The sequence below is a fragment of the Cupressus sempervirens genome, chromosome 11 (assembly GCF_028749045.1).
Source record: "Cupressus sempervirens isolate cs-2001-9-10 chromosome 11, ASM2874904v1, whole genome shotgun sequence".
Taxonomy (NCBI): domain Eukaryota; kingdom Viridiplantae; phylum Streptophyta; class Pinopsida; order Cupressales; family Cupressaceae; genus Cupressus; species Cupressus sempervirens.
This window is the reverse complement of record NC_143128.1, coordinates 251179954-251252042: the sequence shown is the minus strand read 5'-3', so window position 1 is coordinate 251252042 and position 72089 is coordinate 251179954. Positions and strand designations below refer to the sequence as shown.

Sequence of the window (72089 nt, the reverse complement as noted above, 5' to 3'; positions counted from 1 at the left end):
ATGTATGGCAAGAAATCATCACCTGGAAGACCATGAGTACCCTGTAGTGTTGAAGTACATGAATCTATCATTGCGACAAGGAATGAAGTATCCACCTCAAAAAGAAGACAAATCTCATCAAGAATATCTCCCACATCTTCAATGTGAGACTCTACGAAAAATTGTACAATGTCTGAGAGGAAGTCTTTGCATGAAGGTAGAGTAGAAAGATATAAAGTATCCTACTGCACTAATTCCAAAGCATATGTGGCTGAAATAGGATCAGTAGGAGCAACAGGAGTTGGAGGTGTGATCTCATCTGAAGTTGAAGAAACCATAGCTGGAGAGACTAGATGTAGAAAGTCCACTAGAGATGGAGGATCACATGGATCTCCATATGCTTCCCAAATAGACCACCAAATATCATAAGGAAAATGTGCCAATCTAAGAGGACCAAAAGATTCCCTACTCATACTTTTATGTAGAAATTGATTAAGCTTGATAATATATGTCTAAACAAAATGTGGTGGCATTGAATAGAGATAAGGAAGCAATCCTAGATGTTCTCTTAGATGATCAATTATCAAAGTCCTCTATTTGTAATAGTTCCTTATTGTCAATTGTGGTCTAATACCAAACTAACAAATCTAACAAGACTCCATGAGATCAATCAATGAACCTCCAAAAAAAAATCAAAGAACCCCACTTGAAAAAGATGCTGTTGGCACTTGAAAGCCACTTGCCAATTTAGGGCCTATTTCTAAAAGTAGTATTTCTATCTATAAAACCTATAATTTGATTGAATATTTGAAAAGTAGACAAAAAAATATGCACTTCCAAAAAAAATGGAACCTAATTTGGAGTCCAGATGAGCCCATACCAAGCATTTTAAGTGGCAAAATTTGAGATTTTGGAGTTGTAGAAAAATTCAGAAATAGAGATCTCAAACCACCTACACCAATGTGTAGATCATGAAATCCTACCCCAAAACAAAAAAAATTCCTCGCAAAAAGGAGTCCGTATGAGGAAGATATCACTGTTTGAAAATCGTTGCTGCTGTTATTTTTTTGAATTGCCATTGCGCCTCCAAAAAACAAATGGCTCTAGATTTTGCCTCAAATGTCCGATTTGGATGAAACAAAATACAATCTAGGGGTTTTTGGACCTTCTGAATGTGATGCAAATATTAGATTTGCACCAACAAGCTTTAATCTTCACCTGCAAAAAATCTCTCCTATGGCTCTATGGTCAAATTTTTTTTGAAAAATAATGTAGATCCAGAAAAAAAAGTAGAGATGCAAATGAAAAAAATGTAGATTTGAAAATTAAATGTACAGATCTAAAATGATCATACCAATTCTGTAAATCGGTCCTTTGAGTGATAGTTTGCAAAAAAAATTTGCTTCACAATCGACTTTGGCCTAGGTTAGGCAGCTTTGTAGCCGATTTTCACCAAATCATCTTTTCAGATGCAATCACGAGGTCAAATTTGGCTCTAGACGCTCTCAATTTCTGTAGTACTCCAGATTCAGGCTGAGGTGTTGAAGCAAGCGTTGTCTTGAAACGGCTATGTGATGAGAAAATCTCCAAGTTGCTCTGATACCATGTAAGAATTTGCCTAAGGGCAAAATTCACCCAGGAACTAAGAACTCAAACACAAGCACACAGTAGACCAAAAATGGATATGATCAATTAATCAGAGTATGTTCGAATACATTGCTTTGTTTAGAATGTGATGTTGAAACACACTAGGAGTGCCTAAATATAAAAGCCTCTCAAGAAGCACCTAGAATGTCTCTAGAAACAACTAGGAGATAAGACAACTAAGCACCTTATCCAACATTCTAGATGAATAGATAAGAATGACAAGGTGTCATATGTGTGTAGAAGATTTCTGTGTTGTAGACAACATGTGCTTAAAAGAGGTGCGAACCCCTATGATGTCATCAAGACAACTCACAAGAGTGCACAAACTCCTAAGTGTCTCACAAATAAAATAATGCAAAATAATTAAATAATACATAAACCTAAGTAAACTTAAGTAAGTGTAATAAGTAAATACTTATTTACACCAACAATAATGTCTTATTGAAGTGTGTTGGTTTTGTAGATACATGATCCACATTTCTCACACATAGTATGTATGAAAAATCATTATATATACTCCATGAAATTAGATTTCAACACATAATAACTTAATTATAAACAAGTTATACAAATTTCTATGAATAAATAAATACCTCATATGTGACATTGATCATACCCCAACATACATTTCATTGATTATTCTCTTCATCCATTTCATCATCATGACTATCATCATTATCACCATCATCATCATCACCATTATCGTACTTGTCTCCTTCATCATCATCATTGTCATCATCACAACCAACACCACCACCATCTTCATCACCATCATCATCTTCATCACCATTATCATGACTATCATCATCATGACAATAATCACCTTGATCATGACCATCTTCATTAGCATGATAATGATTGTCATCATCATCACCATCATTATTAGCATCACCAAAAATTATCATTATCTTCTTATTCTTCATCATCATTGTGTAGCAGTCATTCATGATCATCATTATCTTCATCTTCCAATGCTTTAATATCTTCTTCTTCCATCACATTATAATTTATTGGCCTTCCTCTTGGATCATGTCTAATGACAAATGACCAACTTAGTTTATGTGAGAAACCAAAGTAAAGCACTTGCTCGCATTGGCTTGGAAGAACACAGGGCTCATCTCTAATTAGCTCAAATGGCCTTATATTAATCATTTTAAATCTAGTATCATGTTCAATAAAAATCCTATAAGTATCATTTTGATTTAGTCATAGCCTATACCATTTGATGAAAAATAGAACTAATTTTAATGAGTTAAAGTCACACTCAAGTATATCATCCAAAATTTTATAGTATCAATTTTCAGATTGTTGAGGATGTATGTCATTTCTAGATGAAATATTATTGACCTCAAAGACTATACTTATTCTAGAATCACAAGTTTTTTTTCTTTCATTTTATCTAATTTTTTATGCAAAATTTATAGCCATGGTAGTACATAGCTTTCTAATGTTTGATCTACAATGATTCAAATATGTCAGATTATTTACATCAATCTATGAGTTAATATTAAACTTATGAGTCATGATTAGTAATCTTATACATACTTTTTTACCTCTTAAACCATATGCTTGATCAAGTACTATTAGTGTAACATTAGGATCTCTATTACAATGAGCTTCTTTAACCAATGATGCAACACTAACCCATATTAATGAGCGACCTTTTTCTTGAAATTCTTGAATCCATACCATCATCCAATTAAGATTGTTTGCAATATAAAAATATAGTGCGTCCCACTCATGACTGACTGTAAAGAAAACAAATAGACCACTTAGAAATGAATTATATTGAAGATTTATAAGAATTAATAAATTACAATAACATCATGTAATTACCTCTCACTTTTCTCAATTTACCTTTCCCCACCAAGTACTCCCCTTCAAATTTATTAATAGAGTTTGGATCCCAAATGTGATCTACTTGGATATTTTCTACAAACTTGGGAAGATATTCTCTAATGTACACCATGGTCTGGTATTCCATATATCCCTCCACCATAGAACTCTCAGGATGTGCTCTTTGTTGAACCAAACCCTTCATAAATTTCTAGTATCTCTCAACCATCCACATTGACCTAATTTGTATAGGCCCACACAATTCAATCTCCTCAACTTGATGTATGGGGTAGTGTTTTTAAACATTGAAAAAAGTTGAAGGTAAACACTTTTGTATTTCACACATAAGTTGGGGATTTTTTCTCTTCCAATTTTTTATATTTTTTTTAATCAATTTTTTTAATTGATAACCACCTAAAAGAGGTGCAATAGGCAATAACATATATAAATGAAATTTAAAAAAAATATATATATATATACAATAAATTACATAAAAAGTAAAAAAAAGTCATAAATATAATGTATGTACAACAAATCTAAGAAATAACACTTCTAACCTCATTTATTTTCCAAGATTGTATATAACTTGTTTAACACTTCTGGGTAAAAGCACGGATCTGTGTCACCATTTGTGATATCAAAATTTTTTTTGGTCAAATTTCATTTCTCTATCAAAAAAATTTATTCAAAAACTAAAATACCCATTTATGGATCTTAGATTCAATATCATCATTATATAAATTTTTGAGTGTTTTGATTAGTTATAATATGTTAGAATTTCAAAATATTATAAGTCGATATTTTAACATTTCAGAAGATGCTCACTTAAAAAAGAGAAAAAAATAGTAAATCATACCAAAATAAAAATAAAAATAAAATTTATCTCTAGAGGAGAGAGTCATCTTCATGAATATGTAATTTTTTCTCAAGAAGGTGTAGATTTGATTAGGAAGTTTTGACGGGAGGAAAAAACTATTGGCTTCTGAGAAGGTCGAGCTTGAGTACTTATAACAAAGAAAATATAGATAAAAAATAATTATTTCTTTTTTTGTGCACTAGATATACATGTCATCTATAAGATATTTTCAAATCAAAACAAAAAAAGATGATTTACATTTTTTTTTGACAGGAACTACACCCTATATTCTTTATAGTTAAAAAAGGGACTTCAAAATAAAAGAAATGAATAAATTCTTACTCAATTTTTTTTAAAAAAAATGATAGGCATAAATTTCATCCAATTCTACACATTTCATCAGTTTACATCATTTTCAAATTCTAAATACAAATACCATTTTTTTTGTCATTAATGTTGAACTGTCACATTCTGATATCACGTTTCTTTATAAAAGGTGACACAGGTTTGTGCTTTTACCCTTTATCAAGCTAATGTGGGAGGGATAAAGGTAAGATGTACTGCAATAATTAAAAATTTATCTTTTCAATATATTATAAAATAATATAATAAAAAGTACATTCAATTTTAATAATATATTGTAAATAGATAACATGACTTACAATAATGAAAGTATGTCAATCATGTGTTTTCAACCTTGCCCAAAATCACCTTTTTTTGATACAAGAATGCTTATATTTGCAACAAATTTTAAGAGAAGATATATATACATACATACATACATACATACATACATATCATTTTGCTACTCTATTAATAACTAAGGGCACTTGTATTTATGTGATCTCCACTACTTTTTGATTCAATAAAAAATGTTAGTACATGATTGGATTTATGAATGTCATTAAAAATTTTGGTAATTTTTTCTTTGTCATTTCTTCTATCCAATAGTTTCCATAGTGTCTCTATTACATTCATTTCAATATCCATATCATCAAACAAATGCACGATTGGGAGATCCTTCTAGTATAGAAACCTACTAAATTGAGTAAGATAAATTTTTATTCCTCTAGGAAGTTGGTCATTGATGCCTTGATGACCTTCATGAGAATAAATTACATCATTACTAAATAAAAGTTGATATCAAAATATAAATTTCAAATAAAAGTCATTAGATGAAATGACATTACCTCAGTGATTTAGTTTATTGTATTCCAACTTTCATAGACAAGGTGTCATCCTTTGTGACCTTGATGTTGTCTCTTCTTTCCTATTAAAAAGATATTTTTCAATAATTTTATACTTATGATTATTATGGAGAAAGTGCCTAAACTCACCAAATACTGACTTTCATAAACTTTTTGAATGACAAGATTTCATCTTTGGACCACAAACTAGACATGCAAATTTTACCTTTGTCTAAATACCTAAAAGATAATATATAATTATCATGGGAAAGTTAAAGATACTATAGCATACCAAAAATATCTGACCTTAACAATAAAATATATGGCAAAAATGAATTAGCCCAAGAGCATAATGTATTATCCATATAAGTATTGTATGGAATTGAAATTGTCTTTTTCCTATTGGTCTAGAGATGTCATACATAGTGACCCCATTCTATAACTTCAACAACTCATCAATAAGGGGCTCAATATACACATTCATATCTTTAACTTGGTATTACCTAGTTGAATGAACATAAGCATTGCATAATTATTATGACTATTTTGATACAATTTTTATAAATTAATTTAGATAACTATTAAATAAAAAAATACCTAGTACAATCATTGACAACATTATATGCTCCCTCTTTATGGACATCCAAGGAGGAATATTATTGTTAATAAAAAAAATATGCCACACTGAGTAAACTGATCTCATATCTCCAAATGGATTGACGTCGTCTACTACCAATGAAAGCTTCAAATTATGAGATTCTTCTTTAAATATTTCCCACCTATCTCCTATGTCCTTAAATGCAAAACTGTCTGCAGGAATTCACATAATATCATCTTGACTTCTATTGTGTGCATGGTAATCCATAATTTGTGCCAAGCTAGTGCACCTAAATAATCATTCAAGACATGGAATAATGAACCTTGTGAGGCGCCTTTTTTAATTATTTGATTTGATTGATATTTACTAATTTGATGATTGGGCATTCCATTGAAAATTCATATTGTTTATGATATAGAATGTGATCATTGGGACATGCATGTATTGCTTAATACTTCATTCCAATTTGATTTATAATAGTAGATAATTCTTAGTACGAATGAGACATAATATTTAATGGTGGTAAGAAAAACTCACCTATCAACTTACAATAAAAAATATGATTTGTTAATATAATGAATAGTAATGGTGTGCTAATAGTGGAGATGAAAAAAATGATATACCTTAGCATACGTGACATTGCTACATTGGATAAAGCATTCATAGTCTTGGTATAGGGGCTCATATGCCTTATCAAGTATAGGTATATCAAGACCATCTTCATCATCATTATCAGATGTGCTAGTACCATTATCTTGATCAGTTGTGCTAATATCATCTTCTTCAATCATTTCCTCTAGCATATTATCAATTATACCAATACCATCATCTTCAATTGTGTTATCCACCACAAGATCATCTACTTCCATGGGAGTGTTATCCTCGGCTTGGATATTCACACCTCCATGTTCCCCCAATTGAAAATCCACATTGACAAATCAACAAAAATCATGCCCCCTTCAACATGACCATATTGACTATAATGACTCTAGGCTATTGTGATTAGAATTATTTGATTCTTTAATCCCTTACACTTTGCAAGGATAATTAAATTTATCAACTTTTCTTCAAAATTGAGACCACAATCTAGCAATTGTCTTGTTATTTTGTTCTGGGTTCATATTGGTAGGCATGGTCTTTCTTCATAGGAAAATATTTGGGCTATAAATTTACAAAATGTAAACATATAAGCATTAGTAGTATCTTTTATATAATAAAAAACAATAAAATATTATAAGATTTACAAATACACACATGAATAATGCTCACAAGATTAGGCCAACCAACTTGCACATTCCTTTCCAAATCATCTTCATTTCCCCTTTATTTCTGAAAATGCCTTTTCCACAATTTCCAAAGCTTACACATTTGTACATCTAGTTTTAGAAGACTCCTTAAAATGAATTGTTCTAGTGTTTATGTAGTCTTGTGAGCTCTAATCCTGTTTCAAACCCCATTGATCAACTATGTGACTGCATGCATTCCTCAGAATGACTACTCTAGATATTTCTACACACAAAATCATTATTATTAAAATTATGATGCCAATGATGCCATCCAGTGGATAATTTTTATCTTCTAAGCACACAAAATTCCCTAGACTCATTTAATTCCACACATTAACCTAGGGCTTTCTCTAGCAATGACTACTTGGAATAGTTTGCTAATATTTTGCTTTACTCTTAACACCTACCATCTCAACCCACACCTAGCTGCTCTATTTTCTCTCTATTGGCCTTTCACTCTAAAGATGTAAAATACCATGCAAGGCCATAGCTAGATTAAAATGTAATTTTAAAATTCTCATCGTAAGCCTTTGGACCTATTTGAGTTTCCAAGTAGGCATGTGATAGCTGTTGGAAATATTCAAGATATGATAGGTTACTAAGAGGGGAGGGGTGAATCAGTAACCTCAAAACTTTTTATTAGTTTACCATGCATCCAACTATGCTACTGTATGCATTAGTTTTGAAACATAAAACAATCATTACACAAGAGAACACAATATTTTGGTGACCCAAAAACCTTCCAAATGGAAAGTAAAACTAGGGTGGGGATGATACCCACAAAACTTCAATACAACAGTATAAAGTTGGCCTATTAAGGCTTATATTGACCACTTCTGGTGATCTAACCTGTTAGGAGCACAAAGGACTACTAGGTCCACCTTGTTAGAGGATTTGCAAACATACAATGAAGTATGCACTCTATTAGGAGATCTATACAAAGACTATTAAGTCTACCTTGTTAGAGGATTTAGAAAATCTGATTCACCTATTAGGATGAAGTAGTGGATCTACTTGCAACTGATTGTTGATAAGATCCTTCATGTATTGATCACCTCATGTGATGGATATAACTTTTCTATCTTTGAATTGACCTTGATGTGTTCCTTGAATTGTTGCTGATGATCTTTCACATATACTTCACATTACTTCATAATTCCTTCTCATTCCATGCATCATACATACATACATACATGATATCTTACAATACATTTTACATATATACCTTTCAAACTTACAAAATTACAAGGTCAGCCAAAATACACGTAAACAAATACATTATAGAGTCGGCCCAATAGTAAATAACTCGGGTTCACTAAACTGACTCGGTGACCTTCTGATACTCGACGTCCACTACATTACTTGGCATCGTCATACACTGGGTAGAAGTGAAGGCTCCGTCCATACTAATCACTCGATGTAGTTCTGAACTCTGTAACCACTAGTGACTCGATAGATATTGTACACTAAGTTTACCTTGCTTCACTTGGTAAACATTGAATCTTTCATCGCTTAGTTTGCACTGAATCTTCATGACACAAACTATCTGCTCAGTAGACACTTTGAAGTATAGTAGATATTGAGAAGCTCGATAGACACTACTAAACTTCACATTGTCTGTATTTTCTCAGTAGCCACTATCTGCTCAGTGTAAACTGCTAAACTACTAAGTTTGCAAGGTAACCACTTGATGCTCGGTAAGCATACATAATTGAGTAAGTTTTGTCACTAGTGACAAAAATAATCATAATGCCAACAATCTCCCCTTTTGGCATTAGTGACAAAAACACTTATGAATCAAAACTAACATTATAATTTACCAAAATTGATCTTTCTAAATGTACTATATACATATCTTACATGTCTCACATATCTCCCCCATACATATGGTATGCATAGCATTTATCTCTACAATGTCTCTCTTATTCCTTATTCATCTCATATTCCCAATGTCACCAATCTTATCTCCTCCTTTCAACAATCTCATCTCCCTCTTTTTGACAATAATGCCAAAGAATGTAGATACAATAAATTTAAATTGAGACACCAAAATGTGAGAGAAAATCTAAGTGTACCTTGAGAATAAGAGACAATGTCTTATCCCAATTATCTTGCAAAATTTTGCAAGTGGAGAGAGCCACTTGAACTTCTGTAGAAAGTTCAATCATATGATCTGCTATTGAAAAATTGTTGTCATGAATCAATGTTTTTGAGTAGGCAATGTGTTTCTACATTTGATCCATGACTAGAAGAATCATATTTTGAATGTCAATTAGTGTAGACCAGATTCTAGCTTCTTCTCTAAGTAACTCTTCCTGCGTTTTGGACAAAAACTTCACCTTTGTGTGGTGTGATAAGCTTGAACTATGGTCAAGCTACAACTTTTGAGCACTATCCTTCATTTCCACATCTAATTTATTCAATTTTTATTTGACTTCCTTAGTGAACTTGGTAACATCATAGAGCTTGCCAAAAAGTGATGTTACATTTGTGAACACTTGCTCAAGCCATATGTATGGGGGAGATATGTGAGACATGTAAGATGTGTATATAGCAGATTTACAAAAATCAATTTTGGTAAATCAGAATGTTAGTTTTGATCCATAAGTGTTTTTGTCACTAATGCCAAAGGGGGAGATTGTTGGAATTATGATTATTTTTGTCACTAGTGGAATTAGTGACAAAAATAATCATAATGCCAATAGTAGCATCAAATGTCAAAAATAGAAAAGTTGTAAAATATTGCAAAGTTGTCAAAATGTTGCTAACAATATTTTCTTGCCAAATGATAATTTTGGAATGTGAAAGATCATCAAGCTTGTAAGCTTGGATAAGAGTATTTAGGAAGTTGAAAAGTCATTTTCTATGGCATATATTATGAAATCCATTATAATGAAGAGGGGTAGAAGGATACTGTGTGGTTTTTGAATGAGTCAATTTTTGGTTATGGTGAAATCAAACTAGGTACTTGTACTTGACTGCAATTTTGGTACTTTCTCCCTTACCTCATGGACATGATGGATCTTAATCTCTCTATAGAGTTGAATGAAGTCTATAACTAATGTTAATCTTAAAGGTGTACCTAACATCATTGGTTTATTGTCAAGATCTCATTGCTCATTGATTAGGCAACAAATTGTGTATATTTTTAGAGTGAAGTAGTCTAGTGATTGTATGATCTCAATTTGTTGAGTTAGGGAAGGTTTAAAGGAATTCCTTGTTGTTTGAAATTTCCCTCTCACAGATTCACACCATAACCCTAATCTTGATAAAGGATTTGGCCAAGAATCTATAAGATATGTGTTGTTGCATGAAATGGGAAAATTTGTAAATTTGGTTAATTGTAAAGTTACTTTCACCATTTTTTGTTGTAATATCTTATTGGAAAGAATGCTTCTAAGGGGGGGGTGTGAATTAGAAGTACTAGCTTCTAATTTGTTTTAAATCCTTAATATCATAACTTTAAAATGAACATGCATGTATATAAACATTAAGTAATCATGAGAAACAAGTATGCATCACCACATAACACTTGAGATTTGGTAATCCAAAAACCCTCTAGGAATAAGAAGGTAAAACTGGGGTGGGGATGATACCCACAAAAATTTCTGTAGCAATAATGTTTAACCACTTTTGATGGTGTGCCTTGTTAAAGGCATGCCTTGTAAAAGGCTTTACACTATATCAATAGTGACCTGGTTAGAGGATTTACAAACACTTTACATGAAGTGCTACCTTGTTAAAGGATTTAATCACCTGTTTAAAAGATCTACAAAATAGCTATTAAGCTAACCTATCATCATAGGATTTCCTTTCTAATACAATGGCTAAAGAGTATTAGGTATAATAAACCTGATAGCTTACAATCCTTGATTGCTGAATACAAGCACTTGATTTGCTTTATTCTGATCTTGATCCTTTGAGATCTGATATTCATTTGTATCCCTTGCTTTTGTTCTGATTAACTGAATATTCTTCTACTGATCTCTTCCTCTAAGTCTTTATATACTTCACTTTGAAAATAGTTTTCCTTCCACACATTCGTCCCTATCTATACAATGAGAATTAGTCTTCCTTATAAAGACATTTAAATACTTAGGGTTAAAAGTGGATCTATGATCCATATTGAATCTATAATTCCAACTCATTCCTTATACTTTTATCATTGGTTGCATGCCTTCTCCATTTTCCTTATTGGTTGCATGAAGATTGCATAGGAACTATAAATGATTTGATCTTATTAGTTAAATCCTTTGAGATTCATCATATGTCAGCCATGAAAATGATTTACATTTGAGTTTGTGAAGTTACAAACTCATATGCTGATTCGAAGTTACTCGACACTTACTGATTCCTGATGCTTGGCACCTTCTATAACTCGGCTCCTGTATATGCTCAGCACCTTTTGTAACTCGACTCCTATATCGTTCCTATCTTTCTCGGAATCCTTTATGACTCACCACTTGAATATTGCTTGGCACTTGAATCATGCTTGGCACCTATAGTCACTCGACATCTAAAGGTTGCTTGGCACCTAATGACTTTCCTGTCTTGGCACAACCTGTGACTCAACATACATAGTGTACTCGGCTTTAATGTAGAAAGTGGTTAAGTGTGTTGGCACTCAAGTGTCAAAACCATTTTTGGACTAACAATCTCCCCCTTTGACATGAGTGTCAAAAACACTTAACTAAGCATTATGTCTGATCTTATGAGTACACTCACTGATCTTCTTGGTATATATACAGAGGTTTGAATGCCTTTATCAAAATATTGTAACTTACAATATATACCTCAAAAGAAAAAATTATTATAACTCCCCCTGAGTTGATCATGCCTTGTCATGTCATGAATTATGATGTCTTGTGCCATTATGCTCACAATATTTACAATATTATCTTCCCCTTAGAACATTATCTCCCCCTTTTTGATACAGATGTCAAAGGGTCCTAAATAGTAATGCCATGCTTGGCCAAAAATGTCTTATTTCCCTCAAGGAGGATTTGGAGAGCTGCATCCCAGTTATTTAAGGCAATATCCAATGACTTTTGTTGGATTGCAAGCTCTACTACTAGATCAACTAGTCCTTCATGTGTAGAAATATTTGGATCCTTTTTTAGGACCGTTTCTGCATTTATTTGCTCCTTGTGTAATACTTCTAAGTGAGGAGTGATGGAGGCTTGAATTTGCATCAACTTTTCTTTTATAGTGGCCTCTTCTACTGATAATGCAGCTAATTCCCTCTAAGTGTGAAGTGTTTGAGCAAATTGCTTTTCACTCTGTGCAGGATCTGAGGGTAGTTGCATGCTAGAGAGCTTTAATTTATTCTCAAGGTTCAAAATTTTCAGATTTATTTCTTGTGTGAACCTGGCAAAATCACACAATTTTCTATGAAGGGAAAATATGTTCCCTAATGCACTCTTTATATTTTCCAATTTCTTGGCTAGGTCAGCCTGTCCCAAAATTATGTTATTAGCTATTTTTTGGTTGATTTTTCCTACAAACTTCTTTTCTGACCATTCCATTAGTTTTACATTAGTATCATGGTCTTCATTATTTACTTGGTCGACTATATCAAATAATTGCTCAAGTATTGGCCTGTTTGCATCTGGAGGTTGAAGACTAAAATCATCCATGAATATATCTTTTATCTCATTCATTACCTACTTGTATTTGTAGTCTTTCCTCATTGCCTCTTTCCTCCTTCTCTTATCCAATGCACTCTGTATTTCATTCATCTTTTCCTCATTTAGAGTGCATGAATCATAATAGGGTATTTTAATTTCTTCATTAAGCTCAAGAATACCATAATGGATGGTCTTGGCTACCCTAGTAGAACTTGAACTTGGTGTACTAACATGTAAGGTCATTGTTTCAGTACTCAACTTATGAATGGGTTTGGTGGGAGTTCCTATTTTTGGTAACTCAACCAAAGTTTGTATTGCAGACTCCTCTTTATCTTGTGTTTCTTCTTTGTCCTCTTCTTCTTGCTTGTCTTCTTCTTGTGTTACTTCTATTGGTGGTGTACTCGCTGTCTGAAGTATTATCCCTGTGACTTTCTCTATTGTTGCACTTGGCTCCTAATGAGCTTGAATGGCTATCCTTGGTGGTGACGAAGGTGGTAGAAATGTAAGCCCAGTAGTTTGAATGGTTTGAGGTGGTTCTTGTGGTAACACCTTGGCTTCTTTGAGTTTATCTACTAACTTTTGAAGATTATCCACACTGACCAATATAGGACTTGTACACAATTGTGCTTGTAGAGTTGTTTGGTAAAGGATATTAGTAAGATTTATTGCAGTTAATGGATTGATATTTTGACATGTGCTGTCAACAACATCCTTAATTTTTATGATTTCTGCAGGTGTGGATGTAGAGTGAGACGGGCTCGGAGGTGAAAGTTGTGTGTCTTGCACACTTTTTTGTTCATCAGTTCCTTTGTCTTCATCTTTTCCTTCCTCCTCTCTTTCTTTCTTGTTTTCTTGTTCTTCAACCTTTTTCTCTTCTTCTATTTTCTCTTCTCTCCTCTTCCTTCTTTCTTTAGGTTTAGCAACAACTTCCTCTTTGTATACCTGTTCAAGGACATCTTCAATTGTCCTGTACAAGTTTTTCCAAACTCTTGTAGTCCTCTGCACAACTTCTTCAATTTTGTTTTGTAGGATGGAGAATGCCCTATATTTAGGTCTAAACATTTTGCTATGCCTTTTGACTGCTTGAGTTACCTGTTCTTTTGTTAAATCAGGCAGTAGATTTGCTAGGGTTGATTCCCTCATCTCTTTCTCCATCATTAGATATAAATGCCATCTGTCTTCTATAGTTTTAGACAATTCCTTTGGCAATTGTCCATCTAGTTCAAGAGGTGTATACTTGAACTGTGTCATTAATGCATAGACTGATTCTTCTATGCTATTTTTTTCCTCTTTACTAAACTTATTGAAATCAATCTTTTTCATTTCACTTAAGTCTCCACTCCTAATCTTCTCACATAATATATCAACTGAAGATTTAGGATGACTTACCTTTTCAATCTGATCTTCTTCATCAATATCAGGTTGGGCCACATATCTTTTCCTTTTCCTTGGCTCTTCTTGTGCCTTTGTGTTCTTCTTCTTTGTGGCTTCCTCTTTGGCCTTTTGGGTAGAGGCCCTTGTTGTAACTCTGGTTGTTGGCTTCTTAGGCATTTGTATGACAGCTTTCTTTTGTGAAGGCTGAGAAGCAGGAGGTGTCTTTGTCTTTCTTTTGATGACTTTGCCCTTGATGGGTGCTTCCTTGGTTTCTGCTTCCTCGGCACTCTCATCTTCACCTTGACTTTGAGGCAATTCAAGTGGCTCTTGTTCTGGCTCACCTTCTTCTTCTCCTTCACTAATCTCTTTTGCTTCGCTTGCTGCACTTGATTCTCCAACACCAAATTTCTTCTTTATCTGCTTTACCAGCTTGTCCTTCTTCTTGACTGCTATGGCTGTCATGAGTTCTGTAAAAACTCTTGATTTGACAGTGTCATATGTCCCAAATGCCTTTGCAGATTTGTCCATTTCTTCGGCAAGTAATAATGTGATGGCTGCAGAAGCTTGGTCAACATCAAGCTCATATCCCAATGGTCTAAGCCATCTTGTTCTTGGAATGACTGCTTGAATGTAAGTGTAATCAATATCAATGAGGAAACATATGTCATTTATATGCTTTTCTACCACTGAAACTGGTATTCTCATTCCTTTCTTCATTGCATATTTGAAATCCTCAAAATAGATAGACATTTGATCATCAAAGCTATCTCCCATTTGTGCAATGAAATCATTAATTTGATCAACAATGGTTTTATTCTGACTCTAGTTGACTTTGCCAAATGAAGGGAATTCCTTCATTACATAGAAGAACATACAAACCAACACTAAACCAAATTTACACTATGCTCCTTGGACTTTCTAATAGCTCCAAGATTTTCATTGATCTGTTGAAACAAGAGCTCTGCAAGGTCATAGGTGTGGTCTTTCTTTACAAGCTTATGTGACACATCTACTGTTATGCAGGGTACACTATTTAACCTGTTGGATTGGTAAAACTTATGTGATATGATCCTTACAACAAAGTCTAGAAGGGGATCAGTAATGGTATCTATGGCCATTCCTATATTGTTTCATTTTGCACTTGTGTTTTTCTCAATTGTTTCCTTCTTTTCACTTCTCAATGTCTTTGGCCGATCTAGGGTTGGAAAACCTGTAATCCTATGAACCATTTTCTTAGTAATTTTGACTTGTCCTTGTTCTAGTCAGAATGATCCATCATGGATTCTGCTGAGTATTATGCGTATCCACTCATTTTTTAATATGATTGGGAAAACTAGGGCTTTGGTTAAACCCTTCTTTTCTATAACAGAAAACTCATCTTTCAGAATACCATTTTCACAGAGTTAGTCATAGGCATTAAATATTTCCAAATCTCTTGTGGCTCCTATTTTACAATTATAGCACTTTCGCACATCCTGAACCATAACAACTTTTTTAGGGATGGCGGATAGGGTACCAGCGGGATCATTTTTGTATGCAACCTCTGGTATAGGTCTAAACTCAGGTTGCTTAACTTCGTTGTTGACAAGTTGAATCTCATGGCTCATTTTCCCTTGGGTCATTTTTGAACTAGATGCCATTTATATCTGAACTAGGGTTTTAACGATTAAAGCAAACTTCTCAAACTGTAAAACTTGGCACCTGAAGGAAATACTTGGATAAGTGTTTAGATTGCTTGGGTAGATGTTGAATCACTGCAAAACATTGGTTGAAAGCTTGAAAATCGCTCAAACTTGCTCAAAGTAATCGCTCTTCATTTGAATGGCTCATGAATGAATCAATTTTTACTTTTAAGAAAAAAAAGAAACTTTGTATTTAATTTATTTTAGTACCTGCACCTGTCACTTGGCTTCCAAATGTTTTTTAGCTCGGCATCCACTCGGCAGCTATACTTACTCGACATCTACTCATTTTGTTAATAACTTGACATCCAAAGCAGTTTCATTTGGCATCATCTTTCAAGTTTAGTCTTAGCATCTTTTCTCATGCAAATTTAAACTTTGCAGTGCTTTTTCATGGTTTAGGGCTGATGTTTGATACTTTCTTATGTATCAGCCATATAGGCTTATCTTGTGATTAGTTGGATGAGAAATGATCACTTGACCTCATGGGTGAAGTGACCCTTTCATAGGATGTACTTGATCCATCCTTTTTTTTCCATGTCTTCTTCATGTTTGTTCTTATGTGTTCCTCATCAATTTTTTCTTTGCCCTTATTTACTTTAGTCTTGGGTGCCTTAGCCTTTGTTGGACAATTTCTATTGACATGTCCAATTTTCAAGCAACTAAAGCAAGTAGTCTGGTTTGGCCATCTATTATAGTTCTCCTTGAAATGTGTTCTTATGCAATTCTAGGGTATATGTCCATACTCTTGACAGTAGTGACAACTGTACCTGGTGTTATAATCCCAATGATAGTGACCTTCATTCTCTTTTGCTAATTGATTTGCTATCCACATAGGCTTTGATCTGCATTCAAATAACCTATGTCCATATTTCTTGCAATTATGAAAATGTCCATTAAATATTTGTGTCCTTGGACTTTGGATCTGCAATCTTGTGTCATATGTCCTTGCATGTTGTACTTATGACTGGAATTCTTGCTCTTGGGTGTGTTTTGCTGATTGATCTGTCTACTCCTGCAAACATTAGCAATATGTCCCCTTTTATTATAGTAATGAAAAATGGGTTTAGAATCCTTACCTTTGTAACTTCTTTGCTCAACACTCTTTGATGATTCACCAACTTCAGTGCTGTTGTATCCAAGTCCTAATGTATCATGGGTGTATCTTGGGGATTTCAGCAATTGTTCAAAGTACTTTATGGCTTTGCTTGACTTGTTGAGATTTTCTGCTATCTCTTTTTCTCTTTTCAATTCATTCTACAATTGTTCATTCTACATCTTCAAAGTAGAGATCTCAATATCTTTCATATTAAGTTCATGATGAAGATTCATCATTTGAGATCCTTGTTAATTCAGTACATTTTTCTTCCAGTCTATTTGCAAGATTCCTTTTGTCATCTTCCATCATGACTTTGTCCTCAACTGCTCTTTTCTTTTGTTTAGTGATTTCACATAACATTATGGCCTATGATTCATGTTCCATCTTGAGAGATCTTATCTCTTTTGCTTGAACTTTGTTTTTCTCCATCAGTTCTGCTATTGCTGCATCAAATTCTTTAGTGTCTCCATTGGCAAACACTTGTGTGGTATCAATCTCCTTGTAGTGTATATCATCTTTAGCTATGGCTATCTCCTTTCTTCTTTTCAAATATTTTCTTAATTCCACTCTAGCTTCTTCTACTTTTTGTAGAGCAAGATGCACATCTATCAACCGTTCTCAATGATCTTTCCAAGTTTGAAAACTTCCATGTTTAGATCTTTTCCTCCAAGCTGTTAGGCTTCTTTTTTGAGAGAAAGTAGCTCTGATACCAATTTTTGTAATATCTTATTGGAAAGAATGCTTCTGAGGGGGGGGTGAATCAGAAGTACTAGCTTCTAATCTATTTTAAATCATTAATATCATAACTTTGAAATGAACATGCATACATATAAACATTAAGAAATCATGAGAAACAAATATGCATCACCACATAACACTTAAGATTTGGTAACCAAGAAACCCTCCAGGAATAAGAAGATAAAACTTGGGTGGGGATGATACCCACAAAAATTACTGCAGCAATAATGTTTAACCACTTTAGATGGTCTACCCTGTTAAAGGCTTTACACTGTATCAATAATGACCTGGTTAGAGGATTTACAAACACTTTACATGAAGTGCTACCTTGTTAAATGATTTAATCACCTGTTTAAAGGATCTATAAAATAGCTGTTAAGCTAACCTATCATCATAGGATTTCCTTTCTAATACAATGGCTAAAGAGTATTAGGTATAATAAACCTGATAGCTTACAATCCTTGATTGTTGAATACAGGCACTTGATCTGATTTCTTCTGATCTTGATCCTCTGAGATTTGATATTCATTTGTATCCCTTGCTTTTGTTCTGATTAATTGAATATTCTTCTTCTGATCTCTTCCTCTAAGTCTTTATATACTTCACTTTGAAAATAGTTTTCCTTCCACACCTTCGACCCTATCTATACAATGAGAATTAGTCTTCCTTATAAAGAAATTCGAAGACTTAGGGTTAGAAGTGGATCTACGATCCATATTGAATCTATGATTCCAACTTATTCCTTATAATTTTATCATTGGTTGCATGCCTTCTCCATTTTCCTTATTGGTTGCATGTAAATTGCATAGGAAATATAAATGATTTGATCTTATCACTTAAATCCTTCGAGATTCATCATATGTCGGCCATGAAAATAGTTTACATCTAAGTTTGTGAAGTTACAAACTCATATGTTGATTCGAAGTTACTCGGCACTTACTGATTCCTGATGCTCGGCACCTTCTGTAACTCGGTTCCTGTATATGCTCAACACCTTCTGTAACTCGGCTCCTGTATCATTCCTATCTTTCTTGGCATCCTTTATGACTTGGCACCTGAATATTGCTTGGCACCTATAGTCACTCGGCATTTGCAGGTTGCTCGACACCTGATGACTTTCCTGTCTCAGCACAACTTGTGACTCAACATACATAGTGTACTCGGCTTTAATGTAGAAAGTGGTTAAGTGTGTTGGCACTCAAGTGTCAAAACCATTTTTGGACTAACAATCTCCCCCTTTGACATGAGTGTCAAAAACACTTAACTAAGCATTATGTTTGATCTTATGAGTACACTCACTGATCTGCTTGGTATATATATAGAGGTTTGAACGCCTTTATCAAAATATTGTAACTTACAATATATACCTCAAAAAAAAATTTATTATAACTCCCTCTGAGTTAATCATGCCTTGTCATGTCATGAATTATGATGTCTTGTGCCATTATGCTCACAATATTTACAATATTATCTCCAATATTATCTTCCCCTTAGAATATTATCTCCCCCTTTTTGATACAGATGTCAAAGGGTCCTAAATAGTAATGCCATGCTTGGCCAAAAATGTCTTATTTACCTCAAGGAGGATTTGGAGAGCTGCATCCCAGTTATTTAAGGCAATATCCAATGACTTTTGTTGGATTGCAAGCTCTGCTACTAGATCAACTAGTCGTTCATGTGTAGAAATATTTGGATCCTTTTTTAGGATTGTTTTTGCATTTATTTTCTCCTTGTGTAATACTTCTAAGTAAGGAGTGATGGAGGCTTGAATTTGCATCAGCTTTTCTTTTATAGTGGCCTCTTCTACTGATAATGCAGCTAATTCCCTCTGAGTGTGAAGTGTTTGAGCAAATTGCTTTTCACTCTGTGCAGGATCTGAGGGTAGTTGCATGACATCAAAGAGTGTGTGAGGTTAATGATCACACTATAAAAAGTTGTAAATATTGTGAACCGACAGAGATTTGTAATTGTGAAATGATGTAATATTTTTTAATATATTAATGATGTCCTATTATAATTAATTGGGAAAGCTTCAAGGATGTCTCAATGAATTATTTCGAGGATATAAAATAAAGGAAGTTTATTTTCCTTGTAGTGAAGCATGACAAGTAAGAAAGTATGTTCAAGTGTGACATGTAAAGTATTTGGTAAATGTGAGTAAGGAATCCAAGGGATTATTAGATGTGAAGTTGGTGATTGGTATTAAGAACACATGAGATTGGTCTAGTCAAAAGGAAAATGAAGTTATTTCATTTTATTATTCTAAAAGAAATAATATAGAGATAAGTTGGACAGTGAGTTTAGTGATCTTGCCTCATAAGCTATTTGGGAAGGGGGTCATTCTACCTTCAACAACTCCCAATTGAGTTGGCACAACTCCTAATAGGGTTGGTATCTCCTAATAGGGATTCAAAGGCTCTTAACAAGGACTAATATGTACTGAATGTATTTCATTAGCTCCTAATAGAGTTCATCCTCTTACAAGGAAACTTTATATTAGTACATCATTTTGTGAGTACCATCCCCACTAGAGTTTTCCCTCTAATCAAGGGTTTGCCTAGTTAACATATCTGGTGTCATTGTGTATGTGTATCTTCTTATTCTTGATGATTATATTTCTCACATGGTTAAGGATTAATAAGGTTGATAATTTTTTTAATAGTTTTATCTTGGTGGACTTTATTTTCTAATAATTGGTATCTAAGCATTAGGTCCTTGAAGGAAAAGCTTAGAAACTTAAGAAGATCAATGGAAGATCACTTTAGAAAAAGAAAGTCCTAAATTTGATGGAGTTAAATATGACATTTTGAAGGAGAAGATCAAGACTCATTTTCTATGTATTGGTCTAGGTTACTGGTTGATGAAAAATAATGGAAAGAAGATTGTGGAAGAAAGAAAACTTGAGGAATGTAGTGAAATTGAAAGAGATCTATTTATGTGCAATATGCTAGCTAAAGAAACATTATTGTCATCTCTTCCAGAGAGTGAATACAATTAGGTAAAATCCTTAGATACATCTCATACAATTTGGAAAGCTTTAGAAACTACTTTTGAAGGTGATGCATGTTCTAAAAGAATTAGAATGTAGAATTGGATATGTTTGTTTCAAGATGCTAGAATGATTGAAGATGAATCTCTAAGAAGCTATATTGATACAATAACATAAATTTTTGTAGGTATTAAGTCTCGCAATGGATCTAAGGTAGAAGATGAGGCTATCTGGAAGATCTTGAAAACTTTGACACCACCATTCAAACAAACATTATAGATGATTGAGCAAGTAATACCCTGGATTGAGAAGTTTACCAGAGAGACACTACTTGGAAGATTGGAGGTAGTAGAAGTGAGAAATCTAGATATTTTCCTAGAGTGGAAACAACTTTAATTGCATTAAGTGTTAATACTTCTTTATCAAGAAGTGCAAGTACTAGTGGAAACTATGCTAGCAGTAGTAGATCCAAATCTAAGGGGATAAAAGAATTGAAGAAGGGATTGCCCTACTTGTAAGGAGAGAACTAGATGGTAAGAAACAAAATTAATATTGGAATTACAATGAATTAGGTCATTATTCTTTTAAATATCCCAAAAGAAAGAAAAAGTATAAGAATAATTTGAAGTCTAGAAAGCCTAGAGATTATTTGTGTGCAAATGAAGATGATGAGTCTAAAGAAAGAGTTCAAAGTGAAAATGATGACGAGTGAGGATTTGTAGCTATAAAAGAAGAAAATTTTGTAAAAGAAGTTAGAGAAGAGAAAGCCCTAGTTTTACAAGTTGAAAAGAGAATTAATTGGATTATAGATAGTGGTTGTTCACATCATATGACTAGAGACATGAATAAGTTTGTTAATTTTAGTAATCATGATATAGGAATTGTTAGAGTTCGTAACAATGCATCTTTTCATACCAAGGGAATAAGATCTATTACTATTGATAGAAATACTAACACTGATGATGTCTATTTTGTTGATGGATTAAAGCATAACCTATTGAGTGTTGGAGAGTTGGTTGAAAAAAGGTTATCAGTTGCAATTCACAAAGAAGACATGCATTATCACAGATAAATATGGTAAGTTTATTGGAATTAGTACAAGATCCAAAGGTAACCACATTGTTCTAAATCTCCCATCTTAGGTTTCTTCTTCTCTTTCAGCCAATTTTTAGTTCTTTCAATGACCATATCTATCTTGGCCTGTAAATTATTTTTGAGTGAATCCAAATCTATCTCTGGCAAGGGGAAGGCTTTGATTTGAGCTATATAGAAAGGGTCAACCACTTCTTTAACTTTGTCTTCTATTACACCCTTTGTATTCATATCAAGTTTATACTCCTTTATATATCTCAAATTGAGCCTAGACCACCATCTTTTCCTCACTTCATAGTATTCTTTAGAGTCATCCTAGAAGTCTTCTAAATGAGGATGTAGAAGATGAGAACCTACTTTTTCTAGCTTGAGAAACTAATTCTTGGCTATGGCATTGTTGAATATGCTTGGGTCCACTGCAAATTTGGCATCTAAAAGGTCAATAGTCCTAGCTTCATACTATTCATGTGCCAAAATCCTTAGGGCACCTATGATTGTGACCCTATTTACATACACCAAAACTTCACCTTAATACATCATAATACATCTTTGGGTGGAATCGTACATATTTTTGCATTCTAAAAAAAGTTCCATGCAACGAAATGCTTCTAGAAATCCTGTAGCTTGAAAAAATCCATTCTCAATTATCTTTTTCATGATGGACCTAGGTTTAGGCTTTGAAAATCTAGTCAGTAGTTTGTTAATATCCTCATCATCTAGGAAACTATCTTTTAGCTTAGGTGGGAAATTGGTAAGGGAAGTGGTTGGCTTTTCTTTAGGTAACTTTGGGCAAGATGTGGTCATGCAAGACAAACAACTAAAACAAAACCCTTTTTAAACCAGTAGGAAAAGATAGAAATGAAAAGGATTAATAGAGCTATTCCACTTCAAAGCAATAATTCTATTAGTAACCAACAAAGAAATGGGAAAAGAACTCACCATGAAGAAGAAATGACAAGGAAACTTTGATAGAAAATGTATGTTGTAGACCACTTACGACTCTAATGAAGGTATGATCACTTACCTCATTCATCAATTAATCACAATGAAACAAAAAGGAAGATTTAAAACAATCTTAAATAGATAATTGCATCATGATTCAATATGGAAAGTTTTGATTTGATAGGATCCTTTAATCATTAATGAGTATATTTGTTCTCACACATAGAAAATCTCATGCCACCTTTCATACCAATAATTTATCACAATGTGTCACTTCAACCTTTTAGGAAATATTTTCAAAATTTGCGTATGACTACTTGTCACCATTCCATGAATACTTTACGCTATAAAAAAAAAACTCTTGAATCACTTTGACATTCAAAGTTCAAGTTTAGAAGGAAATAATTATAGGAATTTTGGCACATAAAATCATCTTGACATATGGAAATAGAACCATGGTTAATGAATTATGAACTCAAACAAATGGTTGTTCAAGGTTCAATTTCAAAAGAGGCATCAAAATTTAACCAACAATATCGATCTTATTGGGATTAGACAAAGGAAAAACATGAAGAATGAACCTTGAACCTTGAACTTAATCCATTTGAGGTTCAAGTTCAAAGAAAGAAAACAAAATGACCCAAACAAAACATCCCAGTAAGACCAAGATCAATTGAACCTTGAACTTGAATTGAATTGACTTTAAGGGTCAAGTTCAAAATTTAGACAAAGGAAAAGTCATTGAAAATTTGAAGCAACATGTATGAGACTTTAAGACAAGTAACAATTGGATTTCACTAGGGATTCAGAGCAACAATGACTGAAAATGAATTCAACAACTTTGCCTTTGCAAAAGAAAAGGAAAGAAAACAAAGAAAAAAGAAAAGAAGAAGCAAGGAACTAAAGAAAAACAAGAAACAAACTGACACAAAAAAAAAAATTATAAATAGAGAGAAAGGCATGGAAGAGATCATAAATGATAGAGCTTGAGGTCCTGCCCATTATAGGACAAGGGTAATTCTATTCCATCTAAGTACCATAGTATGAAAGAATTGGGTCCAAGAACTCTACTGATCTCAAAGGGACCTTTCCAAAGTGATTCAAACTTTCCATGAGCCCTCTTTTGTTCTTTCCTCTTGTCCTATAGAAAGACTTTGTTGTCCTACATGAATTTCCTTGGCTTAGGCCTACGATCAAAAATATTTTTAACTTGCATTTGGTGCTCAATAATGTGGTCTACTACCTATTCTCATTCTTCTTTTTCTTTCATTAGACAATAGATCCTTTTCTCTATAGTATCTTTGAAAGTCACATCTTCTAAATACATCTAAAGATTAGCTGCTACTAGTTCAAGTGGGAGTGATAACTGAGCATCTACACCATATACCAATTCAAGAGGCATCATGACAATAGCTCTTTTGGGTGTTGTATGATCTTCCCATAAAGATTCATATAGTCTTTTATGTCAATCTTTAGCATTTCCATTGACCAAATTCCTCATGATAGAAATAAGGTTCTTAATTGAAGATTTAACTAGGTTATTCCCTTGTGGGAAGTAATCTGAGGCATCTGAAAGTCAAGTATAGTATTATTATAAAAAAAGAGCTACAATTCTCATGAGGAAAAAATATAAGCATTATCAGTTACCAAATTTTCAAGGACATTGAACCTAGCCAGGATGTTTTCTTTCAAAAACCTGCAAGCAACTTCAGACATAGTCTTCTTAACTGGTATTGCTTCCACCTACTTAGAGAAATAATTGGTTACAATTAGAATATGAGTATGTCCTACACTAGAGGTGTGATTAAGTGGTCAATAAAATCTAAGCCCCATTATTTGAAAGGTTCTTCTATAACTACAGGTCTTAGGGGGAAGTGGAAGTGCTACCAACTTGGGTTTGCCTGAACACAATTTGTATTTTTCACATTGTCCAACCCATTTATATGTATTACCAAACATACCTGGCCAGTTGTATCCATTCCAAGGAATTTTAAATGTGGCAAGAGTAGATGAATAATGTCCTCGACATGCTTGATTATGAAATAAGTGGATAATTTTTTTCTATTGGTCTTTATCAACACATCATAACAACATACCATCTAGGCCTTTGTTGTAAAACACATCATCCACTATCACAAATTGAACTAACTTTCATTTTAAAGCCCTTTTAGCCTTTCCACTTAGATGCTCAAGACATGCACCATATGTTAAATATATAAGATATAGAATTGGAAGCATAGATATTAGAGAGTACCCATGATAATTTATCCCTAATATGAGAAATTTCGATATAGATAATATTGTCTTTAGAGACAAAGACATTCCCTTGCACAAAGTTTTGAATCCAAAAGAATTTCCACTCCTCAAGAAGCACTTTCAAAATTGCAACCTACAAATTTACAATTTTGGAAGAGGGAAATTTTCTCTACTTTTCCTCTTTCCATCTCAGTCCATTTAAGAAAAAGAACATTTGGTTTATAATCCCTAACACCATTTCTAGGAATGTCCTCTTTATGAGGGGTATTTAGTCTGTTGATATTTAACAAAATATTCTTCATTTATTACTTAGAGAACAAACTTCTTGGACGCTAATTTAGTTTCCATCCACAATATCTTGTCTACTAATGCCATCTCTATATCCTTTTAGGATCTTCTACTTGGTCCTCTATTTTTACCAACCACGTCACCCTTAAGGTGCTATGGGTAACCTTATTTTTTAATGTTGGTAGAGCGAATTTTATTTTATTTCTCTTACTCATCATGGATCACTAAAATGAACAAACTCGATTAGAAAGGAAATCATCCATCTCCCTTTCAACCTCATTCACCTATAAAGACCCAAAAAATATTATATTTGGAACAAAAGAGAGGTTATCATTGAGAGGTTGATAAATAGGAACAAACCTAAGGGAACCTTCTAAAAGGTTACACTATTGAGCACCCTAAACAAAGTCTATAACCCTGTGTCTAGGTAGAAGAACTTAAATCATGTTTTTAACAATTTAAGTCATTACCATGATGGTGATCAAAGAATTAGAGGCTACCATAAAAAAAACACACTTGATTTTAGGTCCTAGTTTGGTGTCAATATCCCCTTCTCAAAATAGGGGATCTAGCCCCCATAGAGTTTTCCTTTATACTTGAAGAGACCACAAAAGAATCTATAATAATAATGTTCAACTCCTCCTAAGGGTTAAAACCCTCTTCCTTATTCTAGACAATACCCAGATTTTGTTGGATAGGACAAGGAGAAATTGCAAGCTAAGAACCCATCAACTTCAAAAATGAACCCTCCAAGGATATCCCAAAATCTCTGCCATCCTTGCCTTTGACATTGTTATCTTTGCCACCCATATTATTCTATATTTCTTAGTGGTCTATGGGCATGTGACCTATCTTTTCTTCCTTATTATTTCCTTCCACCTCTAAAACTAGAGTGACCATAGATAAAACATTCTTATTTCACAAGACAATGGTCCCTCTTCCATCATTAAATTCTCTTATTTTACATCCTTTTTTATTTTTAGTGCCCATCTATATATTTTTGACAACATGGGCATCATTTTCCACATGCTATCCCTTAAACTGTTCATCCTTTTTACCATTTTTCTTAATCTTCCACATTTTGTTTTTGGCTTTATAGCTTCTCTATTTCCCAGTAAGGACAAGACATTCCATACTAGTATGACTAGATTTCTTACAATTTCTATCATATCCATGTCTTGGGTGATCCCCACACATATGCTTACATAAGTCAATCGTCTTCTTGAAGTTGTAATAGGATCAATGGATAGTATCTCTCCAATGAACTTTATAGGTTATTAAATGCATCATCATAAAAGAACCCTAGTGTTACACTTGACAATCTCACCCACATAGGAGGCAAGACAAAGAAGAAATCCTCAAGGCCCAAATTTGGAGATCACTTTTGCAATTAAAGTGCATATTTTCCAACCACTTAGGGGACAAAAAAAAATCTCTAATAGTCTTCTTGGCACAAAAGAGTAAAGGACAATAAGCTCTTGGGAATAATAGTAGAATCTATCTCACCCTTCAAATTCTACTTCTTCTTAGAAAAACCTTTAATTACATTAATACTCCCATGTGAACCCATGAACTTCCCTTTCCAAGGTTTTGAAATATTGAAAATCATTTTTTTTACTTGGCTTAAGCCTATAGAGGGATGATCTAGATAAAGAAATACTTGCTTGATCTCCAAAATTCTATGGTGGAGACCCCTCACATATCAACCCCTCACCTCCTTGCATAAAACCAATCCACAACAAAATCTCTCTCCTCTAGGTTCTTTGGAGTGTCATGTGGGTCCCTAGCTTTTGGATCCCATAAGACTTAGGGTCAACCCTTCCAACAACTTGTAATCTAAACTTCTCGCTTACAAACATAACACCTACATTAGTTTTCCTATCCACTCCATAATTTAAAATTCCTGCCTCCTTTTGTGCTAAAATGATTTATGTTATTTAAGAATATAATAATAAAAAGATTATTCTTATTAACTTCCATGTTCACATGTGATATAGAAAAAATATATTCTTCAAAGATAACTTTAGTGACTAATATTTGTCAATTGGCTAATCTCATTTATTAGGGACCCCAAATTTTGTTTTTTTTTTTTAACACTTTTGGGGTGGCCGTGTCACTTGCACTTTACGAAAATTGGGTCCCATGGTTAGACCAATCACCAATAATAATACATAAGTATTTGTATTTTAGTGACGACTTTGCCAACACAATCTTGTCCACAGCGTAAACTATATATATATATTTCGCTACAATTTCCAATTCTTATCTTAATTGATGTCATAAATTACCCAATATTTGCTTGAAATTTAAGTTAGGTTGTAGGCTAAGTATGTAGATTCGACATGTGTCTCTATTCTAAAAAATTTCCATGAAACTTCTTAGTATTTCTCACATCGACCCATAATAGATTTGATTTGGAACAAGTGTCTTTACTTTTAGGAATTTCTTTAAAGCTAGGTATTCTTTTAAAAGTTTGGCCCAAGATAGGATTTAGATCATTGATTTAGGATCCTCCAATGATAATAAATAATATGGATGTTTTCTCCATACCACCATTCAATAATTTGGAGAAAAACTATTATAATATAAGTGGAATCAATTTAACTTTCAAGTTTGATAATCAATTAGGATCCATATAATAATAATAATAATAATTCAATCACAGTTTTTAGGTATATGTACTTATTTCCATGTTTTTTTCTCAATAATGAAAGATTCACCATGATTTTATAGAATTTTCATATAGTTGAAAAAAAAATCGTCAATAAATTTTATTTATTTTTCTATTTAAAAATATTAAATCACTAATCAAAATTATTAATTTTACCCTAAACTAATGTTTGATTCGCCAAAATTTTATACATCTTTCCAAGAGAAGTTTCTTAAAGTTATCCCTAATATTCTTTCAATCTAATTGAATACCACTAAAAACTCAAAGCAGGTAAAGTGATTTACTATTCCTTCCATGACTTCTTAATATTCAAGTAAAAGGACAAGAAATCCAACCCAAATACAAGTCATGATTTAATAGAATCAAAACCTATATTTTACTTATGGATGGATAATCCATACGGGAAAGCAATCTTCACAAAATAACATTTGTTTGAGAACCACAAATCCATCCCATTTACATTTATCTAGAGGAGGGCCTTCTCACAACCTATTTTGCATATGCATAATAATATTATCCATTCATCTAACTATACCATTAAGACAATAAATCTAATATTTTAGACATAGAGATGCTTCCAAAAGATGCCACTAGATTATTCACAATCTTCTACTATGAAAAACAAGGCCCCTATTTTTAACAAGTATGTGAAAAGAGGATTGGACTGGAAATAGTCTCACAAGTATGAAAGAGAAATTAAAATTTTAACTTTTTTTTAATAAATAACCTTAAAATATCCAAAAAAAAATAGCATATAGCTTCCCCTGTATTTTATAAGAAGTCCCCAACCAAAAGACGAGTGGTAAATAGTTGATCCACTTTGTCTTTCAATTAGTACCTTTTCCTTCTTATTTGGTTAGTTTCAATTAGTCCGTATGTTGTAATTTCAGCGTTCTTCACATAAAACTAGCAAAAACTAAATATTTTCATGTGTGTGTGCACGGTATAGTTTCTAAGGTCATTGAGTCCAAAAAAAAAAGGAGTTTAAGGAGTTTAGGCATTTAATTATCTTGGATATTTTAGTAGTTTTGGAGTCTAGGGGTCATTAATGTTTAATATTTTGGTGCTATTTTCCCCCAATTGCTTGGAACTCGAAAAGAAACGTAGCGAATCATGAAATAGATGAGATAGATGTTTACAAAAAGCCACTCTTATTTAGTATAATAAGGGTAATTCTGCAGCAACAGAAACAGCTTAGACACACACATATAGCTTACACACATATTATATAGACTGAGCAGCGGCCACATCTTCTCCATATTTACACATCTCCATATCCTTTTCACCGCATGAGGTCTCAAGCAACCGAACGAATGTTGGAATCCATGGAGTCCAGATTGGTGAAGATCTGGGTAATTGCCTTGCGAGCATGGGTTGGCCATAGATTCCTCACCACAGTTATGTCATTTCCATCAGCAGACCCTCCTGCCAAATTCGTGATGGATCTCATTGCCAAGTGCGGCTTGTTCTCGCTCTCACACGCCTGCACAAAATATTGCATATTTGCTCAAGACAGACGAGCAATACAAAAATCATAACAATTCTATCCTATCTTATCAGCATCGACGTTTAACCAACCGCTCTTAAACATCATATCTTAATAAATTGACCTATCATATACTAATAATGAAATTAAGGTTAAGTGGACTTTCTCTAAGCAATCTAATATAATACCATTGCAATTGCGGCACTTGTAGTGTCAATGGAGTGAACATTCAGCTGGTCGCGGAGGAAGTTTCTATAAGCTTCGTTGTTCACATAAAAGTTTGAACTGCTTCCCCTCTCGACCCTCTTCACCCTCGGCTGCTCTTGCAGACACGCAGACGCTTTTTCCCTTGACATGCACTTATCCAACTCTACTTCCTATTTTTCCAAAGTCAGGAGATTCAAATGAATGCCCACAATTATCCACAGTTCATATCAGTGAAATTGAAAGCAGTTTCTAGTAGTGACTAGAGAATAGTGAATACCTCCAACTGTTGTGCAGTGTTATAGAGAGAGTTATCCACATTCAACCAAAACTGGCGTCTTCCTTCTTCAGGGTTTCCTCTCATTGAAAAAACCTCTTCGCGCTGGGGATAAATACTCTGAAGCTCATTTGCAACTTGCCCTTTTGATTTTCCAACATTGTAATCAGAAAATGTGAGGTTGGCAAGATCACGATCATATCTCTCATCATCACCCCCAAATTTCTGATTTCATCCCACACCCAAAATTAGTCAAAACTAGCTATACAAGAATTTTACGAGGACAAATGAAGAAGAAAGATTAGGGTTAGGGTAAGCACCTCCCAGTACATGACGCCAGTGTGTGCGAATTGACGAGGAATTGCCACGTCACCGATGTTGAGTTTATTAGGGTTTGCGCTTGCTCCTCTCCCGTACTCTACTACTGCCCTCACCCGAAACAGAGTTACCAGCAACTGTGTTGTCTGTGCTGCGTTCACCTACAATATGCCAACACATTTTTCATTATTTATTTGAACACAAATAATTTACATAATTTCCACTACAACATTTGTGATGCAATTAAGAATATCACCATTCCCCTTCCGCACATCACCACCAGACTCCTACGCCCTCCAATTTCTCCCACATGGAACCTCCGCCCTGCAGCAACACATTCATTGCCCAACATTTACCATTAATCTACATATTATTTAATGTTAGGAAGCTAAGGAACAGATGAAAATTACATCCAAAATTCAACAAGGAAATAATGAGAAGTTAATTGGGTATGGAAAAACCAGAGATATCTATGGTGGGTAATTCTCTGTCTGGACGGAACGTTCCAGAGGTCTTGTCAAGAACAACTGTAAGTTCCTCTCTAGTCGACACGACAAGGCCATAATGATCTCCCCTTCTATTCACACGCTCGATCTTCTCAGCTACTTCTCTTGGTATCTCAGCATGAGAGTGGAATGAAAGAGCAAGGAAGAGTAAGAAGAAGAGGGAAAAGGCCGATAAGAACTTGCAGAAAGCCATGACATAAATAAAGAGATTGACACTTAGCCAAGCTGGTTTGCGATGGCCAGCTCTTCATCCGCTCCTATTTATAGGGAAAACACACTCGATTTTCCACACCTAGAAATCTCTAAGCGAGCTGATTAGTATGATTAAACAACCGCACCTTATCTAAATGAAGTGGCACATGTCAAGAAATGAAACGAAAGAGGCAATTATGATCTATGATATATACTGATGAGTATCATTGGATATCAATTGTTGATGTTGTTATTGCCATCAGGTCTAGAATTTGATGGAATGTTGTTATTGTCATCAGGTCTAGAATTTGATGGACAAAAATTTGTTGAATTTTTATGTGTCAATTACTATTCATGAAACATGGATATACACCTAAGTCTGATAGCGATATCACAATATTAGAATTTTATTTAACTGTCAATATGATATTTAATTTTATTAATAAGTCCAAGCATTAATAATTAAAATATAAGTATGCAATATATGAATTTAGAAACTTTTTAAAATTGAGATATATTATTAATTTATAACTGTTTTATAAAGTTTTATATTATTTTATAATACATATAAATTAAAAAACTATTTTTATAAACATTACTAATTTATACTTCTATATTGAATAAATATTAAAATTTGAAAACTTATTAAATTAGTAAAAACAAACTGACAATCAATATTTTTTTTTTATAAATGCATTATCGTGACCACACTGTGGGGTGACCGCAACCTGAGCATGTTCGCAATGGAATGTGTCAAATCTATTAAATGTATTGAATGAGTATAATTACTAATCAATTCAATTGAAGAAGATAATGGACCTACTATATCACGGGAGTTAAAGCACCTGCAAAGTAAAACGTGGCATCCTTTATCAAAAGGAAATTGTACATCTAAGATTGTTAGGAAAGCGTCAGGGCTAAAATAACATCGTGCTCTTCGGTAGGGGACAAGATTCCTTTGCTTTCAGTAAGAAATATATTTATTTTAGCATTTGATTTTACCCATGAAAAAATAATGATCAGAGTAGCGAAAAATGTGAAGGTGGATAAGGATAAAGCTGATGGATGGTGACGCTGAGGGCTCTCAAGCGCCCACGCAAAAGTATTTGTACTAGAAATTGCAGATTCTTTCAATTATAAAATCGCCTTTGTTACCCAACGATTATTTTGTTCATGAAAGTGAGACTAGCACTTGTACTAAGAAGGTTGTTAATTAGATCCATGTTGATATTATAATTAGGAGACTGCAAGTTAAGATATCATAAAACTCAAATCTTAAAATTCCATCATACTAATAATAATAATCATAATCCTAACTTAACTTAAGAAGATATACTAGTGCAATTTTTTTCATAATATAAGAAAGAAAGAAAAAGTTGGCGTGACTTGGTTAATATATACTCGGGGGCTGAAAGAAAGTCTCCCACTTTTGTTTCCTCTCTTCTTTTGTCTCCTTCTCTTCTTTCATTATCTTCATCGTTTCATTTTTATTGTTGACTATGAAAGTTAAGGGAGCCTATCAAAACTTCATATTTTTCCTTCAACTATAGGATGTATGTGATGATCATTTCAAGGTTAGGGGAGCCTATTAAAACTTGTGGCTTATTGGTATGGGTTCTAGAAAGACTTGTGCATTTCAGCTTGTTCTTTGTTTGAAATTATCCTTCTAGTCCACTATTCATTTGTTGATTGTTAGTCATTTTTTTGTGATATTGTATCTTAAGGAGTTGTTTGATGTTAGGGAGACCCTCATTCTTCTTAAAATCTATTAGTTTATTTAGTTATAGTAGTACCTCCTCTAACTTTATCTTTTAGACAGTTGAATCTTAAATATGTAATTAATTACTTTTAATTGTATTCAAAAGTAAAATAAATTGTAGAAATTAAACTTTCATTTTAAAAGAAAGAGCTTTCAATTTTTAAAAGGGAAACATATTAATGGTGAAAAATTGTAGACTAACAAAAACAACTTAGAAGATTGTGGGAAGAAAACAAGAAGGATTTGAGGTAGTAGGATCTTATTGTTTAGTTTAATTTGTTATTGGGGTGAAGTAAATCTTAAAAAGGAGGATGTGAAGCATACGTAAAAGAGACTCCAACAATGAGGAAAACCAATAACTATTATATTCTTTGAACCATCATGCATCATGTTTATTAATTTTTGCAATCAAGTCATCCTTTGCAATGCAAATAATCGTCCTTATAAGGAGTATGGGGTAGTACTGTATCCATGTCACCATATATAGAACCAATAATGTGACTAAATATTCTAGACTACAAAAGAAATTTTTTCTCCCTTCTCTTTATTATTATTATTAAATGAAGAATCCATAAGAAAATTTTCATCTTGGAAAAAAAAAGACTATGATTTAAAGGCCATCTTATCTTTATTAGGGGATCATCACCAAAAATGTTGGCAATGTAGTACAAATACTTTACCATGGCCCATCCTCATACTTTATCCTTATCCACATCTACATGTTGATTATACCATAAAAATCCTCTTATGGTACAATAGGTAATTTCTTTTTAAGTTTAATAGAAAACAAAGTTTGAGGGCACCATGTTTCTTTTTTGACAACTAAAAATACAAATACTTGGTATATACTAAAATTTAAATTTGATCTCACATTCTTCCTTTCAAACTCACCATTATTGATTATGTAAAGTAATAATTATTTTAAGTTGCACCATAAAATGTCATAGAAATAGATAAATCAATTTTTTTACCGTTTGGAGTATATTTAAGCAGAGGAATCTTGAATAAATCTAGAGAGCCTTAAAGAATTATTATATGACATTATAACTATTCAAGTGTAATATATCTCTTTCCTAAAATTACACTTCAATTTTAAAATAACCAGCTTGGGAAATTTTTTAATTGAAAGTAAAATATATCAACAATGACAAAAATTGGAGGCTGCAGAAAAAATAATTGTTTGAAAGAAAAATTGAGAAGTGTAAGTTGGTGGCAAAATAAACACGGTGTTTAATAAATTAGCTAAAAAGTGATGAAACTATTTGGAAAATGAATAATTGACGAGATTCTTTGAATGTTTCTATACTATTTTCTAAATAGTTTTAATCACTGAATTTTGTAATCAAGCAACCTTTGTAATCTTTCTCATGTATAAATAAATAAAAGATTCTAATAATTTTTGATAGGTCCAAAGGAAATTCTTACATGAAAAGCAATTCAGAATAATGTGCTTAAACTTTAGATCATTCCAAGTTTTTACTTCAACATTATTTTTTAATCTCTAAATTCTAAAAAATAATGTCTTATCCGACAGTATTGCTTCAAATAAAAAAACCTAAATTATCATCTTTTGAATAAAATAAAATAAAATAATTTAATATGACAATTTTCATTTTGGAATAAGAAAAGGACTGTGATTTAAGTCATCTGTACATATTATCTTCCTATGGTGGTCGTCATCAAGAAAACGTTGGCTGTGCAGTACAAATAATGAACCATGGCCCTTTTGTGGGTGCGGAAGTCCTCTATGTCACTATCCTCCTGCTTCATCCTTATCCACTTCTACATGTTGCGCAGCCCTATTCGTTCTACCTTAAAAATCTTCTTGTGTTAAAAGCAAAGAGTGCGATGTTTACTACAACAAAGATGAAAAACGGTTCTTTCAATGACACGTTTATTTGGCACTTTGCAATTAACTATCATCAATGGTATTCACTACATGCATTTAGTGCCTATCATATACACTTACTAACAGACGCCAACCAGGAAAAATAAGATTGATGTGTATTGTTGCCTATCGGTGTACATAAGTGGAATTTCTTAACGATAGAAGTGTCCCGCTCATTTCTTTTCATCACATGAATAGCTTTTACGATATGCTGCATACCCTTCTTTCCTTCAATGAAATGATGGAAGTTTCCCATGTCATCACATGAATAGCTTTTACGATATGCTGCATCCCTTTCTTTCCTTCGCATGTGCCCCGCTTCATTAAGATAAGGTGCGCTTGCTAAACCATATTAATTAGAGAAAAACGAGGGTATTCTTCCCTATAAATAGATGTGGATAAAAGAGCTTCTACAAACCAGCTTAGTTTAGTGTGCATAGCAGCAGTAGTTGTAGACTACAATCTTGCCATGGCTTTTTGCAAGTTTTCTGGTGCATTATTGCTGTTCTCCTTACTCTGCATTGCCCTTCCATTCCACTCGTATGCTGAGATACCAAGAGAAATAGCTGAGAAGATCGAGAGTGTGAATAGAAGGGGAGAACATTATGGCCTTGTCGTTTCAAATAGAGAGGAACTTAGAGTTGTTCTGGACAAACGCTCTGGAACATTCCGTCCAGACAGAGAATTACCCACCATAGATATCTCTGGTTTTTGCATACCCCATTAACTCCTCATTAATATTCCCTTGCTGAAATATAGATTTGATTTTCATCTAGGTTTTTGTTATTTAGCTTCCCAACTTGAAATAGAAAGATAATTATATGGGTATTGTTGGGCACTAATTGTGTTGCAGGGCGGAGGTTCCATGTGGGAGAAATTGGAGGGAGTAGGTGTCTTCTGGTGATGTGCGGAAGCGGAATGGTGATATACTTTGTTGCATCCCAAATGTTGTAATGGAAATTAAGTAAATTATTTGTGTTGTAATAACTGATGAGAAATGTATTGGCATATTGTAGGCGAATGCAGCACAGACAACACAGTTGCTGGTAACTCTGTTTCGGGTGAGGGCAGTAGTACAGTACGGGAGAGGAGCGAGCGCAAACCCTAATAAACTCAACATCGGTGACGTGGCAATTCCTCGTCAATTTGCACACACTGGTCTCATCTACTGGGAGGTGCTTACGCTAACCCTAATCTATTTTCTTCATTCAGCCCCATAAATTTCTTCTATAACCAGTTTTAGACTAATTTTGGATGTGGGATGAAATAAGAAATTTGGTGGTGATGATGAGAGATATGATCGTGATCTTGCCAACCTCACATTTTCTGATTACAATGTTGGGAAATCGAAAGGGCAAGTTGCAAATGAGCTTCAGAGTATTTATCCACAGCGTGAAGAGGTTTTTTCAATGAGAGGAGAGCCTGAAGAAGGAAGGCGCCAGTTTTGGTTGAATGTGGATAACTCCCTCTATAACACTGCACAACAATTGGAGGTATTCACTATTCACTCTTCACTACTAGATTCTGCTTTCAATTTCATTCATATGAACTGTGGATAATTATGGGTATTCATTTGAATCTCCTGACTTTGGAAAAAAATTAGGAAGTAGAGTTGGATAAGTGCATGTCAAAGGAAAAAGCGTCTGCGTGTCTGCAAGAGCAGCCGAGGGTGAAGAGGGTCGAGAGGGGAAGCAGTTCAAACTTCTATGTGAACAACGAAGCTTATAGAAACTTCCTCCGCGACCAGCTCAATGTTCTCTCCATTGACACTACAAGTGCTGCAATCGCAATGGTATTATATTGGACTGCTTATAGAAAGTCCACTTAAGCTTAATCGCTTTATTAGTATATGATTGGGTCAATTTATTAGTATATGATGTTTAAGAGTGGTTGATTAAACGTTGATGCTGATAAGATAGGATAGAATTGTTATGATTTTTCTATTGAAATGTTAGTCTTCGTGAGTAAATATGCAATATTTTGTGCAGGCGTGTGAGAGCGAGAACAAGCCGTACCTGGCAATGAGATCCATCACGAATTTGGCAGGAGGGTCTGCTGAGGGAAATGACATGACTGTGGTGAGGAATCTATGGCCAAACCATGCTCGTAAAGCAATCAACCAGATTTTCACCAATTTTGCATCCGTCGACAATTGCGACATCCGTTCGGTTGTTTGAAGACTTAAACCAGTGAAAAGGCTATGGAGATGTGTACAAATGGAGATTGTGGCTACTCGATCTATATGTGTATATGTACGTACAATATATATGAGTGTGTCTTAGCTGCTTCTGGTTACAAAAAGTTATCTTATTGCCCTAAATAAGAGTGGCCTATTGTAAATACGTCGTTTCTTCTATAATCTAGTATTTTCTTTTGGTGAAATCTTCAAGTAATGTTGTCTATAGTATGATATATCCAAAAGCCAAAAACACAAAGACGAGAAGAAACATTAAAAAATTCACAACAGGCAAGCAAGAGAAGATAAATATCTCAAAACTTGGATCTTCCAGATCTTCTGTTTTTGACTAAACAGCCTTTTAGGGTCTGTTTCACAATGGGACTACAAGTGGAATAGGCATATGTATATTCTTAAAATTTTGAATTCTTTCTTTGGGTGCACTAAATCAGAATTGGAATAGGAATAAAAGTGGAATATGTATTTCAATTTTAACCCAAAAATGAGGATTTTCTATTCCACCTAGAGAGGTGGAATAAGAATGCGTATTCCTATTTTAATTTTTTTTAAATATTAGAAAACATAAATTTTTGAGTGCATGAATTGCGCATCAAATTCTGAATGAACCAAACAAGAATAGGAATATGTAACCCCATTTTTTATTCAAGAATAAGTATTCCAGAATAAGTATTTCTATTCCCATTTTTATATTTCCACAGCCAAAATGACCCTTAACGACTCTACTTTGCACTTGCTTTCAAGTGTTTTTCACTGTGTTTATTTCACAATCATTGAAAATAATTCAACACAAAACTCTTAAGGTGCATCACTTTTAAGATAATAATACAACACATCAATCAATCTCTCAGGTCTTGATGACAACTTCCAGTACATCCTCCAACCCTTAGAAAAGTTTGAATACTTCTATAACAACAAAGAGAACACTTCTTGTCACAAGACTATTATTGTCACTAGTCGAAGCACAAGTGGCTGATGGAAATGTCTATGATGTTGCTAAAACTTTTATCACCCATTGAAATGATTGATTGCAAAAATGAAATCCTGGTTCACCATAATTGTGGCTATATAAAAGTTAAAATACAAATGATGGGAGGAGCATCATATATAAAAGCTCCAATTATATTATACATTACATTAAGATTCTTGTAAAATCAAGAGACACATAATTGGAGGGGAAAAATAATTATGGTCATTGGCCTTGACCTATTAATATACTCCCACATGAAGGACAACCAATGTTGCAACTAATTAAGCTCTTCCCAATCTCAAAAGAGGTCTGGACACATTCGAACTTCTCTTTGGCTACAACCTTTGTGAAAATATTTGCTATATTGTTCGTGGTGTCAATCTTTACAACTTTCAGCTTGCCTTCTTCAACTACATGATGAACAAAGTGAGTATGTGGGTCAATGTGCTCAGAGTGGTGTTGTGATGAATGATTATGTGATTATGGGCCATGAAAATGGCATTGCGACTATCACAAAAAAATTTATATTCACTTTGCTAAACTTTCAAGTCACCAAGCAATTGCTGAAGCCAAATCATTTCCTTTGCACCTTGGGAAAGCGCCAAATACTCAGCCTTGATTGAAGAAAGAGAAATGCAATATTGCAACATTGAAGCTCAACTAATAACAACTCCAACAAATATGAAGGTATAACCTATGGTATACCTTCATTTATCCAAATCTCCAATAAGATAATAATTAGTGTAACCTTGCAGTTGAACCTTATTACCTCCAAAACACAACACATAATTTGAAGTATCTTTTAGATATAATAGTATCCATTGAACTGCTTCCCAATGAGCCTTCCTCTGATTGTTCACGAATCTTCTCACAACTCCCACTGCATGAGCAATGTCGAGGAGTGTAGAAACCATGACATACATAATGCTATCGACAATAGAGTGTTAAGGAATTTTATTCAAGAATTCCTTTTCATCTTCTGTTTTGGGGAACAATTCAGAGCTTAAATGAAAAGAAAGTGACCAGCAAGAGGAAGAGGAGCAAATTTTGCATCAGTGATGCCAAACTACTCAACAACTTTATCAATATATTATTTTTTTAAAGTGTGATTTCCCTTTTTTTCTATCTCTTGTGATCGTCATGCCAAGGATCTTCTTAGCCTCCCCTAAGCTTTTCATGGAAAACTTTCTTGCCAATTTCTCCTTTAACCATGAACTATTTTCTTATTGTGCCAACTACTAACATTTCATCAATATAAAGAAGGAGAATTATGAACTCACCATTAGGAAGTTTCTTGAAGCAAACATGGATCTAATTCACATCTAGTAATTTTTTGCAAATTTCAAGTACTATTGTCTTGGGGCTTGCTTGAGCCTATACAAGATATGATTTAGTTTGCAATAGAGAGAATCTTTCCATTTCTTGAGAATCATTGAGGCTTCTCCATATACAACTCTTTTACATCACTATGTAGGAATGTGATCTTGACATCAAGCTACTCTAACTCTAGATCCCATGCTTCTGCTAATACCAAAACTATTCGGATGGTTGTCATTTTAACAATTGGTGAGAAGATCTCATTGAAGTCCATCCTCTTTTCTTGATCAAATCCCTTTACCACTAGTCTTTCCTTGAAGTGCTCTCTGCCTTCCTCTTCTTCTTTTAACCAATATACTCACTTATTTTTTAGTGGTCTTCGATTTGGTGGAAGAGTAACCAAATCTAAAGTTCAATTCTTGAGTAATGAATCCATTTCATCATGCATTACAACTTGCCATTGATGACTATTTGTATCTATATGGGGGTTTTTATATGTTGATGGTTCTAAGAATTTTGAAACCATATTAAAGGCTCCGCCTCTTCAGTGAAAATAACTCATACTCAGAGAACTTAGCAAGCATCTGTCTCTTCGTAGTTGATTGTCTCAACTCGATTGTAGAGTTCTCTATTTAATCTTGTTCAAATAAATTCAAATGGAGAACTAGTAACTACAGTTCTTTAATCCAAAGTTTGAATACCCTATCATTGTTGTGATTCAAAGTGATGGCCCTTTGTTCCTTTGTTTTATCATACAGCTCTATGTCTTGTCCCATTGATTTATTATTCCCCAAAGAGATCATGAGACTCCGATTGTTAGCATCTCTAATGGTGCTCTATTTTTTATTCTTTTCACTTATGGCATGTGACTCTTATTCAAGCTACAAGTTTGAAGACGATAATAATTCTCTCTTGTGTATGTTGGCTCTTGTTAAAAATAATGTTTATTATAGTAGCTGGGCATTTAATGCACAGTCCAGAACTTTCTACTTGCTTCTTGGAGCTTCTCTCTTTGTGCAAAATGTGAATTTAAAATTATGTAGAAATCTTTAGAGTGCTTCCTTTCTTGAAGCTTCTCAAGAACCCTCTAGAAATATGTATGAGCTCTATAAATAGAGCATTCCTCTCAGCTGTAATAACATGAATAAACTTTATAGCTCTTTGATATATTTGAGTCTTGTTTTTTTTTGCTGCTCTATTTTTTATGCTCTGTTTTCATTCTTTGTGCTGCTGTTTTAATTCATCATGGTATCAGAGCATTTTCAGTTCTTTGGGCTGTGAATATATGATGCTTTTGGAATGAATATATGTGTTTTTCTTGTGCGAATCTTTACATTTGTAGGCTGTAACTAAGGAGTGAACAGCAGTTTGGTTTGGGACAAAAAAACTACATCAAAGGAAGGATATTGCAGCAAAAGAAAAGGTTTTTTCTTCAACAAATTGGTGAGATTTTTTCAGTTTCAAGCTTGGGTGTTCAAGTTTTTAAATATCTTTCATTCTCATCCAAAAAAAAAGGAGAGAATTTAACAATGGAATCACTTGGTGTGACTTTGCCTACAGTTAAATCAAATGGAAAAAATTATTATGATTGGGTATCTCATGTTGAAATCACTCTAACCCTTCAAAATTGTTATGATATTGTGACTGGTAGTGAACAAAGGCCTACGAATCCAGGAAATGACCAAGATAATTGGGATAAAAGGGACAAGAGGGCAGCAACACTAATCAAGCTTACACTTTCAGAAGAAGTTTTTCCAGAAGTTCGTAATGAGAGAAGTGGAGTCAAAGTTTGGAAGATTTTGAAAGATTTATATCAAAATTCAGGTGATGTATGGATCTTATCTCTCACAACTGAATTATACAATTTGAAATTATCAAGCTCACAAGAGATAGTCCCACATTTAAGTAAGTTAAAGGAAAAGAAAAATGAGCTTGCTTCTCTTGGAAAAGATATAGATGATAAAGATTTTGTGCAAATTATATTACAAAGTCTTCCAGGATCTTTTCAATCATTTATAAGGGGTTTAGATACTGCAGATAAATTAAAAAATATTAAATCAGAAGAATTGTGTGCTAAGTTGGTTCAAGAAGAGAAAAGACAAGTTAAAGAAAAAGAATCATTTGATGGTGAATCTCAAGCATTTGTAATGAAAGGAAAACAATATTATAAGAAGTCACAAGAAAATGAATCTAAAGAAAGAAACTGGAAGAATGAAAATAAGAATATTTCATATATAGATCATAATAGAAGTAAATGGAAATGTCATTATTGTGGTAAAATGGGTCATAAGGCAAATGAATGTTTCAAGAAGAAAAGAGATGTAGAAAAGAAAGTAAATAATTATCCAAAATTAGGAGATTCTAAAAGAAATGCATTTTGTGTTGCACTTAAAGAAAATAATACTTTCAAAGAAGATTGAGTTATTGATTCTGGTGCTACACAACACATGTCTCATAATGAGAATCAATTTGAATCAATAAGTGAAAATAATATAGAGAAAATATATTTGGGGGATAATAATGCTTTAGAAGTTAAAGGGACTGGTAATGTCAAAGTTGATAATGGTTTGTTCAAAAATGTGAAATTAGTCCCTGAATTAAAAACAAATATGCTTTCAGTATCTCAAATTGCAAGTCAAGGACATAAAATAGAATTCTACAATGATAAGTGCTTAATCAAGGATGTCAATGATAATTATGGAGTCATTGAAATTGGTAAAATGGAGAATGGATTATATAAATTTCAAGAATTTACTTCTAAATGTGGAGATAAACATATGTGTGCTATTGCCCAATATGATGATATGAGCAGGTTATGGCATGAGCATTTGGGGCACATCAATTTTCAAAGTCTCAAGCTTATGGAGAAATTACAAATGGTGCATGGGCTGCCAAAGATATCATTAAGCCCTAAGGTGTGTGGAGGATGTGCAATGGGAAAACAACATGTGGAAAGTTTCCCTCAAGGTAAATCATGGAGAGCAAAAACTCCCCTACATTTAGTCCATAGTGATGTAATGGGCCCTTTCAAAACATCATGAATTGGAGGATCAAGGTATGCCCTCACTTTTATAGATGATTATAGTAGAAGAATTTGGGTGTGTTTTCTACAAAAGAAAGATGAAGTGTTTCAAAAGTTTAAAGAGTTTAAAGCTTTGACTGAAAAACAAAATGGAAAGTACTTAAAGATACTAAGAACTGATAGAGGGACTAAATACATGAGTAAAGCTCTTTTAGATTTTTGTAAAGAACATGGCATTAAAAAGGAATCAACTGTCTCTTATTCACCCCAACAAAATGGTGTTGCTGAAAGGAAAAATAGAACTATAATAAAAATGGCTAGGTGCATGCTTCATTCTAGAAATCTAGAAGCCAAATTTTGGGCTGAAGCAGTTCATGCTGCTGTATATATCTTGAATAGAACACCTACTAAGGCAGTTTTGAACATAACACCATAAGAGGTATGGAGTGGAAGAAAGCCTACAGTATCTCATTTTAGAATTTTTGGTTGTAAAGAATATGCTCACATTCCTAATGAAAAGAGGAGCAAACTTGAAAGGAAAAGCGAGAAGTGCATAACGGTTGGATATAGTGAGGAATCGAAAGGATATAGGTTATACAATCCTAGAACTAATGAAATCTATATTAAAAGAAATGTATGGTTTGATGAAGATGTTAAGAATGATAATTCTCCAACATTATCTTTCTTTCCAATTTTGACTGATGAAGAAAATTCTACTTCTACCAATAGTCAAAGTCAAGGTGTGGAAACCACTACATGGGATGTGACTCAAGTTGAAGAATCAAGTGAAAGTGATAATGAAAATCCAAAGAAATTTAGAAGCATCAAAGAAATTTATCAAGAAGGTCCTAGATATATATTTGCTAACTATGCTCTTATGACTAAGGTGATGCAGGTTGACACTCCAAACGCATATAAAGAAGCAAAAGGAAAAGAAGAATGGAAAGCAGCTATGCAAGAAGAATACAATTCTTTAATGAAGAATGGAACATGGGAACTAACAACACTTTCAGAAGGCAAAAATGTGGTTGGTTGCAAGTGGACCTATAGAACCAAATTCACATTAGATGGAGCTATTAAAAAATACAAAGCAAGGTTAGTGGCTAAAGGTTTCTCACAAGAAGAAGGTATAGACTATACTGAAACCTTTGCTCTAGTAGCTAAGATGACTTCCATTCGTACAATAGTTGCTTTAGCTGCAAAGTTTGGTTGGAAAATTTTTCAAATGGATGTAAAAAGTGCATTTTTGCATGGTGACTTAAAAGAAGAAATTTATATGCAACAACCACCAGGATTTATTAAGTATGGAGAAGAGAATTTGGTGTGTAGATTAAGAAAATCACTCTATGGTCTCAAACAAGCACCAAGGGAATGGTACTCAAAAATTAATAAGTACTTCCTAGAAGTTGGATTTAAAAGAAGTAATGCTGATCCAGATGTGTATGTAAAATATTGTGATAATAAGGTTGTTATCATTGTATTGTATGTGGATGACTTGATTATTACAGGAGATCACACACATGATATTGAGATAACTAAAAATCAACTCAAACAAGCTTTCAAAATAACTGACTTAGGACTAATGCACTATTTTTTGGGTATGCAAGTATGGCAAGAAGAAGGAAGAATCATGCTCTCTCAAACTAAATATGCTCTTGATGTACTTAAAAAATTCAATATGAGTGATTGTAAACCATGTAATACACCATGTGAAATAGGAGTAAAGTTAGGTGCTAACTCTACTCAAAAGAAAGTGGATGGAAAATTATATAGGCAGCTTGTTGAAAATCTTTTGTATCTTACTATAACTAGACCAGATATTGCATATGTAGTTGGTATTGTATCGAGATACATGGCAGATCCACACATTGAACATTGGAAAGCGGCTAAAAGAATATTAAGATATATTAAGGGTACTTACCAGCTTGGCATTGAATTCAAATATGGAGGAGAACCTACTTTAGTTGGATATACGGATTTTGATTATGCAGGTGACATTGATGATAGAAAGTCAACTTCAGGATATATCTTCCATCTTGGATCGGGACCAATTTCGTGGAGTAGCAAGAAGCAATCAACAGTGTCACTCTCATCTACAAAATCTGAATATATTGGTTTATCAAAGGCATCTCAAGAAGCATTATGGCTTAGGAGGTTACTTGAAGAATTGCATCATCCACAAGACTCTCCAACAACAATATTTTGTGATAATCAAAGTACTATCAAGCTAGCAAAAAATCCGATATATCATGCAAGGTCCAAGCATATAGAAGTGCATCATCATTTTGTTCAAGATCTAATTGAAAGACAAGAGATGGAGCTTCAATTTTGTGGAACAAAAGATCAACTTGCTGATATATTTACAAAAGAATTGTCTATTGTAAAATTTACGAAATTTAGAGATCTATTGCAGCTCAAAGATGTTTCTACTCTCTCCAAATAAACATTATGGGGGGGTGTTAAAAATAATGTTTATTATAGTAGCTAGGCATTTAATGCACAGTCCAAAACTTTCTACTTGTTTCTTGGAGCTTCTCTCTTTGTGCAAAATGTGAATTTAAAATTATGTAGAAATCTCTAGAGTGCTTCCTTTCTTGAAGCTTCTCAAGAACCCTCTAGAAATATGTATGAGCTCTATAAATAGAGCATTCCTCTCAGCTATAATAACATGAAGAAACTTTATAGCTCTTTGATATATTTGAGTCTTGTTTTTTTTTGCTGCTCTGTTTTTTATGCTCTGTTTTCATTCTTTGTGCTGCTGTTTTAATTCATTAGCTCTGTTTGGAACTTGAGAAGAGTTGTAAATCTGACCATGAAAATTTGTTATTTCATGGTTTTTAATCACAAATGGTACCTAATTTGCATGGTCTACAAAGAATTGATAATGACATGTCATGTCTAGGTCGTTTGCCACTAGATCATGGTAATGTTGGCGGCAATGGTTTTTCATGGTGTTTTTGTCAGGGTAGATATGATGTTCATAATGTTTTGTGAATGACTAGTGCCAAGAAGTCTTGCTAATGTTACTAGTCCCATATGAATTTGGGACATCATAGTTTACAAAGGGAGCATTGTCTCATGCGCATGTTTGGCCAATGTTATAGCTTGTGTGATCAATGGGAGAAGTCCCATCGTGTATGGCTTGGTCATGAACCCTATATTTTCGAGAGAACATTTCTAGCTCCTGCTAATAGCCACTTTGGGAGTATTTGAAAACCAGGCTATTATTGAAATTGTGACAAATACAAGGTGACATTTCTTGGTTGTGTGCATTATGAAAGGGCTAAAATCTAAAATGCTGGTTTTATTGATTTAGATTTTCTGGATACATTTCAGATACAAACAGAATTGACACTGAAATGATATTGAATATTATTTACATTGATGTCTGAGTATCTTTATATAGTCTTCTTTTCTTTTACAACAACTTCCCACAACTATATATTGAACTAATTTTATTTATCTAATCTAAAAACAAAAACCTAATTAATGTAACAAGTCCAACACATTACAAACATGTTCTATTTTACTATAACCTTGATGAGCTGGTGTGGGATGTTGAACAACAGATTGTATATATTCTATCTCATTCATAGTGCTTTCTTGAGAATGTTTTGACCAATTTACATTATTGTGATTGTTTGTGTTATAAGACTCAACAATTTGAGACAAAGAGAGAAACAAAGATAAAACACAGGTTGGAGTATATGAAATTTTATTAGGAACTAGTTGTGAGACCATTCCAATATTTATTTGTGTAGAGATAAGCACATATTCTTGTTCTGAGATTTCTTGTGTTTGCAATGATAGAAATATTCTCCTTAAAAACAACGTTTTTACTTCGAATAACCTTCTTCTCCATCGGATCCCAAATGCTAAACCCAAATTGGTCCTCTCCATAACCTATCAAGATTTCCTTTTGTGATTTAAAATCTAACTTAGTTCTTTTTTCTTTGAGCACATGTGCATAGGCTTCACAACTAAAGACCCAAAGATGTGAGTATAAAATTCTTCTTCCCTACCATTGCTCTTCTAGAATTTTGAAATTCAACCTTTAAGAAGGACTTTGATTTATTAGGTATAGAGTTGTACTACATAAGTAAGTGCAAGAAGTTGGGTCACAATTCCATGGAAGTCAATTCTAGGGAATGAGACCTCTTCACAAATGGGCACCCAATTTTTTAAAACCGGGTACCCATTATGGTTCGAGTATCCAACCTAATTTTTGACTACGGATCAAGAACCCAAACCATAATTTAAAAATTGGGTGCTCGATTTGTTTAAAATTAGGTACTTGATTTCAGAAAACATAAAACTCATTTTTTTGTGGGGTCTTTTGTCATTTTCACTGCTAATTTTTGTTTGGAGATGGGAGCCCGATTTGTGCTTGGAAATGGGAGCCTATTTTTAGCTTTTGAGCCTCAACTACTTTTTTTACTCTTTCAGGTATTTTAGTTTGTTTTATATTATTTTATTTCATTGTTTTTAGTTTTTTTCTTTATAATTTTGTCAATTTATTACTTTTTTTTCACAATTAATAGTTTTGTATATGTAAAATTCTAGATTTGCATTATAAATTATTGTTTTGTATGGATTATTATTCAAATTATATATACATTATTTAGATTATTATTAATTTAAAACTCTACAAATTAAAATCCTCCCTTTTTTGATAGATGTTCATTTAAATTTTGTTTTGTAGATGTTCATTTAAAAATTATTATTTTAGATGTTTGGATGTATTTAATTTATATGACACATAATTAAAGTTAAAGTGATGGATGATTAGATAGATGTATTAGATGTTTAGATTATTTAAACATGTATTTAGATTGATATTTTAGATTTATTTCAACTAAATAGTAATTGTAAATTAGTTTGTTGTACATATTAAATATTAACAAAACTTTATGGTTAGGCTCTATATAAACCCTATACTTGAACCTAAAGTTTACACTTAAATACATGTTTATGGAATATTTTTCTAACTTTAATATATTAACTTATTACCCTATTTGTATCCCTAATTCAACTACATAATCCAAATCTTAGGTAAGCATAATTCCTAGAATTGAACTATAATCCTAATTCAACTCTAAGCATAATCTTGAACCATAACTATTTAACTCACTTTTGACCTTAAATATAACTAGTTCATATTTCTCTCTACTTGAACCATAACCCTATTCTATCCTTAAGTCTAGTAAAAAACTATGTTTCAATCATAAGAGAAATTGAAGTATTTTACTCTATCTTAATTTGAATGCTAACCATTATCCAATCTTAACTAGAGCCACAGTAACACTAACCTTAATACGTACTATAATTATAATTTTAGTCACATTTCTATTAAATTTGGTTAAGGGTTGAGAAAGATAGTTCATAAAAATTTCATGAGTGATGGTTGGTTGCGATTTGGTAACATACTTGTGCAAAAACTTTTTGTTGAGTATATCATTTTAGTTAAGGCAGAAAAAGTTATTTGAGTATCTATTTGAGTATGACTAAAGAATGGTTACTCTTAATTGGAATGTGCTTTAATTTTTTTAATAACTTGGTTATTTTCACAATAGCTCAAAATATTAACAAAAATATAGAATATCATGCACCACAAAATAAAAGAACATTATTAAATCTTTGAAAATAGAGGAACTGCAAAACATTGATTTAATATTTTTTACAACAACATTTGGTCACAAAAAAAAAAAGCAATACATGTGTACATGTATATAGAAGAAGTTGTAGTATTTAAACTTACTTTTGGATGTCCATTATTGAGGGTGGGCTCCTAGCTTTCATGGAGGCCATAAAAGGTTTTAATGAGATGGTGTCAATGGAGTTGGTGAATACTTGGAAAAACTGTAGAATCACTATCAATGGTATCATGTTTGAAATTAATGAAGAATTCATAGTCCAAGTGACTGGCCTATCTTTGGAGGGAAGAAAATGGAAATGTGTTACCAATTTTGTCAACAAAACAAGAAAGAAACATTTCTTCAAGGCCAATGAGGACCCACTTCGCATGAGAGATAGATTCAATAGAGAAAATTTTTGTCAATCATGGAATGATGTTTGTCTCTTGATCATGAAGTATCTTATCTTGGAGTGTCGTTTCAAAGTAAGTTACTACTACCATTTCCTCTTCTAAACCACTTCCATTACCATGATGAGATTTCATTTCCATTCTTTTTACTTCATGATCTTGAAGTTCCAATTATGGATGTTAGAAAATCTAGAGAGGAAGGAAAAAATATACTACCCTTCATCGAGGTCTTATCTTTCACATGTACAAATTTCACCTCATCATATGTCCCCTCCACAACATTTTTTTTATGACCCCCTAACACCAAAAACCTCTCTTGTGGCTATGTTGAGATTCATTCCAATACCCCCACAATTTTTTCAAGATTCTCCTTCCTCTAATGGCCTGAAACTTAAGAACGCCCTACTGTTTCATTTTCTCAACTTAACCTTAAATTGTAGGTGGCTATGGATTTTGGAAAGGTTGGGATGGAATTGATTGGGGTTAGGATATGCTCTCATAGAATTTCCTTAAACCCTAATAAGAGATAAAAGGGTGAAAACATTGGAGAGCCCAAAAGAGATGGATTTAGACTCTGAGTCTAAGAGAAGTGGGGAGAAAGGGAAACATGCAATGAAAAAAAGAAAGCTAGCTTAAAATTCTAACCTAATTCTAACCCAATTCAAGAAGATATTATAAGACTCAAATCTTAAAATTCTATCGTATTAATAATAATCATAATCCTAACCTTTCTTAAGAAAATATACTTTGTGCAGTTTTTTTCATAGTATAAAATAGTTAGAAAAAAAAAGTTGGTATGACTTGATTAATATACTTGAGGGCTGAAAGACATTCTCCCTTTTTTTTTTTCCCTCTTCTTTTGTCTATTACTCCTCCATTCATTATCTTCACGTTTCATTTCGATTGTTGATTGTGAAACTTAGGGGAACCTATCAAAACTCCACATTTTTCCTCCAACTATGATATGTATGTGATGACCATTTAAAGGTTATGGGAGCTTATTAAAACTTTTGGTTGATTGATTATGGGTCTGAGAAAGACTCATGTATTTGAGCTTGTTCTTTGTTTGAAATTATCCTTCTAGGCCACTATTCATTTGTAGATGGCTAGTTGTTCTTTTGTGATATTGTATCTTAAGGAATTATTTGATGTTAGGGGGATCATTGTTCCTCTTAAAATCTATTAGCTTAGTAATAGTACCTTCACTAATTCTATCTTTTAGATAGTTGAATGTTAAATATGTAATTAATTACTTTGAACTATATTCAAAAGTAAAAAAAAATTTAGAAATTAAAGTTTCATTTGAGTGAAAGATCTTATGAATTTTTACTTAAAAGGGAAACATATTAACCATGCAAAAAATTGTAGGCTAGAAAAAACAATTTAGAAGATTGTGGGAAGAAAATAAAAAGGCTTTGAGGTAATAAGATCTAATTGTTTAATTTACTTAGTTGTAGTGGGGAAGTAAATCCTTAAAAGGAGGATAGGAAACATATGTAAAGGAGACTCTAGCAATGAGCAAAACCAATCACTATTCTATTCTTTGAACTATCATGCACCATTTTCAATTATTTTTAGTTGTTGATTTTTGTAATCAAGTCATCATTTGTATTGCAATTAATTATCCTTATAAGGAGTATGGGGTAGTACTATAATCATGTCACCATATATAGAACCAATAATGTGACTAATATTCTAGACTACAAAAGTGTTTTTTTCTCCCTTCTCTTTATTATCATTATTATATATAAAAATCCATATAAAAATTTTCATCTTGGCAAAAAAAAGAATATGATTAAGAGGCTAATATCTTATCTTGATAAGGGAATCATCAAAAAAAATGTTGGTAGTGTAGTATAGATACTTGACCATGTCCCTTTTGAGCTCTCTATGTCACCATCCTCCCACTTTATCCTTATCCATGTTGTCATGTTGCACAACCCTATTCCTTATACCATAAAATTCCTCTTGTGGTAAAATACTTAATTTCTTTTTTAGTGTAATAGAAATAAAACCTTGAGGGCATGATTTATTTATTTATTTATTATAGCTACAAATATAAAACTTGGTATATATTTTGAGGTATGGATAGTTGGATGGATTGGCACTTGTTGTGGGTGCTATTTTACCTATGGAGCTTTTGACAGCTACAAATACATGTGATTTACCTTTGGGATAGGTGTTTGTGTTTGGAATTTTAGTTGATACAAGATTTTATGACTCTTATGTGACAAATTGGGTGGATTCTCTTTGGATGGATTTTATGAATGTTTGCTAGTAGTATCTTAATAGGAGGTGGGATCATTCATGTTTTCTCAATTCTAGATACTTTGATTTTCTTGTAGGTACCTAGATGGAGCACATGATTTACTTTGATGGTGGTTGTGTTAGGAGGGATTGTTCCCTTATTTGTTTATGTGGCCAAGGACTGGCCCCATCCAATGTATACAACAAGTGGGAGATTTTTAAGATTATTGGTGTTATATGTGTGTGTGTGTGTTTATATATTTACTATGTAATGTTGCACCTAAGAGAACATAGGTGAAACTACAATATATATATATTCCCATGGAATATTCTTGATGACTTGTATTATAACATTGTGATAATATTTGGGAAAAAAATTGAATGTCCAATATTAAATATGGATCAATGGGGGTTTGGTAGCATTTGGTTTATGTAATAAAATTTGATGGTTTTGTGGGAGATTACTACAATAAAAGTAACCACAAGGGTAGCTGTAGGCAAAAAAACAATGCAAAAAAGGGAAAGCCAAGAAAAATGAGGTGAGATAGGCTAGCCAAGGTAGCATTTATGGAGGTTAGAAGCATGACATAGGATGTGTGGATTCATGGTTGTTCACATGGATTGCTTGGTTGTGAGTATGGCTTTAAAGGCTTCTATGGTTGTATTGGAATGTATTTTTGTTGGATAATACATGGTGATGGATGCTTTTGGAGGCTTGATTTTTCCGTCAATGAGGATTTCTCAAGGTATTTCTTGTGTCACATTTTACGTGCATGTTGTTTATTCTCTTGTATATGGATTGTAAGTGCTTATTTGTTTATGATATATTATGGGTTATGTGGAAACAATAATATATTTTGTTGTGAGGAGGTAAGAAGTGAACCAAAAACTTCCTTCTTAGAAGATAGACACTAATTGGAATGGATAACCACTTGGCAAGGTAGAACATCCTATAGCTAGAGGGGTTTAACCACCATTTACAAAGAGGGTTTAGAAGAAGGAGAGACCAATACAATACCATGTGAAGGAAGTTATAATTTATTTTTTCAAAGGGCATGAAAAATCTTCATGGCCAAATCTCCTATAATTGGACAGAATTTTTTGTTTGCTCTCTCATATCCCAAGGGCTGAACATGGGACCCAAACTTTGAGTTGGGTGTTACAAATTTAAGGAGAATCTCATTCATAGTAACACTAACACACATTCTAGCAAATAGGAGGAAAGCCTTCACTTGAGTAACCTTGTCAATTGAAAGAAGAATACCAAATGATTTTTCTATACCTTTGGAAACATCATTATTCTAGAACTCTAGGGGAATACTAGGGAGCTTAACCCGTGTGAGAGCCACTGCTCCAAATTACCATTGGGTCTAGCCTAGGTTTCAACTTACAAGTACACATTAAGAATGTTCCTCGATTTGGACCACATGGACCAAGGATAATTGAATAGGACAAAAACTAGGACAACATTGTTATCTAGAAGGAAAACAAGAAATTTCCACTCACAAGAGGATTAATATTCACACTTCCTTTCAAGGCTCAAGAAGAGGTTTCCCATTTCATAAGATTCTCTATAGAGGGTCTTAAAAGAAGGAACCTACCAATTAGAGTGAACTCTAAATCATTCATCATTTCCTCTATAATGTTATTTGGAGCAGTTATGGTAATACCTAGAACCGCACATGAATCTTTTCTCTTAGGGGATGAAAAAATATATTTCTATTGTGAAACCATATCTGCAAAGGAGACACAAATAGCCTAAGGAGCTACTAGAGACTAAGGATCCACAAGTGTTATCTTGATGATGGTAGAGGGGGGAGGGTGCAATGACCCAAAATTGGCAATTACACTAGCAGGAGCCCCAAAAGAATTTTTTGCATCATAGTAACTGACAGTTATCTGAACCAGAGATGAGAGCTAACAATGGGGAGGCTAGAAAATTGTCATAGCTCACTAGCAGGAGCATGTCGACAGAGAGAGTAACACAAGAGCTAGGAAGTTTAGGGCCAAAGGGGTTTAGTTGCAGAGCAATATTAGGTTATATATAATTATTGTTAGTGTTACCTCTTACTTTTTTGTTAATGAATATATTGGAATGTCAAAGTTAGACTTCATATTTTCTTTCTTTATTTTTTAACATACATTAACCATGTTTCAATTTAATGTATTTTGTTGTAGTATTGAAATTATATCTCACAAGTTGTTGTAATCAAAATCATGCCTACCAAGAATATCAAATTCACTTACCTGATAATATTATTTGGAGGCTTATTTTGTAAAAATAACTACCATTCTTTGAACTTCATTGTTTTCCCTATGTTAATATCACTCTCATTCTCTTTTTCATATGAGATTGTTTACTTTTGGGTGATATAATTGACATGCCATACATCATACTCACCTTATTCAATTTCTTTTGATTTACAATTATTGAATCCTTTAATTCATAATTGGAGATCCCAAAAAATAAATCTAATTTTTTTTCTGTCATCCAATTATGCTTATTTTTTGTAGATATGTTCAAATTATCCAAGTCAATTTTTATAAATACAAATATAACCCAAAAGCATTGAAATTTAAATTTGATCCCATGTTCTTGCTTTCACACACACCATTATTGAATAAGAAGAATAAGAAAAATTCTAAGTTGCATACTAAGAAGTTATCGAAATAGATAAAAGTCATATTTTTATCAATTATATTATGTTTAGCATCTAAGAAGAATCTTAAAAAAAATCTGGAGACATCAAATCATTTTTCTATGGCACTATAACTAATTAAATTCTAGTATACCTCTATTTGACTACCAGAAATATTTGATAAATATACAATAAAACCATTGTAATTCATTCTTTATCATTAGACATACCAAGAAGCCAATCCAAGTTTTTGTATCATCTAGTTATATGTCTTTTGCACATACAAACTATCCAAGTTAGTTTTCACAATTACAAATCAAACCCCAAAATATTAATATTTAAATTTGAGTGCGTGTTCTCCCTTTCAAACTCACCACTGGGTAAAAGCACAAATCTGTGTCACCGTTTGTGATACCAAAACCCATTTTAGTCAAATCTCATTTCTCTATCAAAACTCAATTTTTTTCAAAAACTGAAAATACCCTTTTATAGATCTCAGATTCAATATCATCATTATCTAAAATTTTGAGTGTTTTGATTAGTTATAATATGTTATAATCTCAAAGTATTATAAGTTGATATTTCAACATTTCAAAAGATGTTCCCTCAAAAAAGGAAAAAAAATAGTAAATCATATCAAAAAAATTTTAAAAATATATTTATCTCTAGAAGAGAGAATCCTCTTCACGAATATGTAATTTTTTTTCAAGAAGGTATAGATTTCATAGGAAAGCGTTGACGGGAGGAAAAAATTGTTGGATTCTGATAAGGTTGAACTTGAGTACTTATAAAAAAGAAAATATACATCAAAAATAATTATTTCTTCTTTTGTGCACTAGCTATACATGTCATCTATAAGATATTTTCAAATCAGAACAAAATAAGATGATTTGCATATACTTGTTTGACGGGAACTACACCCTATATTTTTAACAATTAAAAAAGGGACTTCAAAATAAAATAAAATGAATAAATTCTTACTCAAAAAAAATTATAAAAATTATAGGCATAAAATTCATCCAATTCTACACATTTCATTAGTTTACATCATCTTCATATTTTAAACACAAATACCATTTTTTTGTCACTAATGTTGAACTATAACATTTTGATATCATGCTTCTTTATAAAAAGTGTAACAAGTTTGTGCTTTTACCCCATTATTAGTCCTGCCTATAAATAAGCGGAGGCTATAGTTTTCATATGCTTCTTTACAATTAATTAATATTTTGAAATCTGTGCTCAAATCCTTTAACCTATGGTCTCATGAAATAATTCTATTAAAACATATTTGTATGTGTTTATTTCTATTTTATGATTGGTTGTGGCTAATTTTACTGGTAGTATTTTATGTTTTTAGGTTAACAAAATTGGGAAAAAGATTAACGGTCCGCGTATCTAAAAATTATGGACAACTGGAAACTTCAACATTAAATAGATGTAAACCTAAAAATAATGTGGCTAGATATGCTTCATCATTTTGCATGTGTGCATGTGTGTGTTTTTCAAGTTATTTGGTGGCAGATGAAGAAGCACTCTAGAGACAAGGATTATGGCTTAGAAATTACAGAGTAAACTTATGAGAGTATGAGCAATACCAATTCTTATTGAATGCTTGGTGTGAGAGAGTCTTCATTCTAATATCAAGTTGGATCACCTTCTCAACAGTAGACATATATAGTATGGCATGGTGGAGTTTGTAGTGGGAGTTGGGCATGTAATAAATGTTGTTTTCTTTTGATTATTTTAGTAGTCAGAATAACATAGAGTGGAAGGCAACATATTCCAAAGTTACCATAACTTTGTCACAGGTATGTTTCCATTACACTCACTCAGTGTTATTATTGCCAGGTTGGAAGTTACTAACAACCAATAAACTATATAATTTTTTGTTCTCGATAGAGAAGAGAAACGTGCACAAAAAATTACTCCAAAATAACTTTTACTCATGAGAGACCATTAGACAAGACATGATATAAGTAGTATATAAGGAACAAGGAATAAACAATAGTATCAAATTTAATTAAAATTTTATACTGTCATTTGCCTAGATAATACAACTTCTAAAAGTACCGAGAGAGCTACAAGGAATGTAGATAATTTGAATCCTGCCAATTTGATATAATCATGTTCAAAGGAGAAATTGTAGGTGAGAAAGGTGAACAAAAGGAAGATAGTAGGAATGAAGATTGATTAACTCTTTTAATGCTAATGGAGTACTTCAAATTTATTTAAACAAAGTTCCTTTCAAATGCATCATATTTTGTAGAATCCTATTCTCCACTTCCTTCTTTCTACTACTCATTTTGTGGTAGTATATTTTTCCATCATTTGGTATCAATTTTATTAACCCAACTCAAGAGCACTCACAACATTTATTGATCTTTGTTGATGCTCCTTTATCAGATTTCAACATTGTAGAGATGTGGGTAATTTCAAAATTCTTTTTCAAATATGTCTCTAGATCCAAAATTGTTGATATAAATGAGAAATGTGGAGCTCTTGGACATCTGAGAAAAGTGACAAAAGGAAGGTAGTACAACACCAAGAGCTGATAACTACAACGTTCACTATGAGATACTTGAAGAAACACTTTATTTTACAACATTGGAGTAGTGAATACTCGTATGATCATCTAAGAAATTAGATTTTCAATGATTGTGGTAATAGAAGAGAAAAGGATCTGAGACAATATTATTTGTATAAAAAGAATAAGTATACTAAGTATAGCCGAATAAGTGAAGTGTCCAACATATACCAACTTCTACTTGATTGTTTCATAATTTAGGAAAAAGTATAGGGAAATGTTATTGGTTTCTTTCAAATAAAGTATAAAGTTATTTTTGAACATAATAATATTTATTATTCTAATTTTTACCTTGTATCTGGGAAGGGATTCAATTATGTAGCTTTCAAACAAAATAAGTTTTTTTTTGGCCAAATTAAGGTTATCTTTGTTCACATTTAATTGTTATAATGGTTAAATGAATTTTTCTAATTTTGGAGAATGAAATTATCTAGCATCCACTGTTATCCTAACTACAAAATTTTGTTGGAGAAAACTAATCTATAGGCTTTTTATGTGTTGTAAAATTTATATAGATTGTATCAAAACAAAAAATTCAACTATTAAATTTATATCATAGATAAAACTCAAAACTAAATATCAAATTATCTATAGCCATGACTACTTAGCATTTGAATTATTTTTTTTTGTTTTGGATTTCTTTCTAATTTATATTTTGGTTTTAAGACCCTCATGATACATTGAAAAGTCAACAATTGTTCAAGATCTGTTTGCATTGATGATGTATAGTTCAATATCCAACAGATCGATATTCCATGATATTAAAACCAATTTTTTGCATTCAAAAAAAATTTAAAATCCATAACACTAGGTGTGTTTTACAAGTGGATGCAACATGTCTCAATAGAGATGGGAAGTCATCATGTAAAAATCCCTCTAGAAATATTTTCATCTATGACTGAATGAGGGCAGTTTAAGAGTTTCTTTGCATTCAAGAAGAGCATCCTTCAAGAAGTAGGGAATGGAGGATGAAGTGAGGGACAGAACGCCACTAATAATACTTTTGTAATGTATTTTGTTAGATTATGAATAAAGAAGTTGCAGGTTATTAGCAAATTGTTTTACTCTTTTCAATTTTTTTGAGCAATCCTTATTTTTTAGCAGTCCTATTCTTTAAATTTTTACCACGTAGGCTGCAATTTTACACAGAGACTTTTTTTTTAATTGGCTAATATTAGTACTCCTTAAAGCATACTTATTAAGAATTTGGGTTCATGGTCTGTGTGCCTATACTTGTATCTTCTCGCTAATTCACAATTCCAAGTTATAGTGCATGTAATAAAGCCATAGCCTTATTTATGCTCATATATTGTGTTTATAAAACAATCTCTCTATTCCTTTGACAAATTTCATAGTTGTAGGCTAGATTGTTGTTCTAACATCTGAAACTACAAAAGTAGCTTCTATATTCTTTTGATTATCTCCTGCCAATCTTGCACAAATTTAACAAAGTCACACCTCATTTGTGTGCTTCTATACTTTTTTTCCAAAAAAAATAAAATGTTTGTGTTTATAAAAAAATCTTCCTATTCCTTTGACAGATTTTACAGTTGCAAGTGAGACTATTGTAAAGGTTATAACATTCAAAATTATAAAAGTAGCTTCTATATTATTTTCATTATCTCTTGCCAATCTTGCACAAATTTAACAAAGTCACACCTCATTTGTGTGCTTCTATAACTTTTTTTAAAAAAAATGATATCTTTGTCCCTCTGTGCATGTGCCATGTTAGCAAATGACTGTACTGTAAAGTTATTGTTGGGAATTGCTGAAATTATATACATTGCCTCTACTTTCTTCTCATTACAAGCATCCCATCAGCTTGATGAATCATTTAGGTTGATGTTAGCCTGTGAGGCATCTCTTGGACTGATGCAGATCAATAACATCATTTCTTATAGTTACACATTAACATTGTAAAGCTATTTTAGTTCCTTCTTAGATATTATTAATTTGATATATCATGTGTAAATGTGTAACTTGTACTATATTTTAATTGAGGAGCCTTAAGGATTGGCTTAACCTTATGTAGTTTATTGCTATTTTCATATAAGGTAGGACTCTAGTTCTACATAACTCTTGCTGATTTAGTAAAGCAATTAATATTCTAAGTTGCATGTAGAAAAAGATAAATCATTTATTATCACTTAGAATATATTTAAGTAGAGTAATCTTGAATAAATATAGAGATCTCAAAGAATTATTACATAACATTATAACTATTCAAAGTATAATATATCTATATTGTTAAATAATACTAAGTACATGAAAGGGGAAAAAAAAAAGTTTTAAAATTTAGAACTTTTAATTTTTTTAAATAAAAGTGAAACACATTATCCATTAAAATATATTTAGACTTGAAAAAATAAAAACTTTGTAGAAAGAAAGGAAAAATGAAAGGTTTTGTTATATAATACAAATAAATTGTATGATCTAGTAGGATTTGAGCTTCTCACCTATCTTTCATGAGCACAAATCCTCCACTACATTAGTATTTAGAAAAATAAAAAGTGTTGAGTCTTAAGAAAATCAAATCTCATTCTTTAATAAGTTGCAAGTCAAAACAAATCAACAATGCACGAAAGAGAATGGGTAGAATGTGAAAAAGATAAACCAATGGAAAAACAATGTAGAAAAATGAATAGGTTTATGTAAATAAGTTATCTTTATCATATAAATTGTTGGCATGGTCATGATCATATCTTTTTTTGTGATAGAAAATTCTATATAAAGAGTCCATTGGATGTAAATATTAAAAGAATTGTAGTAATAACAATAGGTCTAGTGTTTTGGTTAGTTTTGTGTCATTTGTTGTATGTCTATCTTTGGTTTTCTACAGTTGGTTGTTGTTTGGTATATTGAAAATATTAAATATGCAAATCATTATATTAAATTATATTTTGTAAGTTTAAGTTTTAATTTTAAATAACTAGCTTAGAGATTTTTTAAATTAAAAGTGCAATGTATCAACAATGACAAAAATTGGAGGCTGCAAAAATAAATTATTGGAAGAAAAAACAAGAAGCATAAGTTAGAGGCAATACAAACACAACATTTAACAAGTGTCACATAGTGGCATGTACTTGTCGTTAGAGTAATGTATTGTTATAGAAAGATTTATTCATAGATTAAAAATAGTTGTATAGTCAAAATATATTATATTTTAAATAAATTGAAAGTTTAAAAAATTAATTTACATGGTAATGTTTTTTTATATGTGAAAATTTCTTTTGTATTATGTTAATTGCACTCGTCATATAAAGAATTTCTTTTGTATTTTGTTATTTGTTATTTTGTTAAATAGTGAATGCTTGGTAATTCTTAAATATTTAGGTTGGGTAATAATGTCAAAAATTTCAAACTCAAATTTTAAAAATAATGTCATTTGTTTCATTTTTATGGTTATTAAAATTTTTTAAAAGAAAATATTGATAAAGAAAGAGAAATTGGAAGTTATTGAAAATTTGGAAAATATAAAAAAGATTTGAAATAATAAACACTTAATATTCTTTCAAAAACATTAATTCTTGAAAGATAAAATTTAGAAGTTAAAGATTAAACAAATCAATTATATGCTAGTTTTAAATGTGTAAGTTTTTAGATCAAAGCAATAATGTTAAATTAGAATGTGTATATATCATTAAATTTTGAAAATGTTACCCTTAAAAATGCAATATGGAGGGAGCTCTGAAAAAAGGGCTCCTACAACACTAAATGCTTTCAACCAATTATATTAGAGAGAAATTATTTTTAATAATATATTTAATTGATGAAAAATATTTAAATTTAGAGAAAATAAAACGAGGTAAAAATACTTGAGTACAATTGGTGGACATGTTCAAAACTAATTCACTAATCTTCCATACTGAATGCACTATTACTAGCCTAGGACAAGTACAATAAATCAGCTAGAAAGTGACAAAAGTATTTGAAAAATGAGTAATTGACAAAATTCTTTGAATACTCCTATCCCATTTTCTAAGTCTTTTTTTTAATCACTAATTTTTGTAATCAAATAATCTTTCTCATATATGAATGAATGAAATTAAGATTTTAATAATAATAATAATCCTTTTAGGTTCAAAGAAATTCTTTTATAGAAAGGGATTCAAAATAATGTGCTAGAACTTTAGATCATTCCAAGTTTCTTCTTCAACATTAATTTTTATCACTAAATTTAATGTCTTTTCTAACCGCATTGCTTAAATATAGTACCTAAATTGTCATCTTATATATATATATATATATATATATATATATATATATATATATATATATATATATATATATAAGCTAGTGGTAGTCACGATGCAACATGAAAAGTATTTTTAATTTTTTGTATTTTTTATAAGGTTAGTGTCGAATTATTTATTTCTTTTTAAATATAATTGTATAAAGTTACTATAAAATTATTCTTCAACATTTTATTTTTTAATTGTATATATGGTGTTTATTTGCATCACTTTAATTCAGTTTTATTTTAAGCATATTGTTATGTAAAATGTTATATTCAAGAGTAGAGTTATAGTTAGGGTTAGGGTTAGAATTAAAGTTAGGGTTGGCATTAAGATTTAAAATAGGTTTAGGGCTATTTTTAGGGTTAGGGTTAGGGATAGGGTTTTAATTAGACTTGGAATTAGGGTTACAATTAGAGCTAGAGTTAGGGTTAGGAATAGAGTTACAGTTAGAGTTAGGGTTAGCATTAGGGTTAAGGCTAGGGTTGTTTTTTGGATTATGGTTTTAGGATTGCAACTCTTGTTAGGGTTATAGTTAGGGTTAGGTTTAGAATTAGAGTTAGAGTTAGTGTTAGGGTTAGGGTTAGAATTAGAGTTACAAATATAGTTAGGGTTAGAATTAGAGTTAAGGTTAGGGTTAGGGTAAGAATTAGGGTTTACGTTACAAATATAGTTAGGGTTAGGGTAAGAATTAGGGTTTACATTACAAATATAGTTAGGTTTAGGGTTAGAATTAGAGTTAGGGTTTGAGTCAGAGCTAGAGTTAAAATTGGAGTTAGAATAAGGGCTAGAGTTAGAGTTGAAGTTAGGCCTATAATTAGGGTTAAAATTAGGATTAGGGTTAGGGTTAAAATTAGATCTAGAGTTAGGGTTAGAGAAAGGGGTAGAGAAAGGGTTAGATTTAGGGATATGGTTAAGGTTAGGTTTATATTTAGAGTTACAGTTGTAGATAGTGTTACATCAAGGTTAAGGTTAGGGTTAGGGTTTTAGTCAAGACAAAACTAAGGATTAGGGTTAGGATTAGAGTCTAATTATGATAGAGTTAGATTTACAGTAAGAGTTATATTTAGGGTTAGAGTTAGGGGTAGGATTATGGTTAGGATTAGGGTTAGGATTAGGGTTTGTATTAGGATTAGAGTTAGGGTTAAGATTAGGATTGGAGTTAGCATTAGGGTTAGGGTAAGGGTTAGGTTTAGCGAAAAAATATGAGTTACAATTAGGGTTATAGTTTGAGTTAGGGGTAGATAAAGCATAGGAATTATGGTTAGGATTAGGGTTAGATTTAGGGTTTGATTTTGAGTGAGGGTTTCCGTTAGGGTTAAGGTTAGAGTTTTGAGTCAGGGTTAAGGTTAGATTTAGGATTAGGGTTACCATTACAATTAGGGTTAAAGTCCAATTATGGTAGAGTTAGATTTAGGGCTATAGTTAGAGGTAGGGGTAGGGTTACAATTATAGTTAGGGTTAGGGTTGGAGTTAGAGAAAGGGTTAGGCTTAAGGTTATTGTTAGGGTTACGTTTATATATAGAGTTAGGGTTATATATAGAGTTAGCATCAAGGTTAAGGTTAGCGTAAGGGTTTGAGTTAGGGTAAAGGTTAGAGTTAGGGTTAGGATTACAGTTAGAGTCTAATTATGGTAGAGTTAGATTTATGGTTAGAGTTAGGTGTAGGAGTAGGGTTAAGGTTAGTGTAAGGATTAGAGTTAGTGTTAAAGTTAAGATTAGAGTTAGGGTTGTATATAGAGTTACATCAGGGTTAAGGTTAGGGTAAAGGTTTGAGTTAGGGTTAAGGTTAGAATTAAGGTTAGGGTTAGGGTTTTAGTCAAGATTAAAGTAAGGGTTAAGGTTAGGGTTAGAATTTTGAGTCAAGGTTAAGGTTAAAGTTACCGTTAGGGTTAGGGTTTTAGTCAAGATGAAACTAAGGGCTAGGGTTAGGGTTAGAGTCTAATTATGGTAGAGTTAGATTTATAGTTAGAGTTAAATTTAGGGTTAGTGTTAGGGGTAGGATTATGGTTAGGGTTAGAGTTAGGATTAGCGTTAGTGTTAGGATTAGAGTTATGGTTAAGGTTAGGATTGGAGTTAGGGTTACAGTTAGAGATAGCCATAGAGAAAGGATTAGGGTTAGGGTTAGGTTTAGGGTTAAAATATAAGTTAGGGTTAGGGTTATAGTTTGAGTTATAGGTAGACAAAGCATAGGAATTATGGTTAGGATTAGGGTTAGATATAGGGTTTGAGTTTGAGTCAAGGTTTCAGTTAGGGTTAAGGTTAGAGTTTTGAGTCAGGGCTATAGGGTTCAGCTTACCATTACAATTAGGGTTAAAGTCTAATTATGGTAGAGTAAGATTTAGAGGTAGGGGTAGGGTTATAGTTATAGTTAGGTTAGGGTTGGAGTTAGAGAAAGGGTTAGGCTTAAGGTTATTGTTAGGGTTACGTTTATATATAGAGTTAGGGTTATATATGGAGTTAGCATCAGGGTTAAGGTTAGCGTAAGGGTTTGAGTTAGGGTTAATGTTAGAGTTAGGGTTAGGATTAGAGTTAGAGTCTAATTATGGTAGAGTTAGATTTACGATTAGAGTTAGGGGTTTAGTGTTAGGATTAGAGTTAGGGTTAAGGTTAGGATTAGAGTTAGGGTTAGGGTTAGGGTTATATAGGGTTAGAGAGAGGGTTATGATTAGGCTTTGGGTTAGGGTTGAGGTTCGGGTTAAGTTTAGGGTTAGAGCATGAGTTTGAGTTAGGGTTAGGGTTATAGTTTGAGTTAGTAGTAGACATAATATTAGAATTAGGGTTAGGTTTAGGATTTGAGTTAGAGTTAGAGTTTGGGTTAGAATTAGGGTTAGATTTATAAATAGATTTATTGTTACAGTTAGGGTTTGAGTTAGGGTTAATGTTAGAGTCAGGGGTAGGGTTATATATAGAGTTACATTAGGGTTAAGGTTAGGGTACGAGTTTGAGTCAAGGTTAAGGTTAGAGTTAAGGCTAGGGTTAGGGTTCCAATCAACACTAAAGTTAGGGTTAGGGATAAGGCTAGAGTATAATTGTGGAAGAGTTAGATTTAGAGTTAGAGTTAGAGTTAGATTTAGGGTTAGAGTTAGGGGTAGGGGTAGGGTTAAGGTTAGGGTTACTGTTAGGATTAGAGTTAGGGTTAAGGTTAGGGTTAGGATCAAGGTTAGGGTTAGAATTAGGGTTAGGGGTAGGGTTAGGTTTAGGGTTAAGGTTAAGGTTAGGATCATAGTTAGGGTTAGAGATAGGGGTAGATAAAGAGTTAGGGTCAGGGTTAGGGCTAGGGTTAGGTTTAGTGTTAGAATATAAGTTAGGGTTAGAATCTAAGTTATAATTAGGGTTATATTTTGAGTTAGGGGTAGAAAAAGCATCAGAATTATGGTTAGGGTTAGGGTTAGGGGATAAAGTAGGATAGTGGTTAGAGTTATAATTAGTGTTGCATTTAGAGTTACATTTAGGAGGGTAGCTTGTTCTCGTTAGACATGCCTCTTAGGATAATAGAGCAATATAAGGATTACATTTTTCCTTAAGTAGTTTTATAATTTTATTAGTTACATTTATAAATAGACCATTGGACAATGTTAATTATTCTTAGCATGAATAGTGTACAATGAAGGGCTAGTAAATATTATTGAGGTGATGATTACACTTAAAATGAGTATAAAATTAATATTATGATTTAGAGTAGGGTAATAGTTAGAAATAACACATCAATTTTATACATAATTTAATGATCAACATATTAATGATATATTTCATGTAAAAGCTTTGATATTACAAACATAAAGGTCAAGAAAAAATGTTTCAAATATTTGCAAGTATAGTTGAGAAGAATTTGAGCTAAAAAGTTAAACTGTTTATTTATTATCTCAATACATAGATGAAAGGAGAACTATATCTCCTAATACAATTATTTATATCAAGTAATAGGTGAAAAAATGAAATATGTAAAATCATCATATGGACCATGTGTATAGTTCTCCATAATGATGTAAGTACATCACATATTCTTCAAAGATTAAAATCTTATTATGACCTTTGTTTGTAATATGATCATCATAGACCTCTTTCATCATGGGTGGAAATGCATCTACTTTTTTAGATGTGTTGCACACGTATTTGGCAACATCTTCCATCTCCATTATCTCTATCTCTTGTACATGATCAATTGATAAATTTGCATTCTAAAGTGCTTTTACCATAATTTTACAACATTGTTTAATTATTTGTGCACACTTTTGAAACTTTGTCTTAAAAAAATAATTTGATCCTACAAAATAAGTTGGGCTTATGTCAAAAATGCTTGACTATCTATCAAAGGCTTCCATGCTTGAAACAAATCATGGAAAATAATTTAGAAAGTATTAGCACCAATAAAAAAGAAGAACAAATGTATACTTAAGCAGAGGGACATAAATTTTAAATCAATAATGGTTTTGCAAAAACATAATAGGTCACTTAATATAATCAAGTGTGAAGAAAAAGAATATAAAAACCAATTTTTATTAAAGAAATTAATGAAATTTTAGGTATGGAAACATGGTAATATTATGACCTTTCATGGATAGTGAAGAATAGACAAACATACTTTTCAAATATTGAGTAGCAATGTATTGGTTGAAAGTAATGAAACATAATCATTATTATTTATTTCAATCAAAGAAGGTCTTTATAATTTGAATTAATGTTATAGCTACCTTAATGTGAGGACCCAATTGATGATCATAGTTAAATTTACAAATTAGAGAATTAGAATAATGAAATTTCAACCTAATCATTCTTGCAACCATTAAAATGTGCAAATAATAAGGTTATAATGTTGCATTGAGCATATCCAATTATAGTTGTCATTAACTATGGAATATAAACTATCAATGTAATAATAAGAATAACAATATAATAACTTTCATGATGATGATGATAACATAATGTAGTAGAACAAACAAATATTTATTATTAAACAATATGTTTGAAAACATCAATGATTTTCAAGACTTCTCAATCTACATTCTTCTACTTTTCTCTTTGAAAGTTGTTTCCCACTTTCATTTTCTCATAGCGATCGTATGTAAATGGCGGCATTATCCTCAAACCTTCCAGTGACTTAATATGAGATATGGCCACAAATGTCAATCTTGCTCTTTGTCTTGGACCTATGTCAATTGTGGCTTTTGAAAGAGTTAGCCCTTGAGATTTGTGAATAGTCAACACCCATGCCAACCTTAATGGTAGTTGGAAGGTCCTAACCCTCTGCAATAGAGCTATTGGTATTATATTTGGATGATGGTCATCAAATGGTACTCTAGAGTAATTATCAAATTCAAAAATAACATATGTTGGTGGCTCAGGTGGAGTAGTTCCTGTTTTGTAGACAATATTTCTAATATATCTGAACGATCCATTCACAAGACCAGCTTCTATCCATAGATTTGTAGTCAACATTGCTCTTGCATTGTTACTGATCAATAAGTCAGTATCAAGTTTTTGGCTTGATAAATCTTCATTTCTATTACCATTTCTTGACTTGGTTGCAAGGCTATGTGCAATTGGATGTCTTAAAGAATACAACATCCTCATGTTATGGTTATGAACATTGTCATTTGTCAAGAATAAATGCACTGTCTTATCAAACTCATCATTGCTTACAACATCTAATCTTATAGGTGTTCTTGTCATGAGCAAGTTCTAGTCATCTATTTGTGGATTCGCATCTCTCACATTATTGAGAAGCTAACAAAATCTTTGTTGTTGGATATTTTCTCCATCTTTCCTAAATACTTTATCTAGTGTAACCACTATCTTAAATTCTTGCCATAATAACTTTGCATGCCTATTGCTATCATATGCTAGTCTATCATTAATAGGAGGTAATTGCCCCAAATCACCAACTAAAATAATAGATACACCTAAAAGATAGTTGCAACATTTTAAGTTACATACATAAAGTAAAATCAAAAGATATGCATTCTATATGACCAATGTTAATAAGAATTAAGAGACATTAATAACACCATGTGTTGTAATGAAAGGGATACCTCCAAAGCTTATGTCTACTTTATGTAGGAAGGCTTGTCTAAGTCGACTATCTATGTTTTCCATCATATTCTGGCCATTGAAGCTCATTTCATCAATCAAAATATATTTGATATTTGTCATCTCTTTTTGAAAGCTTGTAAGTCTTGTCCCTTGTAGTTGGGAAAAATCCATAATTGGAATCTGCAACTTTGAATGAATCGTAGATGCTTCTATATTAAAAGCTGCAACTCCAGTTGGTGCAAGCAATAGAAGCAGAGAAGGATTTGTCATCGATGTCATCTGAAGAGATTGATTGATGGCACCAATTAGATAAGACTTTCCCGTTCTCGACATTCCTTGAATTATCATAAATAAAGGATTTCCCACTCGATTTCTATGGTAGTGTGTCAGAATAATGTCAACTGCCTTTTGTTGCTTATGACTGAGAGTTGTAAAGTTGATGCACTATGGAATATCATCGTACATAAGACATCCAAGCTTTTTCATTTCAAGTATGAATTTTATTGCTCGAATTGTCTCCTCTTTAGTTTGATATTCACTGCACCAATTTGTATTTCTATCAATATCTCTTCTTCCCAACATGTCAATTTCAAAAACTAGCATATGTTGACCACGATGTAACCCAGTTATTATTTCTTGCTCATGTTCTATAGCATTTTCTTGAATGGCTCTATTATCTTCTATCTTTGAATCACTTGAAGGTTCATCATTTTTTGCATGTTCTTTCCTTTGGACATGCTAAGAATTATAGTTGAATGAGTCCCAATTTGCTACTATAGTATCATCATCATGACCAATGTCTCTCTTGACATTATGAAAAGGTTTGTATAGTATCAACTCAAAGAAACAAAAGTACACCAATTTATCAAAATCTCGTGGAGGAATAGTAAAATACCAAGGAAAAACTCTAACAATAGTTGTTTTCTTTCTTGGGCCCCATTTATTATCTCCTTTTCTTTTAGAATTATACATCCAAGATCTTGTTGCATCAACTAATCTGATACCTTCCATACAAAGTGTTCTTGTTTTATAACCATCAACAAAAGATTTTGTGAGTTCTTCCTCATTTCCATCATCATTGATTACCATGAGTTTGAAAACTTCACGTGAGACATTTAGATTAACAAAATTTTTGCTACACTCCACCAACGGAAGTTCTAATAACATATGACATGTTTCTTGAGCTCCAATATCTTTTCTATAATTGTCTTAGTTAAAAGCTTTCTATATGCACGTAATGCTAAATCATTAGGATTTTGAAACTTTGAAAGATGCATCAACATTTGTTGATATGTTTCAAAGCTTCTCTATGCTTTTGCTGCATACTTTGCAATACATTTGATAACTGCATGTCTTGAAAGGACAGGTTGCCAATCAACATTGGCCCTCCACAATTGTAGCATGTACTGATTGTGTGTATTAACTCTGTCATCATTTCTTGCTAGTTCAGATTTTTTCTCACCTAAATCTACATCGGTGTATAACATTGACACCTCCAAATTTAATTGCCAAGGAGAATTATACCTAAAACATTGGTGAATACATATATTGTTAACCAAACTTGTTGAAAAAGGTGAGATAGATAATTTAGAGATAATTTTTTTCAATTTGATTAACCTACGAACCATTCGTCCTCTTTTTTTATGAAGGCATGCTCCCTCCTTATAGACCATGTGTCTTTCAACACAATTGAGTATCTATTCATAATCTTGATCTATATCCATCTCAGTGAGTTGTGTTTTATTCTTGAGGCATGGATACTGACCAAAATTATGGAAGACCTAAAAATGAGAAATCATATATTATTCTATTGGATAGAGGTGAGAAACACATATTAATATTTAACTCATTTATAATATGAAACTTACATGTATATTTCTTTGATGTGGATCAAGTCTAGGGTTCCATGCATGAATAATGGAGTTGAAATATCTCTCTACACTTTTTCACTCATCCTCATTTGAAAAATTAATAGTGTTCATATTTGATGCCCCTTCAAGCCATAAGAAGCTGTGAACATGAGGTGAACCACGATGTTGCCACTCATATCTACAGAAAAAGTCCTTTACTCTCATACCTTTTTCAAGTATTTCTTTCTTGAACATTGTATTCCTTAAGTGCATGTAATAAGTAACTATATGTGGATAGTCAATGATATTCTACCTTCTCCATTTTTTAGCCTCTCATGGATTAGTAGGTGGTGTACCAAGCATTAGTGCATGTAAATCAGGCCATTGTATATCTGTCGCACTTAATGTGAAGAAAATTGTAGGTGTGCCAAGTTGGTCAAGCAAGTCAGTTAATTTTGCTTTACATTTTTCCCAATATGATCTTCTTCCCCTTAGACTTGTTCTAAACTACATTAGCCTATCTACTAGATTATTTTGTGGCATATTGTCCATATGTTCACACAATTCATTAATAGTAATTGACATTTCTTGAAAGCTCCTTTTTGCAAAAAACATATGCTGAACTTTGTGCACGATGTCTCATTACCATGGTCTACACAAAATACCTAAATCGTGAATGTTTTCCAAAGCGGTGATCCCTATATTTGATCAAACGCTTTACAAATTCATGCAAGTATACTCATTTCATTCTAGGCTCTAACCAATCACAACTTCCATCTAAAAATAATGAAGGGAAAGCCATATCCAACAACCCAGATGTGACATACTCATTGATAGGTGATGACCTATAGATGACCACTCAATTAAAGTAGACGAAACTACATCAGTATTATTAACCCAAGCATGAATTAATTCCATTTCCCTTTGAGCATGAGGTTTCCTTGAAGCTAGAGTTTGTGTGCTCAATTATATTATCTTCGTCTATCTCCATGAGAGGACCTAGGAATACAACTTCATTTGCATCAAAATCAAACTCCATGTGCACTATCTTTAATCTATGAAAAATATTCTCATCCACATTTCTAGGTAGGTCATTAAGAGCACTTTCATCTATCCTGACATCTACATAAAATTTATCCTTTTCATCTTTGTATTTCAATGCTCTATAAGCATGATCCCTATTCACAGTAAAGTTATATCATGTACCACATTGATCCCTTCTTTGAACAATAATGATTTGTAAATGATCAACTATGTGTGGCAATAATTTTGATAGTTGTTCAACACGCTAAGGAAAACTAATGGTATGTCTTTTATACTTATACTGACTTTCAGTTGCATGTGTAACTTGCAATATAGGGTTTACACGTGCTATCAACATCTCTTCAACCTGAGTTAAATTTGCAAGCTCTTGTGGTTGACATCCCAGATCCATATTATTTAATGATGAAGATCTATGAATTCCTGTCTCTTGACAACACCTATTGCATATTGGACCCTTATTGGTGCAATATACTTTTTTTCCTGTATATGACTCATGACAAATATAATACATATTTGGTGTTTCCAAACTATTTATCTGATCTCTAAACTGCATTTGGAATCTTCTAAATTTGGATTGAAGGATACCATTTGGGTTGGGCATGTTTTCTCTATCATTTTGAAGCATACCATTTGGGTTGGGCATATTTTCTCTATCATTTTTCCATTCTAAATAAAAATTTGTGTCACTTCCATGTTGTGGTGTTTTTGGTACACGTTCTATGGATGGCGAGTGTACATTCTCAATATTTAGTTGATTGTTTGTATTTGTAGGATGGACATATATGTGGCTTGGTTGGGCTTGAGGATGTTGAAATTGGTAGCTTTGTGCATTTTTAGGAAGGACCCTCTCAAAAGTACATCGATGATGGTTTCTCTCTGCATTTTCCAAATCTCAATTTTCAATTTCTAGTTGTTCAACTGTTATTTCTGTACTTCTTTTAGCATATCTTCACTTGTACCCTTGATTTTCTATTACTCTTTGTTGTTCTCTTTTAGGTTTTGTCTGTTGTTCTTGTTGACATCTACGATATTCTCTATGATACTCACTTTGATATTGTCTTTGGTATTATCTCCTTTCCTCCTCCATCTCAAAATTCAACCTAGGTCTCATGATAGCTAGTAGAAAAAAAAATTAATGAAGTAATATTTATTTATATATAGATGACAAATATTTCACCAATAAATATTATCAAATGCGAATTAATTTTTTTATATAATGTATGCTTGAATGAAGATAAATAACCTTGGAAAAGTAACATATATTTGTATATAAATGAGAAATACACAACGAATGAACCTTACTCTTACAATGTAGAAAACAAATTGGAGATAATTATTGTGCAAGTAGATTGATGAGATTATATAAGCATCAAAATGTATCCATAGAGTATCCATAAATGGAGAGAAACATTGGAGACAATTTATTAGATTGCTAAAAAATATATTAATAAAGAAAAAAAAGAGCATGAAGAATGTTTAAAAAAATTAAAATTAAAATATTTATGGAAGTGTATACTTTTATTATGAAATATAAAAAATCAAGATCAATAGTCACAAAAGATTATTACATCATGGAAATCAGTAATCTTATTTATTACATCATTTTATTACAAAATAGATAAGTACATCATGTTGTATTTTATAATATAAAATACCAATACCAAAAATAATAGGAAGTCCACTTTAGAAGATAGTGAATGTTCACTTTTTAATAGAGTAGAGTACTTGCCAAAACATATGTGGGTCTCCACACAAAAAAGAACCAAGAGAATATTCAATACCACTGCTTTAATATTCACCTTCTGTTAACGCAATCATGAGATTTCAAAAAATTGTTATTGACTTAGCTGTGACTGAAACTTATCAACAACCACGCCAGACCACAACCAATCGTTCTCAAAGACATCTACAACCAAATCTAATGGAATGTATCCTAGTAGTGAAACAATTGGTGGTGTAGGTCTAATATGATCAGAAAAAATCTCCTCTATAAGAGGTTCTCGAGTCAGCTCATCTATAATAAAATGATCATATTGAATAACAAATGTTGGCCTTTGAACATTTCCCACTCAACCTATTACGATGCTAGGGAACCATGCTCCTTGGAAGCCATCATCGTCACAACAAACTTCCACTTTCATTCCATAGTTAAAATTCATGATGTGCACCTTTAACATAAACATAGTACGTAAAATCTTTTCAATTACATGTATTTAGTTCAAAATAAGAGTATAAAGGAATAGTTAGTATTGAAATATGCATTAAAAAAATTACATTCTAATGTTGGATTAGAAAAAAATACATTTTAATGTTAAAAAATGACGGCATTGCCTTCCACATTTCAAACATTAAATTTATTTATGAATAAAAATTACATTCTAATATTCTATGAAAAAATTACATTTTAATGTTTGAAAATGGTGGCATTGCCTTCCACATTTCAAACTTTAAATTAATTTATGCATAAAATATGTTTTAATAGCAGACTTAGCAATATAATATTAGAAAAATGGCGGCATTGCCTTCCACTTTTCAAACATAACTGCCTAAAAGTTAAATAGAAATAATATGTAAACATTAATCTAAATAAAATAGTATTATAAATCTAAACATTATTCAAAATCTAAATAGTACTCTAAACTAAAAGACTATTATAAATGAAATTAGTAATGTAATTCTAACAAATAATATAAATATATCTACTTTTATATATCAAAATACCAATCTAAGTAAAATACAATCATAATTCAAAATAAATTTTAAAAATTCAACCAGAAACTTACTTTTGTATTTGATGTGACTCTTGAATCTTGATCTCCAAATTTGCAATTTCATTCTCTAAATTTCTTCTCTTCTTCAACAACCTGTAATCTTTCAAAAAAAATCTATATTCTACTCACTATCTCTCTTTTCTATCCTACACAAATTCTCCAAAAAAATTTATAATCTGGTACTCTCTGTCAATGCAATCTCCGTTTGCAACAAAAGAACAAAATGGAAAGATTCTTATATAATGAATGAAAGAAACTCTTCCTCTCCCCACAAAAACTTTTCCTCTCCCACCTCACAAAATATTTGAATGGCATTGAATAGGCAATAATATAAAATGCATTAAACAAAAACGCAAAAACA

General features: G+C 32.4%; 2 protein-coding genes and 1 long non-coding RNA gene across 3 annotated transcripts; 2 read left to right on the top strand and 1 right to left on the bottom strand.

Moving 5' to 3' along the window:
* Positions 1-29281: 29281 nt before the first annotated feature.
* LOC149529097 (bark storage protein B-like) lies at positions 29282-31170 on the bottom strand. Its single transcript, XM_089811352.1, has 6 exons — positions 30894-31170; positions 30689-30756; positions 30435-30593; positions 30118-30339; positions 29822-30010; positions 29282-29630 (listed from the first exon to the last, which is right to left on the bottom strand). Exons 1-6 carry the CDS (start codon positions 31129-31131, stop codon positions 29445-29447), a joined length of 1062 nt encoding a protein of 353 aa, XP_089667478.1. The 5' UTR covers positions 31132-31170; the 3' UTR covers positions 29282-29444.
* A 4021-nt stretch (positions 31171-35191) lies between these two features.
* On the top strand, positions 35192-37159 carry LOC149529096 (bark storage protein B-like). Its single transcript, XM_089808471.1, has 6 exons — positions 35192-35484; positions 35631-35698; positions 35794-35952; positions 36049-36270; positions 36381-36569; positions 36766-37159. Exons 1-6 carry the CDS (start codon positions 35247-35249, stop codon positions 36952-36954), a joined length of 1065 nt encoding a protein of 354 aa, XP_089664597.1. The 5' UTR covers positions 35192-35246; the 3' UTR covers positions 36955-37159.
* A 3438-nt stretch (positions 37160-40597) lies between these two features.
* Positions 40598-41144, top strand: LOC149529095 (uncharacterized). The gene is made up of 2 exons (XR_016358411.1): positions 40598-40701; positions 40910-41144. It is a non-coding gene; the product is annotated as an uncharacterized LOC149529095 (long non-coding RNA).
* Positions 41145-72089: the final 30945 nt, after the last annotated feature.

Excerpts from the sequence above, each read along its gene's own strand:
- LOC149529097 (XM_089811352.1), bottom strand. The coding sequence starts at position 31,131 with ATGGCTTTCTGCAAGTTCTTATCGGCCTTTTCCCTCTTCTTCTTACTC. Across the intron at positions 30,340-30,434 it reads CTGGCGTCATGTACTGGGAG|AAATTTGGGGGTGATGATGA; the intron begins GTGCTTACCCTA and ends GGATGAAATCAG. Across the intron at positions 29,631-29,821 it reads CAAGTGCCGCAATTGCAATG|GCGTGTGAGAGCGAGAACAA; the intron begins GTATTATATTAG and ends TATTTTGTGCAG.
- LOC149529096 (XM_089808471.1), top strand. The coding sequence starts at position 35,247 with ATGGCTTTTTGCAAGTTTTCTGGTGCATTATTGCTGTTCTCCTTACTC. Across the intron at positions 35,485-35,630 it reads ACCCACCATAGATATCTCTG|GGCGGAGGTTCCATGTGGGA; the intron begins GTTTTTGCATAC and ends ATTGTGTTGCAG. Across the intron at positions 36,271-36,380 it reads ACACTGCACAACAATTGGAG|GAAGTAGAGTTGGATAAGTG; the intron begins GTATTCACTATT and ends GAAAAAAATTAG.